This window comes from Hoplias malabaricus, chromosome 18 (genome assembly GCF_029633855.1).
Source record: "Hoplias malabaricus isolate fHopMal1 chromosome 18, fHopMal1.hap1, whole genome shotgun sequence".
Classification (NCBI taxonomy): domain Eukaryota; kingdom Metazoa; phylum Chordata; class Actinopteri; order Characiformes; family Erythrinidae; genus Hoplias; species Hoplias malabaricus.
The window spans coordinates 3,297,916-3,360,340 of record NC_089817.1 but is presented as its reverse complement, the minus strand read 5'-3'; the positions used below and the strand labels follow the sequence as shown (position 1 = coordinate 3,360,340).

At 44.8% G+C, this 62,425-nt stretch overlaps 1 protein-coding gene across 2 annotated transcripts; it reads right to left on the bottom strand.

Annotated features, from left to right (window-relative positions):
* Positions 1-1,760: 1,760 nt before the first annotated feature.
* Positions 1,761-46,845, bottom strand: sppl3 (signal peptide peptidase 3). 2 transcript variants are annotated; one of them, XM_066650176.1, is made up of 10 exons: positions 46,374-46,845; positions 17,619-17,696; positions 15,368-15,459; positions 14,973-15,092; positions 14,763-14,841; positions 14,390-14,502; positions 11,659-11,765; positions 8,762-9,116; positions 6,951-7,060; positions 1,761-4,638 (listed from the first exon to the last, which is right to left on the bottom strand). In XM_066650176.1, exons 1-10 carry the CDS (start codon positions 46,394-46,396, stop codon positions 4,567-4,569), a joined length of 1,149 nt encoding a protein of 382 aa, XP_066506273.1. In that variant the 5' UTR covers positions 46,397-46,845; the 3' UTR covers positions 1,761-4,566. The 2 variants fall into 2 exon arrangements, with proteins under 2 accessions (XP_066506273.1, XP_066506274.1); XM_066650177.1 differs by lacking the exon at positions 46,374-46,845 and adding an exon at positions 39,580-39,718.
* Between the last annotated feature and the right edge of the window lie 15,580 nt (positions 46,846-62,425).

Genomic DNA, 62,425 nt, shown 5'->3' with positions numbered 1-62,425 from the left:
GGACGTCCATTGACGTCTTGGACCGTGCAAAAGCATTCAAAACACCTTCTGTGTATCTCAGTGGCTCGAGGTGTTAACACACCCCCAGCATTTTACGGAGGGCTGTGTAATGATGTCCACATAAGATCTCTGAGTTTATCCAGACAAGCCACAAACATTCACAGCCCTCACTCTAGGCTTAAAGCTAACTTCTGAGTCGTGCTTTTATTAAACAGTCCCTGCTATGATTTAAAACTATAAATAAAATCATTAATAGCTCCGCAGTAAAACACTGAGCTTTTAGATTTTCAGATCGTAAGAATAATCTGGTTCTGGTGAAATACTCATTCATTCATTCGAATGATAATTAACCGGAGCAACACCGCCGTCGTGTGGCCATCAGCTGTAATTGCAACATCTTTTTTTTTTTTTTTTTAAATCAAAACTGCTCATATAATAATAATTAATTCACGTGCACACCCACAGTTCAAACACACAGGCCTGGAGTGTGTGTGTGTGTGTGTGTGTGAGAGAGAGAGACACAGAGAGATAGATACTGATACCGTCCACAGGTATGTGAACGGGTTAACAACATTATCCAGCAGGGTGGTGTGTGTGAGACGTCCTGAGACTAGTGCTGTTCAGTGTGTGTTCCTGCTTTACGCCCAGTGACTCCCTGAAGGCCTCAGACCCAACACAACACTGAGGATGATGAAGTGATTATGGAAGATTAATGAATGAATTTTATTTAAAGGTTAGAGGTGAAGGGTAATGTATTTTATAAATCTAATAAATCAGAGCTTGTACTGGATTCAGCATCAGCTCCTGAGCACCCTGCTCCTGCTGTTTTCTTTCTCTACACAGAACACAATTAAAATGGCATAAAAACATACAATAAACCCGCCGTGTCTTAAACACAGGCCACATTCAACTAGTTACTCTGATGGTCATTTAGTCACAAGCTCCCTCTCTCCATCCTTCGCTGAAGACCACAACACGCAGTTTAAGCAGCGGCCAGTTTCCCAAAATGAACAGATTCAGCCGAGGACCAGAGTGTGATGGAGACACAGAGCGCTGACAGGTGAATGAATGAATGAATGAGTTTATTAACTAAACCTATCCCTGAGATGTGATCTGAACTGAGCCCTTCGTCTACTGACACCACACACAAGAGCGAGGGAGAGAATGAGAGAGAGAAAACAAGAGAAGGGGAATGAGAGACAAAACGAGAGAATGAGGAGAAGGAGAATAAGAGAGAGAGAATGAGAAGAGGAACGAGAGAAAGAAAACAAGAGAGAACATGAGAGAGAAAAGAGAATGAGAGAGAAAATGAGAAAAGAAGAGAATTAGGAGAGAGAACAAGAGAAGGAGAATGAGAGAACGAGAGAAAACAACAAGAGAATGAGAAGAGGAATGAGAGAAAGAACGAGAGAGAAGAGAATGAGGAGAATTAGAGAGAGAAAATGAGAAGAGAAGAGAATTAGGAGAGAGAACAAGAGAAGGAGAATGAGAGAACGAGAGAAAACAACAAGAGAATGAGAAGAGGAATGAGAGAAAGAACGAGAGAGAAGAGAATGAGGAGAATTAGAGAGAGAAAATGAGAAAAGAAGAGAATTAGGAGAGAGAACAAGAGAAGGAGAATGAGGAGAACGAGAGAAATAAATGAGAGAATGAGGAGAACGAGAGAGAGAAAACAACAAGAGAATGAGAAGGGGAACGAGAGAAAAACGAGGAGAACAAGAGAAAGAAAAAAAAAACCAGGCAGCGGTGTAATACAGTTAGAGTCACGTTTATTTACAGCAGAATCCCGACTGAATGGGGGAGAGGCGGAGGGGGAGGGACGGGGGGAGGTTACAGGAGTTGAAATGTTCCGGGGACAGCTCCGTCAGGATCCTCAGGTTTGTCACTACACAGTTCTTTAATTTAGGTTTGTGTCTTTTGCTCCAGATTTGTACAGAATCCTTTCAGCTGCAGTCTGTGAAGACGCCGACAGTCAGAGCTCAGCGCTCTCTGCTGGCAGGGGGTGGGGGATGAGGAGGAGAGGAAAATGAAGTCGAAAATAAATCTACAGCACTGAGTGAAAAAAAATACAGAGGGGGGAACAACCAACAAAGAAAAAAACAAAAAACAAAAACACACCCAAAAAGAAAAGAGGAAGTCTGCCATAAAAAATGTCACCTTTTTTTGGGTTTTATTCTCAATGTAAATCTCCTCGACTCGTTATTATTCTCTTTTCTCGTAGATGTCCGTTGAGCACGGCTGGATGGGGGGCGGGGCCGGGGCGATGAGAAGGGGATTGTGGGTAAACCGACGTCTGTAAATCTCCAGGCCGCGTTAACGTCCTGCAGCCGGATGAGAACAAACCGAATAAAAACAGAAGGCGACGTTCCCGCGGCTGGTTTCGTTTAGGTCCTTTCGCCTTTGTTTGTGCGAGAAGCCGAAAAACACCCGGATTCTGTGCGTCCTCTCGCCTCGCCTCCCGTTACACGTTTTCATTTGATTTATTTTTTTAATTTCATTTGTGCGACTGTTCCTTCCTTCTTTCTTTCGACCCTGCGTCTGCGTCCACCGCTGCTCCAGAGTCCCGACGCCGCGGAGACGCAGCAGTGTGAGGAAATACACACCGATACACTTCACAGGCAAGGCCACACGACTCAGAGTAAAAAAACAAAACAAAAATAATAATAATAATAATTAGGAGAAACAACAGGATTAAAAAAAAATCAACAAAAATTAGACAAAACCTCAGACGAATAAAACCTGCAAACATTTTTTTTCCCGTCACACACACACACACACACACCTTTCAGTTCCAGTCTTTTTAATAGCTACAGATATAATAATAATAATAATAATAATAATAGTGTGGGGAAGAAATAACCGCCAAAACAACAATAAAATACAGAAACAAAGGACTAGATTTTTGTGACATCACAAAGGTCCAGACCACCAGGTCTTAAAGGGACACTCCAACACTTTCCAGCTGTTTCCCGTAGAGTGTTGGGTGAACATCAGAGAATAACGTGAATGTGTCTGTGTCGACGAGAGAGCCCCATGTTTTGAGTAGAGCATCTTTGTTTACTCTCACCCTCAGCTACAGGAGTAGCTCTTTATATATGACACGGTGAAAAGGGGCGTGTACAAACGTCTGGACGCTCGTGCTCCGAGTCAGATCCCTGTCAGAGTGTCCCTTTAAGGGTCCATAAAAATCCTTGCGTGAATGCTCTGACCACATTTTACTGAGGTAATGCCATATGTTAAAGCACAGACACACACACACTCTTCCGTACTGAAGCCCTATCTCAGTGCTGGCTCTAAAGGCGTGCCACCACTCGTTCCCTTCCTGTTAGTAACCTGTGCCATGTAGAAGGGTAAAGTACACCAAAGGCCAGAGCAAAAGTGCGACTGACTGACTTTCAGCGTCTGAATGAAGCTTTGAACTCGTACAAACCATAATATGAGGGCAGAGGGGATGAAACAAAAGAATAAACTAACCAAAAGCTTATTTCCCATCAGCCCCTGCCAGCCACACCCCCCCCCCCCACCCACAACTAAAAGCAACAAAAGGTGGGGAAACAAAAAGAAAACCACAATTCCTCCACAAAGAAAACCCCAAACACACACTCATTCACACTCACACGCTTCGTAACTGTTCACACTCGCACCCCAACATGATAATCCTAATACGTGTGTACACTTATATACATAGAGCTGTGTGCCCCTTTCGCCAAAAGGCAAAGGGCACACTCAAATTTTATAGCGTATCATTTCTGTATATGCCAAGAATAAAATCTTTCTAAATAAAATACATGTTTCTGCAAAGAGGAGGAGGAGGAGGGGAGGGTGTGGGGTCTTCGGGGGAGGAATAACATTTTTTTTTAATCCCCCTTTAGTTGACAAGGGTTGGAGAAACAGCCCTGGGGCCATTGAATGGAGGGGGTGTGTTTAAGAGGCTGGGGAAGGGAGCGAAGTTAGGGAGCGTCTGTGGCCTCGTGTGCTGGTCCCTACTGGGGTCATCACTGTCCGGAGCCGAGAAATGCCCGGCTTTTTGTCCATGGTTCAAGAAAAACAACCAAAAAAATAAGTTTTGAACACACCAAGATAATTCTCGCAGTCCGTAGATCCATAACGATGCCATACAGGGAAGAAGGGAACGAGGAGAGAGAGAGAGGGGGGAAAAAAAAGAGGGAAAAATAAATTTCCCAGGGCTCAAAGGAGCGCCAGTTGTGTCCCATAAACACGTCCATTATGGAGTGGCTTTCAGTCCAATGGGGAAAAAAAGGAGAGAGAGAGAGAGAGAGATGGAATGAGTAAAGAAAGAGGAGGTAGAGGGGAGCGATTTAACAGAGGAAATGAGAGAACAGGAAAGGGAAAAATGTGGCAGAGAGTGGATGGAAAAATAAAGTGAAGTAGAATCCGTCTGGCAGTGAAGTCCACGAGCCTCTTCTCTTCATCTGAACGACCGAAGAATGAATAATGTGAAGACGAGTGTGGCTCCTCTCCTCCGCTCTCTCTCTCTCTCTCGGGTGAGGTGGGTGGGTGGGGGGGCTGCCTGATTGCTGGTCTGGAGTTGGCAGGGGGAGGGCATCATACCTCTAGGAACCGGGAGCTGCTGGACTTGGCGTGGAAAGGTTCGGACCACATGCGCCGCAGGTCCCCCTGAGAAAATGCAAATACGTGATCAGGTACATTAATAACAAACAGGAGTCCAGGTGGTTGTTAGGCTGTGACCGGGTGGTCGCTAAGGTGCTGCTAGCCTTGTGATAAAGCTTATTAATATCAAGACAACTCTGTTTTAATCACTGAAAGCCATTCATATGCTCCTTGCAATAACTCGTCGACATCCTCGTTCATGAAAAGGCAGTTGTGGAGGCTAAAGCCTGTAGCATGCTTTTATTACACAAATGTATACGTTCCTGTTCAAACCAAAGCTGCGTCTGGAATCACTCCCTATTACTGAAACAGGGCTCTACACAATGGTACTTTACACGCCATAAGATTTCTAACACTTCAAAATGGCTGACACCATGTAGGTTGACTACTGAATACCCATAACACATCAGAAAACGTTTGTGTACCGACATCGTACACTAGAACGCTCAATGCTGCCTTAAAAATAAAATAAAATCCCAGAGCGGCAGGAATACAGAGGGAAGTTTAATCTGTAAATAAGAACGCTCATATCAGTGAGAACTGAGGGTGGGATTTTGAGATGTCACACAAATATCCCTCACCTTTTTTAACGAACTCTCCTAAAGTTTGCAAATGCAATTAGAAGAATCAATTAGAATCACTTTATTGGCCACTGGGCTTGCACTCAGAGGGATTTGTTCTCCGCGTTTAACCCAATCCGTGAAGTGAAACACACACACACACACACACACACACTCTAGGGGGCAGTGAGCACACATACACAGAGCAGTGGGCTGAAATACACTGAGCAATGGCAAGCAATGCATTTCTTTTATTTTTTCAACATTTTAATGTAAGGTTTTCATTCATTCATTATCTGTAACCCTTATCCAGTTCAGGGTCGTGGTGGGTCCAGAGCCTACCTGGAATCATTGGGCGCAAGGGGGGAACACACCCTGGAGGCGGCGCTAGTCCTTCACAGGGCAACACACACACACACTTTTGAGTCGCCAATCCACCTACCAACGTGTGTTTTTGGACTGTGGGAGGAAACCGGAGCACCCGGAGGAAACCCACGCAGACACAGGGAGAACACACCACACTCCTCACAGACAGTCACTTGGAGGAAACCCACACAGACACAGGGAGAACACACCACACTCCTCACAGACAGTCACCCGGAGGAAACCCACGCAGACACAGGGAGAACACACCACACTCCTCACAGACAGTCACCCGAAGGAAACCCACGCAGACACAGGGAGAACACACCACACTCCTCACAGACAGTCACCCGGAGGAAACCCACGCAGACACAGAGAGAACACACCACACTCCTCACAGACAGTCACCCGGAGGAAACCCACGCAGACACAGAGAGAACACACCACACTCCTCACAGACAGTCACCCGGAGGAAACCCACGCAGACACAGGGAGAACACACCACACTCCTCACAGACAGTCACCCGGAGGAAACCCACGCAGACACAGGGAGAACACACCACACTCCTCACAGACAGTCACCCGGAGCGGGAATCGAACCCACAACCTCCAGGCCCCTGGAGCTGTGTGACTGCGACACTACCTGCTGCGCCACCGTGCCGCCCCAATGTAATGTTTTTAAAGACAATTTTATAAGCAGCTGATGGCAGAGTCATAATTAGTAATTAGAATCATAAATTCAGATCAGAACTAGTTTTGCTGGAACACTTTAATAATTAAAATAAACAAAAATGCCTCAGGTGCCTCTACACCTGTTCAGACCTGTTCAAATATGAAAAAGATACACTTCCAGTAAATTAACTGGGTCTGAGGAAGTGTCCAGGCAGCTGTGGGGTCTCCTTAGGGGCCTGATAACAACAAAAATAAAACCCCACACCCTGCCTCCTTTTACAGGAACGAGGAGAGCTTTCTGTTGACGATGACCAGGGCTGTAAACGTCTGACGTAACATCAGACTGAGGAGATTATTTTTCCTAAAATAACATTTCAATGTTCTCATATTTCACCATGACTCCGATTCCAGAGGATGACTTCCCACCAGGGGTCACCAGCCCTGCTCCTGGAGGTCCACCTTCAGATCAGAGACCGAAGTCTACAGACATCTGGATGGTCTTAATCGATACTGTTTTGCTGGTTTCCTAAATCTGTTTGTACACCGTGTGTCTCACCACTGCCACATTCCCTACAGACTCTCAAAGATAGAGACGTACTACAGCTCTACAGTAAAGACTTTCTGTAAATACACCTGCAACGTGAGACCAAAACCTCAGACACTGACAGAACTCTGTTGCATTTGTTTCAGAGCATGATTCCTGTGCTGTGAAATGAGCAGTACCTTCAGGTAGGCCATGGTGAGCAGAGGCAACAGGGTAAAGGGCACCAGGTAGAGCAGAGCAGGCTGAGCCGCACGGTGAATCCGAGACGCCACAGTCGCAGTCAACAGACCTGAGAGAGACAGATAGAGAGATTAATGTACTGTCTACAGTACCAGGATCCAACCCCTAATGCGACCACCGTCTGATGGCAGTCTGTGGAAGGCTACAGCCCACTCCTCTTCTCCCACGAAGCCCACAGCACAGAGCAACAAAGAGTTGTGACCTGCGGCCAGACCCTCCCAGAGCACTCTTTTCACGGTCATGTTTCTGACCACAAGACCTCAGTCGACTTGACAGTGATTGCTGTGGAGTTCAGTACGCACTAATTCTGTAATTACAGAGATACGGACTGCAATAACAACAACAACAACAACAAAAATAGGACACGCAGACTTTATGGTTTTGAAAATTAAACGTGACGAGTTCAGACATTAAGAGAGGGGGCACCAAGTGCTTGATTTGAGACAATTACATTTAGCTGAAAGCCCTTTCAGAATAGGATTAAATCTACATAGGGTCCTGGAGTCATTCTTTTATGTTTTGACAGGCACTTCCCACCTCGCGTTTGGATATAATAGGAGTCTGGGCGCTGCTGCGCACCGTATTTAGCCTTTTGAGCACACGTAGATACTCAGAAAAATACATTTTCAGAGCAGCGAAACAATACAAAGATATAAGAGCCACGAAACCAGTTCCTTTGTGTAGGTGTTAATATAATTTGGGAACTAGAAACTTTTAGCATCAAAGTCATTCTTTATTCATAAAAATCACATTCAATAATTTCACATAAAATTTAAAAAAATATGAAATAAAACGTAGCACAGAAAGTAAGGAAATTTGTGTTTGTAGATTATTTCTTTGTTGTAACAATGCTTCATGGCAATAATAAATCTGTTAATTCCCCTTTTAAAAATGGTGCCACACTTGTGGGAGGAGCCGTAGAGCTGAGTATGTGGGTTGCTCCAATCAACAATTTGCCAAATCCTCTTTGTCTTTTGTCACACCAGGTGCAAGGCCACTGAACACTTCAGAAACACAGTTCAGACCTGCTGACTGACTGACGGGGGATGGGCGATACGATCCTAAAATAACGTCAAGATATTTCAGGGTATTTTTTGCGATAACGATTTTGTTGGCAGCCTGACAAACTTTGGAAAAATAATTAATTACAATCAAGAACATAATATTACAACAAATTAAATGCTCAAATAATATCGTAGAATATAAGTAATAGTTTCAGACATTAAAATGAAGCAATAGAAATGTTACGTAACTAAGTTTAGAGCAGGTTAGAGTCTGTGTCGTTTATCTGCTTGGGTTAGAGCTAACACTAACCACAGAGTTCCCCTCATGGCATTTTTGACTTTCCTCGTACACTGATGCTTCTGCTTGAGGCGATGAACCAGATTAATTGTGTTTCCCCCTTTTGTTGTTAGATGCTTCTTACTTTCGTTTATTACATAATCAAACCCCCTCCACACGATGAAATTGCTCGTGTGCCGAAATGACCTTCCTAATGAACATACACCATACGTGTAACTGCACAATAAACAAGTCTAAATATCTCTGTATTACCAGGAAATGGATTTTTTAATCGTGTTAAAATGTATAACAATAATACTGCGATATGGCACAGCCCGACTGACTGATCATTTCATTGCCACTGCACAACGTACCTACTCGAGTACCCTAGTCTTTCCCACCCCACTACACCAGCCCCCTGCAGCTCACCCTTGGTCAAGAGTCTCATCAAATCCCCCGGTTCACTCACCCACAAAGTATCCGATGAGGGTGCAATGGAAGTAAGAGACTCGCTGCATGCGTCCCGACATGTTCGCCGGCCCCGGCGCCTCTCCGCTCGCCTGCTTCTTGTAGTTATCGTAGCGGAGCACGAAGCAGAGCAGCAGGCCGGGCATCACGATGTCCCCGATGCCCAGCATGGAGAAGTGGCTGCCCGTGGAGCTGGGGAACACCAGTTTACCCGGCAGAGAGAGACGGGGCACATCTCGGCCCATACCGGGGCCCAAATGCAGCTTACGGGACAAAACGTCCAGAGGGTTATCGGCCGGCTGCGTGGCCACCTTCACCATCACGTTACTGTTGAAGATGTAGGCCGAGAAGAAGACCTGGAGACAGAAGGAGGAGAAGAGGAGAGTTTTATTCGGCTGGCACTAAAAACACTCGAGTCCTGTTTGATCAGGTCTTTCTCAGGAGAGCGCAGTACACAAACACCCCGTGGAGTTTATTATACATATACAGTCCAAAAACATGGAGGGTAGGTGAACTGGCTTCTCTAATACATGTCATACATGTGAGTGAATGTCTGTTTGTGTGAGTGAACCCGAATATGGATTGGCGCTCTGTCCTGGGTGAGGCCCTAGTGCCCGATGCTGTCCTCCAGGTGGACGGTCGTTCCTGGTCGAGAGGACGCTGTGCGCGATTGGCTGCCGCTTCTCACCAGTGTGTGTGAGTGTGTGTGTGTGTGTGTGTGTGTGTGTGGATTGAGAGTTCTGAGCAGTGTGGATTGTAAAAGCGTCCTTGGGTGTCTAGAAAGGCGCTAAATAAGTGTAATGATAGATAGATAGATAGATAGATAGATAGAGAGAGAGACATAGAAAGATAGAGAGATATAAAGATAGAGAGAGAGATAGAGAGACATAGATAGAAAGATAGAGAGAGAGAGATGGATAGAGACAGAAAGATAGAGATAGAGAGAGAGACATAGATAGACAGAGATAGATAGAAAGATAGAGATAGAGAGAGAGACATAGATAGAGAGAGATAGAGAGAAATAGATATAGAGAGACAGATAGAGAGAGACATAGAAAGATAGAGAGATGGATAGAGAGAAAGATAGAGAGATAGAGAGAGATGGATAGAGCGATAGATAGAAAGATAGACTGAGAGAGAGCTAGAGAGAAAGATAGAGATGGATAGAGGTAGAGAGAGACAAAGATAGACAGAGAAAGATAGACGGAGAGATAGAGAGATAGATAGAGAGAGACAGAAAGAGAGAGATAGAAAGATGGATAGAGAGATAGACAGATAGATGGAGAGAGAGAGATAGATAGAGAGACATAGATAGAAAGATAGATAGAGAGAGATAGAGATGGATAGAGATAGAGAGAGAGAGATAGAGAGAGATAGAAAGATAGATAGAGACAGAAAGATAGAGAGAGATGGATAGAGCGATAGATAGATAGAAAGATAGACGGAGAGATAGAGCTAGAGAGATAGACAGATGGAGAGAGAGAGCTAGATAGATAGATAGATAGAAAGATAGAGAGAGACAGATAGACAGATGGATAGAAAGAGAGATTGATAGAGGTAGAGAGAGACAGAAAGATAGACAGAGAAAGATAGACGGAGAGATAGAGAGATAGATAGATAGACAGATGGAGAGAGAGAGATAGAGAGATAGAGAGATAGACACAGAGAGAGAGAGAGAGAGAGAGAGAGAGAGAGAGAGATACTTTACAATGAAAGTAACCCATTTCCAATATGCAGCCTCCCCATGAAAAGAGTTTATAACATGGTTTTTACTGCTGTCAAAATTAACATTCGAAGTTTAATACAAAAGGTGGTTTTATTTGCGCTGAAATATGTAATAAATATCAGAACTGAGACAGACCGAGACAGACCAGACCCTCCTCCCGTAGCTGAGCTTTACTTTTCTCAACTAAATCATCAAAACTAAACAGATTATTATAATAAAGTCAGGTCATGAACACCACGCTACACTCCTCTCCCTGAAAAAAATACAAGGAACAACTAGCATCATGTTTATGGCTGTGATTATATATATATATATTTGATAGGCACTACTTATAAAAACATAATTGTGTTGATCTCACATTGATTTATATTTTACATTTAAACATCTGTTATAAAAAGCTTCAGTCTTAAAAGGGATGATGTGATTAATTTCAGAATATTGTGCCCTTAATTTGTACGTTTTTATTTATCTTTTCAATCGATCGCCAGCACTAAAGGTTTTATATAATTCGCAAAAACTGCAGCAGGAGCATAAAGCCCGTACAGCGCAGCTCTGGACCCGGCGCGTCGACTGGCCCTGCGGTTTTTAAAGGTGAGTGCTGAGTTCAGCGTGTTCAGACTGACTCTGCTCTGAACAGAAAACAAGGACAGAGCAGTTATACTTTCTCAGGCCCTCTGTCACCTGAGTCAAAACCCGGACACTTCCAGAACGAGGACTAAGAAATATAGGAATACTCCCTCATTGTTCCCCCCCGACCCGAGTGCACAGCAGTGAGGAGCAGAAGCTCTGGATTTAAGTCCCGCCCCCCTACAGAACAACTTTCAAACTTCAGACTTTTCTGTCTGCCGTCTCTGTGTGGGGAGGAGAGGAGTTCAAGTCCCTGTACTTCTTTGGTTCAACATAAACAATGTCCGTCTTACTACTGACCAATCACAGTCGTCGTGGGTGCATCGACACGACACAGTTACATTTCTAGCGAGGCGCGGGTCAGGCTACGGCATAGGGTTGGCTTTGTCACGTTGCCGGTGGTGTAGGTTTGACGCAGAAATATTAATCGGGTCTAATAGCGTGTTGCACTTTGTCACTGTTTCTACCCATTGTTAAATACGCATTAAGATAAAGGAGCACATCAGATTCCGTGTGTTGTTTTCAGTGTGTTCCGTTTTCCTTACCCAGAAAACATCGTAGATCAGCAGGCCAGACAAGAGCAAGCAGGACACCTTCAGACTGGGCAGACGCACGAAGGCGATCATAGCCACACACAGACCCATGGCCAGCGCTACGAAAGAGAACACAGCATTCAGAATAACCCTCAGAGTCCAGACTTTAGAGAGTAACTTTACTCTCATTCTCGGTCACTTCTGAATCACGTCTGTAAACGCAGACTAAAACAACACTGACATCCAGTCTGCAGCGTGTTATTGGGTGCAGGCTCTTCATATTTAAAGTAACTGAATACATTTCGTCTTTATGTGAAACACAGTTCGATCATTCGTCTTCTGTAACCCTTTCATCCTGATTCCAGAATCAACTGGGTCGATGCAGGAACACACCCTGGACAGTACAGCAATCAATCACAGGGAATCACACACTCACACACAGTCACTCACACACACTCACAATCACCCAGTCTCACTCTCTCACCGTCACACACACACACACACACGTACTCACTCTTTCTCTCTCTCTCTCACTCACCCAGTCACTCACACACACATGTACTCTCTCTCACTCTCACACACACACTCACCCAGACACATGTACTCACTCTCTCTCACACACACGCACCAAGTCTCACTCTCACACACACTCACCCAGTCACATGTACTCATTCTCTCTCTCACACACACACACACACAGTCTCACTCACTCACACAGACCCAGTCTCTCACACACACACACACACTCACCCAGTCACTCACACACACATGTACTCTCTCTCACTCTCACACACACTCACCCAGTCACATGTACTCACTCTCTCTCTCACACACACACACACAGTCTCACTCACTCACTCACACAGACCCAGTCTCTCTCACACACACACACACTCACCCAGTCACTCACACACATACACACTCTCTCACACACACACACTCACCCAGTCACTCACACACACTCACAATCACCCAGTCTCACTCTCTCACCGTCACACACACACACGTACTCACTCTTTCTCTCTCTCTCTCTCTCTCACTCACCCAGTCACTCACACACACATGTACTCTCTCTCACACACACACACACACGTACTCGCTCTCTCTCTCACACACACACACACACCAATCTCACTCTCACACACACTCACCCAGTCTGCACTCACCCAGACACATGTACTCACTCTCTCTCTCTCACACACACACACACACACAGACAGTCTCACTCACACAGTCTCACACACACACACACACACACAGACCCAGTCTCTCACACACACACACTCACCCAGTCACTCACACACACACTCTCTCTCACAAACACACACTCACAATAACCCAGTCTCACTCTCTCACCGTCACACACGTACTCACTCTCTCTCTCTCTCTCTCACTCACCCAGTCACTCACACACACATGTACTCTCTCTCACACACACACATACTCGCTCTCTCTCTCTCTCACACACACACACCAAGTCTCACTCTCACACACACTCACCCAGTCTCACTCTCACACTCACCCAGACACATGTACTCACTCTCTCTCTCACACACACACACACACACACACACACACACACACACACACAGACAGTCTCACTCACACAGTCTCACACACACACACAGACCCAGTCTCTCACACACACACACACACACTCACAATCACCCAGTCTCACTCTCTCACCGTCACACACACACGTACTCACTCTTTCTCTCTCTCTCTCACTCACCCAGTCACTCACACACACATGTACTCTCTCTCTCACACACACACACACACACTCACCCAGTCTCACTCACACACACCAAGTCTCACTCCCGCACAGTCACACACACACACACACGTACTCCCTCTCTCTCTCTCACACACACCAAGTCTCACTCTCACACACACTCACCCAGTCTCACTCTCACACTCACCCAGACACATTTACTCACTCTCTCTCACACACACACACACCCAGTCTCACTCACTCACACACAGTCTCACACACACACACAGACCCAGTCTCTCTCTCTCACACACACACACACACTCACCCAGTCACTCACACACACACTCTCTCTCACACACACACAAACACACACTCACCCAGTCACTCACACACACACACTCTCTCACACACACAAACACACACTCACCCAGTCACTCACTTACACACCCAGTCTCACTCCCTCACAGTCACACACACACACACACTCACAGTCTCTCACACACACTCTCACTCAGTCTCTCACACGCACACACTCACCCACTTACACACCCAGTCTTACTCCCTCACAGTCACACACACACTCTCTCTCACACTCACCCAGTCTCACTCCCTCACAGTCACACACACACACACACACTCTCTCTCACACTCACCCAGTCTCACTCCCTCACAGTCACACACACACTCTCTCTCACACTCACCCAGTCTCACTCTCACACACACACTCACCCAAACACATGTACTCACTCTCTCACACACACACACTCACACACACAGCCAGTCTCACTCTCACACAGTCTCACTCACTCACACCCAGTCTCTCTCTCAGTCTTACACACACACACACTCTCTCTCTCTCACACACACAAACACACTCACCCGGTCATTCACACACACTGAATAATGTTAGTGCAGTTTCGCTTTAAAGACCAAACCCCTGAGAAGCTGTAGCAGACGTTAGAAGGAAAAACACTGGACTGTGCTGAGGACAAAACACACAGTCCCCCCCTGTTTCTGATAAATTACCGTCCATGAGCAGCCAGTGTCCTGTGAGCACCCAGATGAGGACGAGCATCACTGAGAGGGAGAAGGAGAGGAGCTCGGCCAGAGTGAAGCGCCCACAGCAGCCAAACGAAATCCTGCGCACAGAACACACCGAGACTGAGATATACACACATCATACTGTTCACTAACAGAGACTACATTTACCCTGTCCCTCTCATACACTCACACAGCCTCCCCCTCGCCGTGATTCGCTCGTACAGTTGTGTAAAGGGTTTTGTGTCGCTGTGTGTTTCTCTCAGCACGTGACAAACTCTAGCATCATTAAGGCATCCTTCGACTAAACTAGACTTCCATCATTTACTAAAGCAGTACACAGAGATTAGTCAGGACTCACTTGTTCTGTGGAGAGCAGGGCCTGGTGAGATACTGGCACATCGGCAACAGGAGGAATGCAAATGCAATGGTCGCCAAAACTAGAGCGAGAAATTTAAGGAAATTTAAACAGTGGCATCCTGATGTCTGAGAACAAGGTGTGCAGGAGAAATAAATGTGAAAGACACTTGTGTGTGTGTGTGTGTGTGTGTGTGTGTGTGTGTATACATACCCGCTGTGCAGATGGTGAAGACCACTTGAACAGAGTCGAAGAAGAAGAACATGACGAGCAGAGAGACAGAGGCTCCAATCGGGAGGAAGAGAGCCTGCGTCGAGTCTATGGTCTGAATACCTGGGGGGAGGGGACACAAAGACAAACACCGCTGACTGGAATTGTCTGGCTTTGGTCAAAACATAAACCTGCGTTAATGCAGCGCAGTGATTGGACAGACTCAAACGAGGGGGCGGGGCGATTCTAAAGATGATAAAGGCTTGTTTTATTAAACTGGAAATGCACTGAAGAGAGGATTTCTTCCATAAACGCATCTCTTTGTAATAACTCGTACGTGCCCAGTTTTGCAGATATTTGTTTTTAGTTACGAGGGAGAGAATGAATTAAGAACTCACTGTTGTTTGAGTTACTGTTGTTGAAGGAGCCTGTGGCGGTGGGATTTCCATCCTTGTCCTTCTCCTGGTTCTCACAGTCCATGTTTAACGATCTGAGGACACACACACACAGAGTTCAGTTGTTAAAACTTACAGACCTGTCGTGTTTCCTAAAACAAGATTTCTTTTAAGCCCAGTACACACCGCGATAACGGCGATCTTACACCAACCAACACGTAATTTCACACTGTACGAGCTGCAGCTTCAGACGCTCCACGCTCTCCCGTGAGCTGCAGCACGCTACAGATTCTATAGCAGTAATCTCTGAGAGAGTACACTGTCATTAAAAACTGTGGTGGATCTTACTTTCAGAAGACGACTAAAGATCCTCGCAGCTGTCGCTGGTCTCAGAGGCAGCAGGTCTCCGGCCACATCACACCAAACACCAGTGCCTACACTCTCAGGACGACTGCTGCGTAGCGTATTCCCACATTCAGCTTAAGATAACTGTAATCTACAAATCAGGACAGCGCAGCACCCAGCTCTTCAGCTCTCCTCCCGCTGGACATCACTGATTTGGGCTTAAAAGTATCTGGTAGAGGAAGTCTGCTTTGTGAAATGTAGGTCCAGAGACACGCGCTGCTGTAGCTGTGGTTTGACTGGTGTTTACGCTTGAGCTAATGTTACCAGGGTTCTTCACTCCCTAAAGTCAGCACCAGTCACAACGCAAGCATTCACCAGAAAAAAAAACGCTTCCGTTGATTATCATCAGAGAGAAAAAGCTCTCTGTCTTTACTGTTGTACCTTTCTGTGATAATCCGTGTCTCACCGGCACTGAGCAACTCAAACGTCACATACACAGCTTCAGAAAGAAGCAAGCGCCTTAAAAGTAAAGTGACCACAAATGTAATCTAACAACGTAGAAGGATTTTCACCCTGCAACCCGGGTTTTCCCAAAGAGGAAGTGGAGAGAGGAAGTGAGTGGGGTTCGGCTGTGATTAACCACCTGTGCACAGCTACTGCCCGGTTTATGCCCACACCACAACACGCCGCAATAAAATCACCAAACGCTGACGTGCTGTAATATTACACACGTTTAACGACACAGGCAAAATATCTCACTAAAACGTCTAGCGCTGCATGGTGCTGGGAGAAAGAAAATGACATGGTATTTCAGCATTATATACTGTGACCATGAGTCAATCACCCAACATTTCAGTGACGTTACTGAAGCACGCTCCACACTGTAAATAAGGGGCTGCTCTGTGAATGGAGGAGGTTGTGTAAAGAAGAGATACAGGAGATTACAGTAAGCAGCGTCTCTGCACTCAGCATTAAACTGAGAAAGCTTTAAAATCACATTAGAGAATTAACACGAGGGACACGGGTCATTTAACGTGTTATTTTCACCATTCACACCTGCTCCAGGGGTCATTTTTATTATAAACACTGAGCAAATAGAAAAGTGCAATTGTACAGGAGTGTGTCGCTCACCGCTCAGTTTCCAGGTTCTGAGTAAAATGAATGACACTGGGCAGATGTAATCATTCTGCTGTAAACCTCTCGTGGTGAATGATGCTGTATACAATTATTGAAGGCCACGTCCATTTGGATACGTTTATTTTTAAAAACAGAGGCTTTTGTCTATTTTCCTCCCATTCATTTTTATTCATTTTATTTTGCAGCCCTTCTATTGGTCCGTTCCTCACAAACCTTTTTTACAAAGTGTGTATAGTTGTGTATGTGTGTGTGTGTGTGTGTGTATATATAGTGTGTGTGTTTGTGTGTGTGTATATAGTGTGTGTGTATAGTGTGTGTGTAGTGTGTGTGTGTGTGTATATAGTGTGTGTGTGTATATAGTGGTGTGTATAGTGCGAGTGTGTGTGTATAGTGCGAGTGTGTGTGTGTGTATATAGTGGTGTGTATAGTTGTGTGTATATAGTGGTGTGTGTGTGTGCATAGTGTGTGTATGTATAGTGTGTGTGTGTGTGCAGTGTGTGTGTGTATAGTGTGTGTGTGTATTGTGTGTATGGGTATACTGTGTGTGTGTGTATAGAGTGTAGTGTGTGTGTGTGTGTGTATATATATATAGTGTGTGTGTGTGTATAATTAAGTAAACTTAATTATACAAAAGATCCATTGTTCTCAGCCCAGACTGAACTCCTCATATCCCTTAATGTAAGAACTAGCAAACATTCCCTAAACGTCCTGCAGCACGACTGCGTTTAACATTTCACATTTATGACTCATGAAAACAACCCCTAAAACTGACCTGAAGCTGCCGTAGACGATGAGCAGGATGGAGATGAGGAAGGTGGACACCTGGCTGGAGTCGACGAGGGAGTACGCCCTGGAAAGAAGAAGAAGAAGAAGAAGAAGAAGAGAAATCAGAAAGAGGAAAAAGACTTGACCCAACCACTGCTCCAGCCAGCGGTGACTAAACCCTGATTAACAGCCGGGGCCTGCTTCCCAGGAGAACAGTAACACGTAGGGAGGAAAAAAAAAAAAGCCTTTTAGGTAACAGCTTCCATTTGTGTCCAGATCCCTTTAAACTGTCACTGACGTTCGGTTTGCCATTTCTGGAAATCGTAACATTTGAAATAAACTCCGTAAAGAGGAACACCCCTTCAGATATTCCATTAAAATGGGAACAATCTGGAATCTGGAGGCCACCAACCCACACACTGTGAAACAAGTCTACTGGCATTTGCGCTGCACTTTAGACATAAAAGGGCAGTGTTCTGTAAAACTGCTCGGTGACGCCGGTTGTAAAAATGCAGTACAAATAAAAGTAGATTGAAAGTCAAGCATCACTCAACACAGACGTGAACTCGACTGAACACATTCCTGAACCGACACGTCACTGGCTTTTCTGACCAACACCAACACGTTCGCCGTGGGCAACCCTCGCATTATTTAACCCCACAAACACTCAGTCAGAGCACATGAACTCACAGTCTGGCGATAAACAGAAGAAACCAAACCAGGAAATGGTGAAGACCCACGGTCCACTCTCTCAACACTTCTCTGAGCAGTTCGCTGTGATGCTGATGTCTGTAAACAGTCGAAACCTCACCGCGGAGCAGGTGAACGCAGACTCAGCTCGTTCCTGCTCCTTTATGCCGTAAAATGTCTGTTTCCAAATGTGTATCGGCTGTAGAAGGATGTAGAAGTTCCCTGTGTTATGATCTTCCTGGTCCTCGTAAACATGTACACAGGTGTGTCTTCCTCTTCTGTCCCAATGTGCTGTAACATGGCAATTCCCCAGGATCAATAAACTTCATTAGCACTAGGCTGTGGATCCTCTGGAGCGATGGCGCTCCATCCTCAATACCCTAGGGGTGAGTGGGAGTGGTGTTTGTGATCCAGTACTAATCACCCAACATCAGCACCTGTCCTCACTCATGTTTCTGTGGATGAATGCAATCTGAGCCTCTCAGTGCTCTTTTTATTTTCTGTTTTCCTGTACAGGCGCTAAAAGGGTAGGAAATGCCATATATATATTATACACCCTATACACACACACACTATATACACACACACGCTCACTATACACACACACACACAATCACTCACTATATACACACACACACAATCACTCACTATATACACACACACACACTATATACACACACACACACACACTCACTATAAACACACACACACACACACACTATATACACACACACTATATACACACACACACACAATCACTCACTATATACACACACACACACTATATACACACACACACACACTCACTATAAACACACACACACACACACACTATATACACACACACACACTATATACACACACACTATATACACACACACACACACTATATATACACACACACACACACTATACACACACACACACACACTATACACACACACACACACACACACTATACACACACACACACACACACACTATATACACACACACACACACACACTATATACACACACACACACACACACACACACTCACACACTATATACACACACATACACACACACTATATATACACACACACTATATACACACACACACACACACTATATACACACACACACACACTATATACACACACACACACACACTATATACACACACTATATATACACACACACACACACACACACTATATACACACACACACTATATACACACACACACTATATACACACACACACTGGTTTCTACTGCCATTTTAGAATGCGTATCTATCGTTTAAATACTCATCCCTGTGTGGTTTGTCTGTGTTTAGATTCACAGCGATCAGTACATCATCTCTTTTTTTGACCAATGCCTGTGGTAATATGTAAATTATTTTCTTGAGGTTTAGACTTAATATCCGCTGTAAAAACAGTTGTTCCATGTTTTGACCATGATGTAGTGAGACTATTTGGTGCTCTTCTTACACCTTGCTGCAGCTGGTAAACACCAACAAACAAAACCACAGCATCGTTAGGCCCTGAACACAGCTGCAGCGCCACGCAACTGGTGTAAAAGTCTACACTGATCGGCACAGGACACGCTGTTAAATGCACTGCTCTGTTGATTGCATCAGTCACTAAAATCAGGAAAGAACTGTGAAAGCTTAAACAAACCTATTAAAGAAACACTATGTAATCTTTTTTTATTTTAAAATGGAAGCTTTAAAAAGACTGTGACGCTTCGTGGACCTGTAACAGGGATAGAGCCATCGTCATCGCTACTCTGGGCTCAGCACCGCAGAACCTGCACTGTGTAACTTTAGGACGAGTGTAAGAAACCACACCTCTTACTCCCCTCAACAATGATTTCAATACAGTGCAAAAAGTGTTTCTTTAAACACACACTTCTCCAGGACTTCAAAACACAGGAGTTCACACTGATGACTACAAGGTGATATTATTAGATATGAGTTAGAGCTATGAGTTATTGGAGATCAGGCTGTTGAACCTGTTAATGCAATGAGATTTTCTCATTAAGACCATGAGAGAATGAGCTCAACAGCTGTAACGCCTAAGAAAAAAACAGCAGTACAATGAGCTTTAGGACATTCAGTGTTTCCCACACACAGATTTGACTCGGGCGCTCCGCCCAGGTGCTGTAACTGCTGCCAAAGTATATCTGATGACTCACTTTGGTGTTTGATTCGTCTGAGAGAACACCACCATCCTCGATCAATCAATGAGTGGAGAACCTCCCCCCCCTCCCCCGGTCCCGGTACGTTAGAGGTTCTGAGGTGTCAGAGTTGTAGACATGGACACAGGAGATGCTTCACCCGATCTGTGCTTTGGAAAAGTATCCACTGTGTTTCTGTAAAATACAGCGAGACTCTCCTGATCTAATCTATTAAAGAGATTATAGACACAGTGATTAGATTAGAGACATTAGAGACACAGTGCTGTGCAAAAGTTTTAGGCACCCTTTTTTTTTTAGCACACATTTTGTTATAGATGTTTATTTTATGAATTCTGCAATTATTGAGTCAGTACAAAATCGTTTTGGATTTACTTTACCAATAATAATAATAATAAAAAAAAAATAATGGTGGCGCAGTCACAGAGCTTGAGGGGCCTGGAGGTTGTGGGTTCGATTCCCGCTCCGGGTGATTTTCTGTGAGGAGTGTGGTGTGTTCTCCCTGTGTCTGCGTGGGTTTCCTCCGGGTGACTGTCTGTGAGGAGTGTGGTGTGTTCTCCCTGTGTCTGCGTGGGTTTCCTCCGGGTGACTGTCTGTGAGGAGTGTGGTGTGTTCTCCCTGTGTCTGCGTGGGTTTCCTCCGGGTGACTGTCTGTGAGGAGTGTGGTGTGTTCTCCCTGTGTCTGCGTGGGTTTCCTCCGGGTGACTGTCTGTGAGGAGTGTGGTGTGTTCTCCCTGTGTCTGCGTGGGTTTCCTCCGGGTGACTGTCTGTGAGGAGTGTGGTGTGTTCTCTCTGTGTCTGCGTGGGTTTCCTCCGGGTGACTGTCTGTGAGGAGTGTGGTGTGTTCTCTCTGTGTCTGCGTGGGTTTCCTCCGGGTGACTGTCTGTGAGGAGTGTGGTGTGTTCTCTCTGTGTCTGCGTGGGTTTCCTCCGGGTGACTGTCTGTGAGGAGTGTGGTGTGTTCTCTCTGTGTCTGCGTGGGTTTCCTCCGGGTGACTGTCTGTGAGGAGTGTGGTGTGTTCTCCCTGTGTCTGCGTGGGTTTCCTCCGGGTGACTGTCTGTGAGGAGTGTGGTGTGTTCTCCCTGTGTCTGCGTGGGTTTCCTCCGGGTGACTGTCTGTGAGGAGTGTGGTGTGTTCTCCCTGTGTCTGCGTGGGTTTCCTCCGGGTGACTGTCTGTGAGGAGTGTGGTGTGTTCTCCCTGTGTCTGCGTGGGTTTCCTCCGGGTGACTGTCTGTGAGGAGTGTGGTGTGTTCTCTCTGTGTCTGCGTGGGTTTCCTCCGGGTGACTGTCTGTGAGGAGTGTGGTGTGTTCTCCCTGTGTCCGCGTGGGTTTCCTCCGGGTGACTGTCTGTGAGGAGTGTGGTGTGTTCTCCCTGTGTCCGCGTGGGTTTCCTCCGGGTGACTGTCTGTGAGGAGTGTGGTGTGTTCTCCCTGTGTCCGCGTGGGTTTCCTCCGGGTGACTGTCTGTGAGGAGTGTGGTGTGTTCTCCCTGTGTCCGCGTGGGTTTCCTCCGGGTGACTGTCTGTGAGGAGTGTGGTGTGTTCTCCCTGTGTCCGCGTGGGTTTCCTCCGGGTGACTGTCTGTGAGGAGTGTAGTGTGTTCTCCCTGTGTCCGCGTGGGTTTCCTCCGGGTTACTGTGTGTGAGGAGTGTAGTGTGTTCTCCCTGTGTCCGCGTGGGTTTCCTCCGGGTGACTGTGAGGAGTGTGGTGTGTTCTCCCTGTGTCCGTGTGGGTTTCCTCCGGGTGACTGTCTGTGAGGAGTGTGGTGTGTTCTCCCTGTGTCTGCATGGGTTTCCTCCGGGTGACTGTCTGTGAGGAGTGTGGTGTGTTCTCCCTGTGTCTGCGTGGGTTTCCTCCAGTCATGTTTGTTCTTGGAAGTTTTTCAGTGGATTTGATACTGTTCGTATCGATCAAAATTAAGAAATATATTGCGATATAAATCTTGGCCGTATCATCCAGCCCTAATTCGCATTCTCTTCAGCCGAGATCAGACGGCTAATATTTTCATGCCTATAATCAGCAGATGGACATTCAAAAATATTTTAAGATGATGAGGGATATTCTCAGTCCGACAGGTCGTCAACGTTAAGTTTTAGCATGAAATGGCAATAAATAATACACACAGGTCTCGATAACAACGTGTTCATCTTTTTGACAAAAAACTACCCCTGCAGTCAGGGAGTCACAGGGAGACGACACACACCAAAATAGAATCAACTTAGTCCTCAGTTCTGCAGGAGGTCCTCTCCCCAGCAGCGTGTTCGTTTAAAGGGACACTCTTCCCCTTCGTCACAGTGGAACACTTCTTAATGGAACATCTCCGCCTGTCTAAACAGCCCGGAGCTGTGTCGAATCAGAACTCCCCAAAACACTGACTGGGTGGTCATGGGTACCACAAACGCACACATGCACCAAACGAGGGATTTTTCATGCGTCCCGTTTAAATTTGGTGTATTATGTGAATTATTATGAACAGGTCTGATTCCCTCCCTGAGCTGTAGAATCCCAGGATTTTAAATCTATAAATGTTTCTCTGAAGAGCAAGATGCAGGGCTGATCACGCAGATGCTGCAGAATATGATGAACAGGCAGAAACGCAGCCAAACCTGAGTCTTCTAGCCGGAGATCCCTGTGTCCAGTGTAAACTGAGAGAGAGCTTTTCAGCCAATGAACAGCGCAAGGGAATTTTATCTTTCTTTCAGCACTAGGCGCATTTTACACCTGATTTCTGTGACATCATGCTTTTTGGGTAAAGACTGACCGCACTTGTCTAACTCTTCCCATGGAGGAGAGGAACGGTACATTATTAAATATGATATAATTAACAAACCATTCCTCAAAGCCACACTTATTTGTCAAATGTACCGAGTGAGTCAAAAGTCACAGGACATCTTTTATTTCTTTGATATGGTTCATGACCACTTTCCCATTGGAGAAACGTGTCCTTGATCCAATATGGCGGCTTTCAAGAAGGTGGCCATTTTCCGGACCTGTGGGAAAACACTTCTGTCCATTTTCATACACACGGCATTGTTTTTCAAGGCAGACAGGACAATGGCAGCTTTAATTAAGTCTATAGCTCAGTCTCTGCGTTGAATACAGGGTTATTATGGGATTAAACAAAAGTCCTAAACTACAGACTACATCCTAAACTTTTTTTTTTGGAGGTCTACATATAAACGTTTGTGTTACTCTACATACACTATGCCCTAAAGTTTGAAGACGCCTCTTGTAATTAATGTATTCAGCTTGTTTGGATGCACCCATTGTGAACACAGGCTTTCAGACAGTGCGTATAATCCCCTGTAGAAATGAATATGAAGAAACCGGAAGCGTTGTAGCAGCCACAGCATAAATGTAAATTCCCAATACGCAGTTCTCTGTGGTGATGCAGCTCCAAGTATCTCTGGGTTTAGTCAGAGAGTTGCTTTCGATCCAGAACTAAATCAGCTCTGGACCTCACTAATGTCTTCTAATGCTTTCAGCGACTGTTCCTTTAAATGATAATGAGCCGCTCGCAGTTCACCCCACCCCCGAGCGCACAGCAGTGAGGAGCAGAAGCTCTTGTTTTCACTTCCTTCTACATTCTCTCTTTCACAGTTTTTACTCAGTGCGCCCATTGTGTCCCTGCGCTCTCACATAAACGCAGGTCCGGCGCTGTGATTGGACAGACTCTGATGAGGGGGCGGGCCATTTCTACCAAATCCTCTTTTTTTCTGATTTAGGCAGCCCATAGAAAACAGACTGGGCGGTCTTGTTTCTCAGTGTGTGGGTTGGTGGGCTCCAGATCCCTACGTTAAGTTGCATGTTCACGGAACAATGGAATTTGTTTCATAATGTTTCCCTCTACACATGTTCTCTTTCAGTTAGAACTACGGCAGGTCCAGGCCTGTTCGCTCACACTAAAGAACTAAAGAGGACTGGTGAAACTTCACTGAAAGTAAAAAGTGTTTATAGATGCTTTAGTCTTCAGCGCAGACCTGAAGGTGCCCGACCTCCAGCCTCCGGTCAAAAACATCGTCTAAAGCCCGAGGTGTGGAATGTATGCAGCGGCTGTGAGGGTCATATCCCCAAAAAACTATCACAACACTCACCTACCAAAGACGTGCTACTGCAGCCCTTTTTTCACTCTCTGAAAAGTGACAGACCCGGGTTAGAAACGTAACTTGATTTTAAAGATTCTACCAAATTCACAGGCATAGCTTTCTACTGCGATTTAGCAACAACGTTAAATTAGTACGAAAACAGCTTACAGCAGGATATCAGTGTAGAATACAGCAAAAAAACAACACACTTCAGAGGACAGGGGGCTTTAAACCGGAAAAACGTTCCCCCTTTTCTACTAGTGAACACAGCTTTGGTCAAACTACCACAGCAGTGTTCTTCCCTTTCTAAAGAGCTCTGTTTTAAATATCCACGTTCAGCTCATGTGAAGCAACTGCATCAGGCCAGGCTCATTTTCCTAATTTCTCCGCTCTTGTTTTAGCTCCGTTTTCTCACGTCTCTAATCTGGTCATGTCTGTTTCACACGGGGAGAAGGGTTGGTATAATTCTAAAGTGCCTGAACTCAAAGTAAGGGAAAGTACAAGTCAGAAGAGCATCTTTTCAGACTTGGGCAGCCCACAGAAAACGAACTGGATGGTCTTGTTTGAATGTGTGGGTCGGCAGGCTCCAGAAAAACAGATTTACACCTATGCAAAGTGAACAAGCGTGTTTCTAATAATACGTCCCCTTTAAATCTCTTGGTATTGCCATTCCTTATAAAATTATTACTGTTATTATTTACAACTCTATTGTTTGAATTTCCCCATACGTTAATAAGCACATCACACAAGAGGCACACGACATTCACATTAATTTAACAAGGCCCCAACTATAACAGACCTGAGGTTGGGTGTCAGAAAAGAACAAACACAATGACAAACCTGATACACCTTTGGAATGAATGTGATAATGCATTTTTAAAATTCCTTCGTACTGCAATAATAACCACAGTGAACCAGCTGGGTCAAGCCCAAGGCCATGTACTGAATAGAGGGCTGTAAAGCGCCTGGGACTGGCCATGTACTCTCTATACTGATGGAGCCTCATCCCATAATCCAACCCTTTGGGATAAGTTGGAGGGGTGTTTGTGATCCAGAACTAAGCATCCCGACCTCACCGATGTTCCTGTGGATGACTGAAATCGGATCCACGTGGAGTGTCCTCATTAACCTGTTCATAAATAAATGACCACTGCTGTCCATTGGGAGCTGTCCTCAGGTACGGTTCCATCCTGAAACTGGACACTGACCGACGTTTCTCAGAAAGCGGTGTCTGATCTCGCCGCCGTGATGCTATGGCTGGCTTAGCCACTGCGAGGCTAACACACGAGCTGGGGAACAATGTGAAAATACAGAGGCCTTGTGCAGAGTCCGCTGGAACTTTTGTAAACAAGAGCGAGAAAAGTCAAGCGTGTATGGGCCCATTGTACGCGCTCTCAATGATGCACTTTAAGATCCACAGCCTTCGTAGTCATTCCAATGGTAATCTGAGTTTGTGGTCCATTCCAGGACACTGGACTTACAGTGTCCTACTTTTAAACTAATAACTGGAAGCGACAATAGACTGTTACTGTCAAGAGACTGGACTGAGGTTGACCAGGCGCACATTTGGCTTCTCAATCAAATCTCAATCAATAAAAGTTTTGGACACAGCTGTTGCCAAAAGGGGTTTGGCAATGCTCTTGAAACTCAAGACTGGAACTTAAGGCTCTCCTCTTTCAGCGTGTGCAAAGAAATATATATATATATATATATATTTTTTTTTTTAAACAAGGGGGGGAAAGACAAGATCAACGGTCTCATTGTAGGTTTACATACTGTAAAAGAAAACTATATTTATACACAGACATTATCTGCAGTGTGAACCATAAAAAGTGGACAAGAACGAACAAAAGAATCTAAAACAAAAAAGTGAAATGGGGAGAAAACAAAACCCAAAAAACAGTAGAGATACAAAATGATAATCAGAGCCATATCAATACTGGCAGAGGTCATCTCTACAAAAATGCTGCAGATATTACTTATAGGATTGACCCTCTATCTGCAGGGTTTGGTATCAGTGGGGTTCCCATGATCCCCCATGGATCCCAAAAGTCTCAAGTCATTTATATGAAATGATGTGGTGTTTGTAAGACCTCCCGATTCCATTAAAGGCTAAGCAGCAGCTCTATGAAAGTGTCCAACAAATAAAGACAGTGGAGTTTGAGTTCCTAACTTGTGTTTATTGAGAGTCAGAAAACATGTTATTTCTTACTCATTCAAGGAATAAGGTTTAAAAGACCGTCGGTCCACCCCCCCCCCAGCGGTGTTGGGAAACTCTAATAGGCGTCTTGCCTGTGACGTAGATGGTGGACAACAACTCTAGAAGCTGCACGTAATTTAATGCAAAATGAGGAAAAGGTGTGTTGTTTTTGGCTGCAATCATTCAATGTACAGTGGGACATCTGTGAACAAATGGCCCAAAGATCCCAAAATATCCAGATAATGGACTACATTTGTCCACTTTAAACGGGCACTTTGGAAAGGACCATTCGCTCACTCCGTTATCTGTAGCTCATTTCACTGGCGCTTTTCCAACAATATGGGCATGTAAGGACACCAACGAAAGGTGTTCAAGAGCCTCTGTAACATGGAGGTAAACAGGGTAAGGACACTCACTTCGCCTGTTTTAGTTGGTGTTAGTTAACGTTAGCTTGACTCGCTAAACTCGGTGGCTCAGATTATACTCGGCTACGTAGCTGCATTACGGAGGTTTATAGTGTCGGATGAATTCGAGTTCGACTTCGATCACATTTACAAGAATAACGGTACCTCTACATTTGAGTTTAGCTTATTGCTAGGCTATTGTCATGAATAATGTTGGTTATTTAGCTAGATACTGTCATAACACTCGGTCATAACGGTGTTTTACTGCGGCGTTGTTCAGCTGTTGTCCACCAGTGACGTCACGGTCGCGTTCAAGAATTTCCGTCAGTTTTAAAGCAAATTAAGCAGCTATTTTCATTATAATTCATACTTATATCTGTCAGTAACTACAATAATGTGGAATATTCATGGAGGTCCATTAAGTGGTGCTTAGCCTTTAATTATGAATTTGTTGGTTTTTTTTCACTATTTAGAATTATAGGTGTTTTTTTTTTTTGAAAAAAATAACGACAGTTAAACATACAATAACAAAATGGCACATTTGTATTTATGAAAATTGCAGCTATAATTTATCAATAACAAGTGGAGCGTTACTAGACATCAGTAAACATGGTAAGGCTTTAAGATTCTGCTTATTTTGCTGACCTTGCTCAGGCCACTGCTCGACCCAGAGACCCGCAGCTGACCACTGCCTTGCCTCAGACCAGAAGACACACAGTCGACATGCATGCGAACGTCAACACAACTGGGGAACGCAGCATATCAGAAATAGCTACTGTGCTACAGGGGCTGACAGCGCAGCTCACTGACCACAACTCTCAAACCTCAGGGTGGTAGATGGTGTGTTTGTGCATGTTCAAAAAAAACATGAGACAATCAGCTCAGACAGTGAGAGATGGAGAGAGACAGATGATGTGTGTAACACTGGGAGGCTACAGCAGGGTGTTTCTACACATCTCTACACTGGACTTCACACAGAACATTTAAATTTAGCTTTTGAGCATTTTCTGGACTCTCTCTATCTTTTAATTAACTTTATTATTTGAGTTTTTCTGATTGGTTATAAGGGCGGCATGGTGGCGCAGTCACACAGTTCCAGAGACCTTGAGGTTGTGGGTTTGATTCCCACTCCGGGTGACTGTATGTGAGGAGTGTGGTGTGTTCTCCCTGTGTCTGTGTGGGTTTCCTCCGGTTGACTGTTTGTGAGGAGTGTGGTGTGTTCTCTCTGTGTCTGCGTGGGTTTCCTCCGGGTGACTGGCTGTGAGGAGTGTGGTGTGTTCTCTCTGTGTTTGTGTGGGTTTCCTCCGGGTGACTGTCTGTGAGGAGTGTGGTGTGTTCTCTGTGTCTGCGTGGGTTTCCTCCGGGTGACTGTCTGTGAGGAGTGTGGTGTGTTCTCCCTGTGTCTGCGTGGGTTTCCTCCGGGTGACTGTCTGTGGGGAGTGTGGTGTGTTCTCTCTGTGTCTGCGTGGGTTTCCTCCGGGTGACTGTCTGTGGGGAGTGTGGTGTGTTCTCTCTGTGTCTGCGTGGGTTTCCTCCGGGTGACTGTCTGTGGGGAGTGTGGTGTGTTCTCCCTGTGTCTGCATGGGTTTCCTCCGGGTGACTGTCTGTGGGGAGTGTGGTGTGTTCTCTCTGTGTCTGCGTGGGTTTCCTCCGGGTGACTGTCTGTGGGGAGTGTGGTGTGTTCTCCCTGTGTCTGCGTGGGTTTCCTCCGGGTGCTCCGGTTTCCTCCCACAGTCCAAAAACACACGTTGGTAGGTGGATTGGAGACTCAAAAGTGTCCGTAGGTGTGAGTGTGTGAGTGAATGTGTGTGTGTGTGTTGCCCTGTGAAGGACTGGCGCCCCCTCCAGGGTGTATTCGCCTTGCGCCCAAATGATTCCAGGTAGGCTCTGGACACACTGCAACCCTGAATTGGATAAGGGTCACAGATAATGAATGAATGATTGGTTATAGACTTGAAGTATTTATTGAACAGTCGGACGCTTAAATGATGTGTACAGCTGTGCAACTGAACTATACTAGTATCAGAAATAAATACTACATTTACCCATGTGTGAATCCAAGAGGATTACAACCCAACTTAAAAATAAAAATACGGCTGTTACTGACACAGACTTGTTCCTTCCTAAAAACAGCTTGAAAATATACTAGATATTGAAATGACGGCATTGAGTAAACACTTCCAATTCCAATCACCTCAGAGAGGTAGGCAACGGCTGTGTTCGGAGTCTTGCCCAAGGATTCTTATTGGTGCAGCATGGTAAGTTTACTCCGGCTGGGAGTCTGCTGCAATGGAGGCGTTCCCTAGCGCCCGTCACCAACCAGATGACACTACTATTTAAATATGACAATAAAGTGCAATTAAAGCTCAATCTACTGAGACACACATCGCTCAGTGTTATGTGGAGAGTGTAAAACCCCAGAATCCTTTAATATCTGCTGCAGAAATGATTCAGGGAAAAAGAACCGATCAGAGAACATGGGAGAGCAGACATGTTACAACGTGTCACAGCCCATTGTAAAAGGCTTATTCTGTCAGAGAAAGTGAGTCGTGCGAATTAAGGGTTTCACTACGTGTATTTTCACCATTCATCTGCTTTAAGTGCATCGTTCTGTTCAGGGTCACAGTGAGACCGGAGATTACCCAGAATCACGTAGAAACACACCCTGGACCAAACACTATTCCATCACAAGACATCGCACACTCACCCCTCTGGACAGCGTCTCAGCCAATCCACCTACTCCTGCCCTGAGATGGCTGAGGCGTCACCAAGACGTAACTGCTGACCATTGAGGAGCCTGCACCTATTACTGCAAGTTTAAAATAAAAAAGAATACCTATATACAGCACATTTATATCCGCAAAATAAAAGAACTGAGTATCTCTCCACGAGCGCAAGACCCCGTGTACGTGAGGGGACCACCATGCTGAGAGTTCAGTGTGGGACAAAAACATTCTCTCAAAACACTAGCCACTGTTCCAGCTTTAGCACCAGTTTCCAAAGCACACCTGAACGCAGGAGCACATGGAGCTCAGCCTGTTCTTGCCCTTAAGCGGCCTAAAGCACACAGGACCGACTTCAGTCTGGAGTTTTAGGAATTTGGGAAGTCTGGAAAAGAATAGAACAGCAAGTAATCCAATGATCTGCCAAAACCACATGAATGAGAGCTGAAAAAACCTCCCCCGATTCTGCTGGTCACACGTGGGCATTCTCTGCATCCTCAAGCACCAGCCATTTTCTGATTGGACAGACATCGTGTTGGCCGAACTCATTTGCATAAAGTTGGTCACAGCTCAGCTTACAACTGCACTGCATCCAACAAACCCGTGCGTCTGAGGGAACAGAACCCTCTCAATCAAATCGAACTGGTTTTGTTGCAGCGTGTGAAGGCTCCGGAGCAGATTCAGTGAGAGTGGGCTTTTAATGAACTCAACCCAAAGATGAGGAGCTTTGGTTCATTTAAAATAAAGAAAATTAAAAAATAAAACCCAAAAAGTAAAAAGCCACAGGCCTGTACTGCTTTTAAGAACTGAAAACAGGGCATAAAACCCTCACACGACGTCTCTACATCTACAAGAAAACACTGTAAATGGATTTAGCATGTGTTGAACAGCCTGAGACTGTCGTTGCTTCACATAAAAAAAAAAAAAAGAGCACAAGGGATTTTATAAAAGCCAGCCACTGAACATCCGTTTACATTTCCAGGTCTGTGAGTTACAGATCTATTCTGTACGGTGTAAGCACTCAAGGTTTATATCACCAATGTCCTTTATTGCACCACTTAATTTTATGATGCAGTGAAGCAGTGTCACTGTGGCTGTGAGCTGCTGTCGAGGCAAGAGTGTCTCGGACGGGTTTGGGTCCTGGTCAGTTCCTCACCCACAAACCGGCAGCACTTCCAGCACCAAACATTTTCAAGTGAAGCCTGTTAGCTGATTCCCTGTTTGTTTATATGCGTGAAAAATCGTTTTAGGACGTGGCAGCTCGGGATGCTAAAGGAGCGAGATTTAATCAGACCAGGGAAACTCACGGAGGGGTCAAAGCAAGTTGTAATTACATGGGGTTTGTGAGCAAAAAGTCTACTCTTCCTCTCAGTCCAGGACCTCACCAAACAGTGAAGACGGAGGCTGCGTCCAAAACAACCTACTACCACACTAAATAGTGCGTAAAACAAAGGGAGGAAGAATGCTGTAAGAATATTCATTCTTTGTTTTGACTCAGCGCTCTTATTTCCTCACACTTGTTGTGTTAGTTTGCTGCGTTTAACCTCGTCTTTGTGCTCTCACATAAATGTGGGTCCAGCGCTGTGATTGGACACACTCAGACTAAGGGGCGGGGCCATTCTGAAGTCTCAGCCCTCTACATAAGACACAGTAGAAAATGGGAACAGCTGGTTTTATCCCATGTCTTCTGATTTGTGCAGACCACAAAACAAGTGGTCGTGTTTCACAGTGTGTGTGTTGGTGGGCTCCAGATGTACACATGCACCAAACAAGTGTTTTTCTTTCCCCACAGTAAGTCCCCTTTAAATCGATCAAAATGAAACAGAAACTCTTTCAGGAAATGGTTGTTAGCTTTTTTTTTTTTTTAATCGAAACTGCTCGTGACCTACAACTCTCGTGTGCTTTATGGAGCGCAACTGTAAACAGACGCAAGAGTACCAAGGCCTGAATACCTTCATACAACATTTCTCTCCCAGTTCAAGCGCACAGCTCATAGCCTATAATAAACACTCCTTTGCAGCAGAGAGACGCTGCCACACAGCTCCAGAGTCCTGTGGTTGTGGGTTCTAGCCTCACCTCAGGTCACTGGGTCAGTATGGTCTGTTCTCCCTGTGCCTGTGTGGGTTTCCTCTGGGTGCTCTGGTCTTGCCCCACAGTGCGAGTGATAGGGTGTGTGAGACTGTTTTGGTTGATTTTCACTCACTAATGTTTCACCCGTCCTTTGATGATACACAATGGTTTGTGTGGGGGTGTGTGTGTGTGTGCGCATCCTGTTGTGAACTGTGCAATAAGTTACTTCTTTCCTGACTCACCAAAGCCCTGAAAGTGTTAAGAAAAGACAGCTTAATTTATAGAGCACCTTTAAAAGACAGCAAGCGTTGATCAAGGTGCTTCACAATAAAAAAAATTCAAAAGGAACATAAAAACAACAGGTATCTAATTGTATCTTTAAAAAAAACTGATAAAACAAAAGAAATCAACTAAAGAAACCAATAAGAATGATTAGAAGACTTGAAGAGTTTAAAAAGCAATGATTTGACCAGTTATTTGAAACTGTAAAACAGTTAAACACTCACTGTGTCCAGGCAAATATTATGTCTTTATTTTATTTGCACCGTCCGGCCACACCTACCACGCCAAACAGAACCTCGAGCTCTCCCTCTGAGTGAATGCAGTGATAGTATCTGTTCTGTCAGCTGATGAAAGCAACGCTACAACGTGTTGACAAAACCAACAGTGCATTGAAGTCATCCTTGGGTCTTAAGCTGCTTTGGCAGATTTTCATATTCCCCCTTTTCCACAAGTGAACACATTTCTGGGTCTTAATGAAACATGTGACCAGCTTGGGCCAAAATACCACAAGGATCAAACACAACAGTAGCGTTCTCCACTGTCTAAACAGCCCTGTTCGGAACGTCCGATTGTTTTAGATGATAAATGAGCCACCAGCAGTTCACCCCGACCCCGAATCAGTGAGGAGCGAGGAGCTCTGGTTTTTAGCCGTTTTCGCTCAGTTCTCTTTCTTCTCCATTTTTACTCAGTGCTGTTATTTCTCCGTGCTTGTTGTGTCTTTGTGCTCTCCCATAAACACGGGTCGAGCACTGTGATTGGACAGACTCCAATCACAAAAAAATTATTTTTGCATTGTATTAAAGGGGCCATTTTTATCCCCTTTTCCGAGAGTGAACACACTTCTGGGGTCTTAATGAAATGTCTGGTCAAACACCATAAGGATCCAACACCACTGTCAGGGACAGGAAAAGACCCTAAAAATCAACACACTAGCTCACAAAAGGTGCAGAAAGGGTAAAACTGAACCTTGAACATACCCTACATCCTCTTTTCCAGAAGCGCAGGCAAACATTTTACAGATTTTCATGCTATAACTGTTTAAAGCAGAAGAAATAACTCCTCTGAAGTGCAGAGGTGGCACATTTAGACATTTGAAGCAGCATCTGCTCGGCTTAGCATCTGGCCTAATTTCCTGTGGTGTCTACATTAAGGATAAGACCATCCTCTGAGACTGTGGGAAGGCAAACATAGCATATAGTCTAAGAGCAACATCAGACAGCTTGATAACACTGCTCCCAATGTCAAGGCTCTTCTAACGTGTGAAGATCTAATAACCGTTAAACATCAGTTACAGGACACACTAAGGGTTTATAAACGTGAAAGATGCTTTACGTGAAATCTTGGGTCTTAAGGGTTGCTGGGGCGATCCCTCACACTGGCAAGAAAAGTGGGAGAGTGGGACTGGATAAACTGCACTTTCTCCTCCCTCAACATGCATGGCTGTAGTGCCCTTGAGCAAGACACCTAACTCAGAACTGCTCTCTGGATGGCTGCCCACTATTCTTGCTGTGTGTGTGTTTTAGAGGGTTAAACCTGAAGCCACAATTTAATTGTATTGCTGTACAAAGCTTCAATAAAATTGTCACTATGCAGCAAAACATTTAACCTGGATTCTGCATTTCTGCAGCAGTGAACACACTCTCTAACACCCTCAGCGGTCAACAATATGCAGCCACCTTGGCGCCCGAGAAGCAGTTGGGGGTTAGGTGCCTTAGTCAAGGTCACCTCAGCTGTGGATGGTGAAGGAGGAGACAGCAATGATCTTCCCCTGCCCTTTCGAAGGGGTTCAAACTAGTCCAGAGCCCACTTTGCTAATCCTTAGGCCGTTTTTCATAACGTCTGCACACTGGCATTGTTGCGATGTAAATAAAAGAGTGGCGTCAGTTTGGTGTGAAAGGCTGTGTCCTAGAGAACCTTTCACAGAAGAGTTCAGTGTTGGACATAGGGACCAGACGTCGGAAGTGGGTAATGTCTGGAAAAAACCCATCACGGAAATTTAAATATCACTTTAACTACTGATGAACACATCGCCTGAGCCGTTTTTAAAACGGTGCTGTAAGGCAAAACAGCCTCCAAAGTATTATTTTCTTCCGCTCACCGCTATTTTACCATCATTATCATTCCATATAAACCCCAGAAGGCTCATGTAAGACCACTGCTGGTTATGGAGAGCAAATAACATTCTGTCTTTGTGTTGCAGACATGGAGACGTCTGGTTCCTATCACCACCACTGTAAAGAAACCGGGGTCGTCAAAATATTCCAACTTCTTTGACACCAACTACTGAACACGAAGGAACACTTAGAAACCAACGGACTTCCCCTGTAGCACCAGGAATAGGAGCAGGAACCGATTTAAGATGCATCATCACTTTTCTCTTGAACAATGCCACAATCTGATTCCACACGGACTCAGGAAGCAATGCTGTATTCATATAAGTTCATTTATTACTTCATTCATTCATCTGTAACAGCTTTATCCTGTTCAGGGTTGGGTCTGGAGCCCACTCAGAGTCGACTGAAACTTAGAAATGTATCATGATATGAATGTTGGCGGTATCATCCAGCCCTAATGTAAATGAATGGTGACATCATTGTGCCATGCCATGTCTACTCAAAACACACACTGCAGGACCAGATTTTCCAGTTAGCTCCAGAAACGATGCCAAAAACATCCAAGGCTGACCAGCAGGAACACTCACTGCCTCTGTTATCACCACAAATTTGCTTGTAGAAAAGTGGCTAACAACAGCCGCTCCATACAATACCTCCACGAAGAGCAGAAGCCCTTCACGTGGGTCACACTGACTGATTAAGGTAATTAAAGGCTTGATCATTAGCTAGGGAGCAGTGCCAGCCATTTACTGAAGGGGGGAGGAGGGGATTAAATGAATGCGTATTGCCCAGAGACATTCACAGAAAGCACCATCAATAATCAGAAGTGGCTCCTGTCTATTTTAGACCTGAAGCATCCCATGAAACTGGCCTGTGACTTATTAACTCACTAATTGCTTCACTCACTAAAGAGTAGTTCACTCCTTTATGAAGAAACACTTTTTTTATATAAAATCCAGATGATGTTTCCTCTCCGGTCTGCGTGCTCTGAACCGCTCTAATGCGTTTACAAAGCCCCAGTGTGTGTAAATGAGTAAATAAACAAGCTGTCTCAGTCCGGCATGCTAGGCTTTTTCTCTCTCTCAGTCCCTCTCTGAAAAGCCATCTGTCGTTCTTTTAGACAACGAGAAAACTCCCAACATTCAAAAACACAAACCGAGATAAAGGTGTTGTTCTATTCCTGCTCCAGAGGTGAGTAGTATCGACTCGAGAGACGGCTAACTGCATTTCCGAAAGTGCAACTAAACTCTGTGTTAAATGTGTGTGTTGCAATTTAAAAAGTGAATAAAACTTACAGAAAACTTTAACTCCAGCTGCGTACAAACAACAGACATTTCTCTTCTCAAACGCACCGTTCCACCTTAAAAGACGCAGAGCTTCAGAACAAACTGCGTTTCCCCACAATCGTAGGTTCTGGTGTCAAATGTCTGTTCTGTGTCTTTAAAAGACGGCTAAAACTTTCATGTGCATTTAAGAGAGCCACAGGGAGGGGGCGCTGTGGGAGCTCAATGAATGCTGATGTAACGGTCTGAAAACAGGGGGGGGGGGTTGTATCACAAGCCTGAAACGGGTTTTTATTGTCAACACGTGTGTCAGTGTGTTTAGCTGAAATGGGTTGTGGATTGTTCCTCTATTACTGCTCCATGAGTGGGTAACATTGATTTGCTTTTGCTGTTTCAGATGTATTACTTAAGGTGGAACTGACTCTGACCACTAACACTGCATGAAAGTAAACGCAGAGCTAAACTGCTACAAAATTAAAATGTGTGAGTTACAAATGCCTTTCTCTGGTGATTCAAACAGTGAATAAAATCTTCCAGACAACTCACGCTTCAACCACCAACACGCTACAGTCAGCTTCTCACTCAAACACACCGTTCCACCTTAAAAGACATGTAGCATTTGAATGAACACAAACCGGAGGGGGAGTTGATCTTACTGAGAGAACAGTAGTTCTACATTCTCTTATCAAATGCTCTAAAAGGTCGTGAAGTCTTTATAAAACGGAGACGAAGCTACACACAATACAACAAGTAAACACGGGACGCAACCTCCCTCACACATTCAACCACAGGCACTTCCTCACTCCCTACGTACAGTTACCCTCAAACATTCATTTACTTATTTGACTAAAACACTCATTCAGTTACCACTTACTCAACAGTTCCTCACTGAAGAGTTCCAGTTACTCAAATACACACACTTCCTCACTGCCTCGCAAACTCACTCACACATTCACTTACTCGCTCACAAGAAACACACTCAGACAAGAAAAAAAGAAATCTAGGCAGGCCCAGTTTTGCCGGACTGCCATTAGCCGTATAGCCATTGTCACAGAGGTGTTTCAAGAACAGGAAAAACCAGAGACACATCCCCTTGTCACTGGGAGAAGCTTTGGTGCTTCAGATCAATGTCTTTGTTTACATGTGGTTTTAATTCTGTGAAAATGTGCAGGGCAGGACTAATAAATGCAGAAATTAATAATATAACACCAGCATCAGTGTTTTTCCTGTTCATTTTATTTAAAAATAAATACTAGATGGGCGGCACAGTGGTGCAGCCACAGGGACCTGGAGGTTGTGGGTTTGATTCCCGCTCTGGGTGACTGTCTGTGAGGAGTTGGTCCAAAAAACACACGTTGGAAAGCGACTCAAAAGTGTCCGTAGGTGTGTCCGTGTGTGTGTTGTCCTGTGAAGGACTGGCGCCCCCTCCAGGGTGTATTCCCGCCTTGCGCCCAGCGATTCCAGCGCTCTGGACCCACCGCGACCCTGAGCTGGATAAGGGTTACAGACAATGAATGAATGAATGAATACTAGATGATGTACCACAAAAGAACAAAACCAAGAACATTTTGTTGATTTTAGGAAATACCATTTCTTATTTATTCAGTGTAACAGGTTAAAGCACATGAGGTTTAATGAGGCTGTGTGCAGCTCTGTGGAGTGTTAAACACACTAACGCCACAAAATGTCTCCCCACCACTTCCCTTTGCAATATTTCAGGGAACTACACACACTTGCATGAAATAAGACAAATTCAGCATTCCTCCTCTCTCTGTGAGATATAATACTGTGTAAATGTTGCCAAGCTTAGAGCTGTCCTGCTGAGTTTATGAACAGCAGGTTAACGTTAATAATGGAGAGCCAAGCACAGCCCCAGAAACACACACAAACAGAGAATATACCTGTTTTACTTCTTATTATTTATTTATAAAATGTTGTAAGTGACCCCTGTCCAGCTCCACTGGGCGATAATGCTGTGTTTGAGACTCAGTTCTTTGAGTTACTGAACCCCCACACGTCCACGGACAAGCCATGGTCCGCGCTGAAGAACCTGCTCCTCTTTGGTTCCAGAAGAGAACCAATTTTTCTGGTTCACAAACCAGTTTATGTCAGTGGGAACACACAGAACGGATCCAAATTTAGTTCTAAAACTGGAACCCTTCTGGTTCCTCGTTGGTGGAAAAGCTATATGTAATATATGTCTGAACTAACAACAGATTGTGGTAGCGCCACCTTGTGAAATATGGGTGAACTAACAAGCAGAAGGTGAAATAAAGTTCCTAATCGTGCATGCGAAAATGCCTCTTCTAATAACACTTACTCACCAGGTCCTCATTTACACGGTTCCAATGAACTACATGCATTTCTACACTCACAGTTACACTCTTTGAACCAAAATTTCCTCACTCATTCATTCCATTACACACACTGAATGAAATATAAAAAATGCTCCGCACAGGGACGTTACTCAGGGCTTCAAGTCAATGCATCACTCTCCTTGTTGTACTGTTCATATCTCAGTCAAGCCTTCGCGGACATGTATTAACCCTAGTCTAGGTCTAATGAACAAAATCAATGACTGCGCCACTGAAAAGCCTTTATCTTCTGGGATTAAGCTTAATCTGGACCCACTGAGCCGGCTTTTAACGACGAAACTTCTGCCTCAGCTAATGTTTCTTCTAAAACTAAGCGCATTAATCAGGGGTTTGTTCATCCTTCACTGCAGTAAGAGCTTGTACTCTTCTTGGAAGGCTTTACAGCAGGTAATGGAAAACTGCTGTGAGGATTTGACTGCATTAAACCAGGAAGCATAAGTGAGGTCAGGTACTGACAGAGGGCGATTAGCCTTGGCTCACAAACCCCACTCCGACTCATCCCAAAGGGGCTGTATGGGGCAGTGCTCCAGAGAATGAACGTCCACTGCTTGTTAGTGTAATAACGGGGCTTCATGATTTGCCTAGTGACTTTTGGCTCATGTGCAGCTGCTCCAGAATAGCCTGATACACTCCAGTGCACAATTATTTTCTGTGGAGATTGAAATGCATGATAAAAAGACTCACCCAGTCACAGACACCTGTATATGCCTTCACACACTCACCCAGAAATCTGAAAGGAAAGCCACACTGGACTTGACGCGAGAACTCCTCTAAACCACTGGGGAGCTGTGGCCGTTTCGGAGGCAGCTAAGGAATGCTGACCTAGATTATACCCCAATCAGTGATGTCACTAACTCTTGTGGCTAAAACTCACTGGTTTTGTTTTCCTGACACACAATAAAAAGGCAATCTTACGTTACACCTGTTGGTGACTATTCACCCCCATCACAAGCCAGGGATTAGCTAACGTTTAAAACGAATCCTGGCAAACCGGACGGTCGACACAGCCACAGAGCCGCAGGAATCTCCCTCCCTCTGTCCCTCTGGAAGGATGGGGGAAGCCGTTGGAGCCCGTGCGCTGTAATTGATGAGAGGGGAGATAAATACAGACTCTTCCTGGTTTCTAAACAATGAGGCACGACGGCTCACCTTGAGGCGGTGTTTAAAACTCAGACTATAATTAGACCAACAACTTGCTTAACCAAGTCAAACTGAAACCAAGGGGCAGTGTCAGAACACAGTTTGTGGGGTCTTGTTTCACTGTGTGTGGGTTGGTGGGCATCAGATCTTCACATAAACGTGCACTGAATAATAAATCTAGATTGCTGGTCCATTTAGTGCACATTTTACTAACAAAATATACAGTGAGTTACAGGATACATTTATTCATTCATTCATTCATTCATCTTCTGTAGCGCTTTTCCAGTTCAGGGCGATAGTGGGTCCGGAGCCTACCCGGAATCACTGGACGCAAGGCAGGAACACACCCTGGAGGGGGCGCCAATACTTCACAGGGCAACTCACACACACACACTTACACACTTGAGTCGTCAATCCACCTACCAGTGTGTGTTTTTGGACCATGGAAGGAAGCTGGAGCACCCGGAGGAAACCCACGCAGACACAGGGAGAACACACCACACTCCTCATAGACAGTCACCTGGAGGAAACCCACGCAGACACAGAGAGAACACACCACGCTCCTCACAGAGAGTCACCCGGAGGAAACCCATGCAGACACAGGGAGAACACACCACACTCCTCACAGACAGTCACCCGGAGGAAACCCACGCAGACACAGGGAGAACACACCACACTCCACACAGACAGTCACCCGGAGGAAACCCACACAGACACAGGGAGAACACACCACACTCCTCACAGACAGTCACCCGGAGGAAAGCCACGCAGACACAGGGAGAACACACCACACTCCACACAGACAGTCACCCGGAGGAAACCCACACAGACACAGGGAGAACACACCACACTCCACACAGACAGTCACCCGGAGGAAACCCACACAGACACAGAGAGAACACACCACAATCCTCACAGACAGTCACCCGGAGGAAACCCACACAGACACAGGGAGAACACACCACACTCCTCACAGACAGTCACCCGGAGGAAACCTACGCAGACACAGGGAGAACACACCACACTCCTCACAGACAGTCACCCGGAGCGGGACTCAAACCCACAACCTCCAGGTCCTCAGAGCTGTGTAACTGCGACACTCCCCGCTGCCCTTTAGGCTACATACAGTAAACAAATACAAGTTCAACAATCATCTTCATGTGTTGATTGCAAACCACAAACTAATGGAGTGTCCAAATAGTTCTGATTTATAAATCTGTAGAAAAAGAATCCCTGAACTAAACAAAGACCCCAGAACTAAACCAGAGCTGCGATGTCTACACACTTTTGAAAAGAGGGTTTTTGTCACAACAGACTGTAAAATCAAGTGCTCCGGATCCACGCTCGATATAACCATCAATTATCCAGGTCGCAATGCAAAATAAAAACAACCGATCAATAAACCATTAATCTGTCTGGCACACAGACACTTCGGCCAGCGATCAATAACCTCGGCACGAACCCCTAATGCACCGAGATGCTAACCGTGCATCAGCCTGACGATTTACCAAACGTGTGACTAATGAAGCCCTAAAACGGTCAATGACCAAGTTCACGTTTTCAAACTCTTCTCATGGAAAGGATGAACATAGAAGAGCCCCAGAGGACCTCAGTATTTAGTTCTTAAAGCAACATTTGGTGCATTTTTGTCCACCTTAAAATTACAGCTTCAACATCTTTGTGATCCTTCACTGACCTTACCTAGTGTTGCTTTAAGGGGACAGGACAGCTGTTGGCCTTGAGAGAGGAGAATGTCAGTAGAACTGAACAATTTTGGGGAAAATGCTTCATTGCTGTTTTTCTGATCAAGTGCGACTCACACTTGTCTATTAATGAAGGTTCAGGCCTGTTTTTACAACTAGATTTGGCTTTAGTGTCGACCACAGACAGTCATTTGTGGTTGTTGAGATGTAAACAGCAGTGTGCCACAGTGTTTGGCTGTATCTGATTGGTCTAAGGGTATCTGACATTTTTTTCTTTCTTTTTTTTTTTTTTTTTTTACTTTTTTTTTTTTAGAAGTTAATGTCCTGATTTAAGACTTTAGGCTATAATTAAAATTATTAATTATTATTAATAATTATTATTATCATTATAATTATTATTAACAACAGTATGGTTGTTGAAAATATTTTTAACATCAAGGCACGGTGGTGCAGCAGGTGGTGTCTCTGTCACAGCTCCAGGGATTCTCGCTCCGGGTGACTGTCTCTGAGGAGTGTGGTGTGTTCTCCCTGTGTCTGCGTGGCTTTCCTCCGGGTGACTGTCTCTGAGGAGTGTGGTGTGTTCTCCCTGTGTCTGCGTGGCTTTCCTCCGGGTGACTGTCTGTGAGGAGTGTGGGGTGTTCTCCCTGTGTCTGCGTGGGTTTCCTCCGGGTGACTGTCTGTGAAGAGTGTAGTGTGTTCTCCCTGTGTCTGTGTGGGTTTCCTCCCACAGTCAAAAACACTCGTTGGTAGGTGGATTGGTGACTCAAAAGTGTCCGTAGGTGTGAGTGTGAGTGAATGTGCGTCACACTATGAAGGTCTGGCACCCCCTCCAGGGTGTGTTCCTGCCTTGCGTTCAGTGATAGGCTCCAGACCCACCGCTGCCCTGAACTGGATAAGGGCTACAGACTGTGAATGAATGAATAATAATAAATAAATAAAATAAATCATAGCGCATCTTGTTCTCAAGAGCAGCTTAATGTCTTTAAAAAGAGAAAAGATAATATATAAAATCAATAAAACAAAATACATCACTTCATCATTTTAGAAACAAAAGAGGTGTATTAGCTTCACCACATTTCTTCATGCTCTGAGTTCATTTCTGATACCTGTCATGACATAATGGTGGGTGGAGCAGTTCTGTGATGACTGCCGGTAGGGCAGTAACAGATGCATCCGATGACTGCAGGCTGCAGATGGGGCAGTTACAGATGCAACTAATGACTGCGGAAAAAGGCGGGTTTTGCATTCACAGCACATAACTTAACCCTAGTTAATCCTAATTAACTTATTTCAGTGATCATCTGGAGAACAGGTGTCGGACAAAACAACTAAAAAGAACCCCAGATCATCCTCCAGTTTATGTTGGAAACATCACTGGTGCTGCTGCTTTCATTCGCATTTTTATAAGTAAATAAACTTGTTTCTTGTGGGTTATGGCTTAAAATGTCTTAATGTGTCACAGCTTATCCAGTTCAGTGCTCTTCCCTGAAAAACAACTCCAAAGGAAACAGGTTCTAAAAGGGGAAACATGTTTTAGTCATTATGTATTTTTAACTTTATTTTAAAAATACTCTAAAAAGGTTTTCAGGAGCTAGCATCATTCACAGCTTGAAATCCTCCATTTCTGAATCTCCGAATTTACACCTGAAAGTGTTATGGCATCGTCAGCTGTCTGCGTTCGGGAAAAATGAACGTTCACAGAGCGCTGGCACTCGTTCGGCTGCTGTGTGTTTATTAAAGGCTTGTGACAGGAGTTTATTGAATAAAATTTGTCTGGTTTGCACTTTATTTATGTTAAAAGTGGGGAATAGGTTATTGCCTTCTACCAATAAGACAGAGCCGAAAATAGGAAAGATAAGCAATATCGCGCAGGACCGTGCAACCTTGAGTTATCCACGTATTCCATAGTGAGTACACACACAAACAAAAACTCAGAAGTCTGTGCTGAAGGCTTAGGACATGGCATTCCTTTTTTCTACAGCTGCCTTTAATAAAACAACAGCATCTAGAATTGAAGTGGTGTTTAAATTCATTTTTCCTTCTTGGTTATGACCGCAGCATTTTATTACGGCTACAACTAAAGTTCAGATTGCTGTTGGACACTAACGCGCAATAAAGCCCAGCATTTTAAGGGGGGGCTTGTTCTCCACTTGTTCCACAGTGGAACACAGTTCTGGGTCTTAGTGAAACGTCTGTGACCCGCTTTGGTCCAAACCCCACAGCAGTGTTCTCCCCCTGTGTAAACAGCCCTATTCTTTCAGCACCTGTTCCTTTGAATGATGATGAGCCACTCGCTGTTCACCCCGCCCCCGAGCGCACAGCAGTGAGGAGCGAGGAGCAGAAGCTCTGGTTTTTAGCCGTTTTCACTCTGTTCTCTTTCTTCTCTGTTCTTGTATTTACTCAGTGCTCTTACTTCACGCTCGTTGTCTGTTTTGCTGCGTTTAACCTCTTCTTTGTGCGTTCATAAATGCAGGTCCATTGCTGTGAACGGAGAGACTCGGTGCCCACAATCCACATAAGACACAGCACAAAATCAGAACACAACTTGTTTTATCCCACAGTTCTCTGAGTTGTATGAGGGTTGGTGGGCTCCATATACGCACATTAACGTCCTCTGAATAAGTGCCCCTTTAAAAAACAGTCCCAAATATTTTAAAATAAAGCCTCAATTAAATATATATACTTTCATTTCAAAAACAGATAAATTAACATTTGGCAGTGGTGTCCTGTAAAGAAAGGGGGGGGGGTTATCCTACACTGCTCCATCTGGTTTTTAACAAGCTAAACCTGCAATTATTGCACTCGACAGAAGGCTAAAAGAAGCGACCACCAGCAGGTTCCACAGCTCCAGATACAAACTGATGTTAATGGCAAAGGGCCATACGCAGCGATGTGGCCTGGATATGAGAATTGTGGGTCAATGCAATATCCACTTCTGTCCAGATATCTGCTGATGCTGAAGCTCATATACACTCATGTTTAACACGCAGGAAATGAAATGTGCAGACACCCACATTACAAGGAAGTCATAATTTATATTTTGTCCAGTTTTGTAATATGTCGTTACATTTAAAAGGAATTTAAGAAAAAATAAATAATATTAACAGGACATCTGAACATTAATGTATGGGTCTGGAGGCCACCAAACCACACACTGTGAAATAAGCAACCCAGTCAGTTTTATGTGGGCTGCCAACGTTTAAAAATATGCAGAGACTTTAGAATAAATTCTCCTCCTCTTCTGAGTCCATCCAATCACAGCGCTGGACCCACAGAGTGCATAAATGACAAGGTTAAATGCAGCAAAACAGACACAACCAGCGCAGAGAAATAAGAGCACTGAGTAAAAACTGAGAAAACAAGAATGAGAAGAAAGAGGAAAAAAAAAACAGAGCTTCTGCTCCCCACTGCTGTGCGCTCGGGGGCAGGGTGAACACCGAGTGGCTCATTATCATTTAAAGGAACAGGCGCTGAATGTGTGAATAGGGCTGTTTACACAGGGGGAGAACAATGCTGTGGGGGTTGTTGGCTTTTGACCAAACCAGGTCACACACATTTCACTAAGAAACAGACCTATGTTCCTTTGTGGTGAAGAGGAAGAAAATGTCCCTTTTAACAGCTGTTGCACTTCAGAAATGTAATACTTCTCAGACCTCAGAAAACTCACACTCGTTCACAGGTTTACAATATAGGTCAAACGTATGTATCTGTCCAATACCAATACGGTATATAGTGCTTATAACGTGTCAATATCATTGTGCGTGAATTCTCCTCACATTCTGGATATACAATAATTAAACACCGCTTCAACAAGTAGTGTTTACATATCACCGTACTACACGCTGTTTCTATTTCAGAAGCTCCAGCAAGGGGTCACCCAGTGAATCACCAGCCATACCTTTCAATTTGGTCAGTGTTTAGTGCAGATGACACTGAACATAAAGTAAACGTAAAGTCAAAACCTGTCCAAACAACAGACGGCATGTTTCTTTGGTAAACGTTGCTCTGTCAGCCTCTGTGTTGAGGTTCTCCTCCATGTTTCTGATTGGATGAGGTAGAATCACATGACCACATGTGCGGTAGTGTGGTTTTAGGGGGCGGTACATGATTATATTAACAGAGTTAACAACAAAGAAAAAAAGGGATGAAAGGAATTAAAAGATAAATCAATACTATCGATTTAGGCAAGATTATGTCAATCAGAGTTTCTTAAATTGACCGATCCTACTTCAGCACACAACCCTCCCATTTGAGTTGAGTAACAGACGTGAGGACAACACACCAAACTCCAAATGGACACTGACCACAAGCGAGTCTCGAACCCAAGACCCAATGGCCCCGGAGGAGTCAACGCTCACTGCTTTGCCTGTGTATGATCATTCATAATACATAGCATAGTAAGTGGTACTAAACCCACAGGGACTGGCACCGAGAGCAGAAAAGCACAAGCACCGTGGCTAAGGCTCGCACCCAGGACCTCATGGCACCACATTTCAGTATATGTGGCATATTATTGTACCTGTGTAACAAACACCATGCCGTATACACTGTTTATAGAAAATTAACCACATATGTCATTCTAATATTGGCGTTATTGTGACATCACAAATCTAACAAATGCAGACCCATTCGTGTTGAAGTAATAAGTGTTTCAGCACTGATCCAAAGGGCATCCATACAATATAATGGCAATTCAATAACAATTAAATTTCAACCCCTTGATGATAAACTAAATAAATGATGAATGATCCCATTTGTGTGTTTGTTTGTGTGTGTGTGTGTGTACCAACACAAACACACTGTTAAAAGTGAAATAAAGAAATACATTCCAACAATGTTAAGGCGAGCGCTGTTTAACATTATACTAACTCTCATTATCAAAACGGACGACAAACACAAATGTGAAGCTGTGTAAAGAACCAAATGGTTAAATACCATAAAATGCTAATTTCACAAACGAATATCTGTAACGTTAGCTAAGCTAAATCTTTGTGGCTTAACGCTACCTACAAGCAAAACACACACAAAAACACGTCGCTTTTTAAATTAAGAGACACAGCTTAAACTTCTTGGCGTGTTTACAAGGTCGTTTTCCTCTCTGTGTTTTCTGTAAGGTTGGTTTTAATGAGTGAAATGCGTTTTGTGTTTGGTTTTTTTAGCTGGACGTTCGGTTACCTTAGCTTAGCAAAACAACGCCTTCGTGTAGAACAAACGTTAAAATGGTGGCGTATTTTGTGAACATACAAATGTGACAACACAAAAAAGTGGATATAAATCACACGCTTGGTGTGTCTTCCATGAGTACATGGTGTTTACAATAGTGTAAAAGAAGCAAAACGCTTCAGTTGGACTCGCGTTCACTGGGCTCTGGTTTCATCTCCCAGTTCCACCTTAAATGGTGCGGCAGTTGCATTCAGGCGCCTGGTACTTGAATGTAACTGCCGCACCATTTAAGGTGGAACGGAGAGTTCCAACCACAACCTGGATTTCGAAGCCAATAAATGCCGCACTCACCAAGAGTAGCTTTGCTCCGCCATGTCGCCGAGGACAAACAGTCAGTGGCTTTATCCCTGAAGTGAAAAAACACGCTGGAAAATGAGTATTTTTCCACTTTCCCGATCGTACGCCGCCGCCTTTCTTCAACAGCTAAAGCCCGTCTGATAACGACATGGCGAAGGGTTTTTGTTCTGGTCTCTGTTCCCCGTCTCTCCCTCTCTCTCCACCACTCGTCGTTGTTCAGATCTCGGCTTAGCTTCTATAACGTTAGCTTTCCTAAATGCACACATAAACACACACAAAATAGACAAAGCCCCTCGGAGATCTACAACGCCGTTCAAGGTCCTCCTCGATCCCCTCAGAACACCACCGAGGCCTTTAAATCCATCTTCTCGGCTCTGCTCTGTTGTTTTCAGGTCTAACACACACACACTGCCGAGCTCCGCTTCACTTAATGGGGAGCCGCGCAGATAGCTTTGTTTTCTATGGCGAGAGGCTCATGAACGCGCACCAGTAGCGCCGCCTCGTGAACGCGCGCCAGCACAGTCGAGTCGGGAACGCGCACCGTTGCTGTAGTTATCAAAACATGATACTGGCTACTGGCTAGTGGCTAGTTAGATACATATATTCCAGTATATTTATTTGGTAAAATTGGATAACTTCAAAATAATAATTATTTGCAGAGTTGTATATTATTGAAACCTTATTGTTCTTATAGTTCATATCATTCTATAATATGTATACAATCAGTTTTTTCAAATGTGTAGTGTATTTGCACTAGCATAGCGCATACTGTTGCTCCTTTCACACGGCTTTCTTCTTCACATTAAATACTAATTGGATATTTAAAATAAATAATATATTTTATTTTACTTTATATAATTAATAAAAAATAAATACATTTATATAATTTTAAATTTTTTAATTTTTTAGTAATATATATATATATATAAAATATTCATATCTTTGATTATTTGTGCTATGAATATTTGTAGTTTTACACACGTTTATTAGGCATTATAGTATATAATAAGTAGTTATTACATCTGCTCAAGTACGTTTACTTGATCCATTATCTGTAACCCTTATCCAGTTCAGGGTCGCGGGGGGTCCAGAGCCTACCTCTGGAATCATCGGGCGCAAGGCGGGAATACACCCTGGAGGGGGCGCCAATCCTTCACAGGGCAACACAGACACACACATTCACTCACACCTACGGACACTTTCGAGTCGCCAATCCACCTGCAACGTGTGTTTTTGGACTGTGGGAGGAAACCGGAGCACCCGGAGGAAACCCACGCAGACACGGGGAGAACACACCAACTCCTCACAGACAGTCACAGACAGTCACTCCTCACACCCACAACCTCCAGGCCCCTGGAGCTGTGTGACTGCGACACTACCTGCTGCGCCACCGTGCCGCCATACGTTTACTTGATAAAATACAAAATATTTTTTTATGTTAGCATAATTATTAGCAATATTACTGTTATTATATTAGTTAATATAATATAAAACAATGTAATAAACATATACACCAGTCAAGCCATAGAATTAAGATGACTTCTCAGCTCCACTGACCACACAGGCGCACTTTGTGGTTTTACAATTAGAGACTGTAGTCCACCTGTTGCTCTGCATACTTTGTTATACCCATCTCACCCTGTTCTTCAGTCGTTAGGAGTGGGAGTGTTCCTGGCTTGTTCTCAATGATTCTGGGTAGACTCCAGAACCACAGTGACACTGAACAAGGTGAATGGCCTGCACAAAATGAATGAATGAAGGTCCTCAGGTTTGTAATATAATATAATATATAAAACCAGTAATGAGTCGGTGTGCTGTCCAGGGTGTGTTCATGACTGACACACAATGATACCAGTAGGTACGAGTAGCTGAGTAAATATAACTAGTTTCTCCCCAGCTGTATTGTGGTTTTAATTCTGCAGGTGTGTGTGTGTGTGTGTGTGTGTGTGTGTGTGTGTAGGTGTGAGGTTTTGGCGAAAGCTGCTCTGTTGCAGGTGTAAGCATCTGATTATGTACATTACTCTCCTGACTCAAGGCTCCAAGCCAAAACAGCTTAAACAAACAGTTTAAAGTGTACAGAGGCTGATTCACTGAGGCCTTTGTTGCTCAACTGAACAAATGCATTATCACAGTCATCTGTAAAATTTAACATCATGTTACTCAGAGTCTCAGACCAACCACGGGCTATTGTTCTTTGTCAAATTACTTCATACTTACACAGAAAAAATCATGTCTTGGTAGGTGAAATCTTATATGTCTCATACATCTCATTTTGACATTGTTAGGAAGAATATGAGGTTTTCACTGTTATTCTTAAACACTTTATGGTTTTAAAAGGGCAGTCGGTAAGTTTTACCACCAGAAGAGCAGCAAACAGGAAGTGCAAGGCACATGAAATGATTATTCAAACTGCTTCATAGTCCCTGAATGAACCAGTTTATGCTTCTTAGAGTGGGTCCCCCTCATATAGGTGGCCATATTTAAAATAGTTTGAGTTGCTGAATCTCTGACAGCTCGAGGGCACTAGGGGGCAGTGTACTAGCTGTTTAATACTGTGGAGAGTAAATGACTGAGGCAGCATTTGAAATTGCGCACTATACAGTTACACCACATCACACAAAACCAAAACATCCTGCAGGCTTTCTGCCGCTATTTATTTATTTATTTATTTATTTATTTATAGCACTTAAAGAAATAGCAATGTAATAGGGAGCCTCTGTCGTTGCTACTCCGGGCTCAGCACTGCAGAAACTGCACTACACTTTTAAAAATGATGGTTCTACAAGGGTTCTTTGGTAAAGAAAAAGGTTAGTTATTCTATACAGAACACTGAATACTTGAAGAACCCTTGGTATGATGAAGTGTTCCTCAAATCGTGAAAGGGTTCTTCAGAGAATGTGCTATAGAGGGTTCTATATGGCACCAAAAATGGTTCTTCTGTTGCTAAAAGCCTGACATCATAACAATAAAGGAACTGTGTTTGGTGCCGTTTAGAACCCTGTTCTAAAAGACACATTCTCCATCAGTCTGAAGAACCCCTTCATGATGCGAAAAATACTTCATGCCAAAGGTTCTTCAAGTGTTCAGGGTTCCGTATAGAACCCCTTTCTTTACCAAAATAACAACCCTTGTAGAACCATCATTTTTAAGTGTGTATGTACCCAGTAAACAATTAGCCGTTGATTCAACGTTGAAATAACGTAATGACTGCCGTCTAATCAACGTTCTCTTAAGGTTGAAAATGAAAGTTGAAAAGACGTCCAAACACAGACATTGAAAAGACGACTGTTAGACGTATTTTGGACGTCCACTGACGTTATTAATTGGTCCCGAAATAAATGACTTGTATAAAACGCATTTTGGACGTCCACTGACGTTATCGATTGGTCACCACTTAACTAACTTATTAAGATGGATTTTGGACGTCCATTAACGTTTAAAATAAGTCCTTGACGGACAGACTACTTTTAGACCTATTTTGAACGTTCAGGGACGTCCCTTGTTTACTGGGAAACTTTGGAGGAGAGCAGGAAACCACCCTCTCCCCCTTGATTTCAAGACGTTGATGTAAAAGTGAATTCTGCTATTTTTTTCCAAATGTAATGAAGGTTAATGAATGGTCAGAAAGGTCAGGACACTGTAATTCAAAATGAGTATAAAATGATAAATGAACTTAAATGACCACAGTGGACCCCAGGAGCAACAATGAGACATGGAAATGCAGCGCAGAGGCCATGACTTATTCAGTGAACAGATTTCACGCTAGTGTTTACATCAGAGAATCAATACATACATCGATAGCAGTTGTTGTGTTATTTTCATAAATCACGGTCTTGTTTACCTCAGCGTATCAGGGGCATGTCCACGTCTGGGCTCAACTGGAGAATGCTGTGATAAATCTGCAGCTGCGTCTGAGGCCAGAGAGAGGCACAGGGTGAAGTTTGTCTGGTGTTAAAAGGGAAATGAACTCTGTGTTTCAGCATCACATCAAAACTCACACTTCCTTAAAACAAAGAATCTATCCAAACTGACCAAAGGAGAGACACAGTGGCGCGGCAGGTCGTGTTGTTCCAACATTGTTCAATCCGCATCTCGGGTCACTGTCTGTGTGGTGTGTTCTCCATGTGTCTGTGTGGGTTTCCTCTGGGTGCTTTCCTCCCACAGTCCAGACACACAGTCTGGTAGATGGAGTGCCTGTGTGACGCTGTCCCCATGTGTATGTGATTTGTGTGTGTGAATGAGTGGGTGAGTGTGTGAAACTGTCCACGTGTGTGTGGTTTGTGTGTGTGTGGGTGTGAGTGACTGGGTGAGTGTGTGAAACTGTCCACGTGTGTGTGGTGTGTGTGTGTGTGGGTGTGAGTGACTGGGTGAGTGTGTGAAACTGTCCATGTGTGTGTGGGTGTGAGTGACTGGGTGAGTGTGTGAAACTGTCCACGTGTGTGGTGTGTGTGTGTGTGGGTGTGAGTGTGTGATGGGCTGGTGCTCTGTTAAGTGTGAGTTCCTGCCCTGTACCCAATGATTCTGGGTAGACTTTGACAAACAGCAATGTTAATGACACTCAAATGCTGTGGAGGGTGAAATATGTAAAGAGACACACACTGTGCAGCGACAGATGAGCTACTGTCTCTGACTCTACATCTACAAGGTGGACCAACGAGGGAGGAGTGTCTCACAGAGTGGACAGAGAGTGGACACAGGGTTTAAAAACTCCAGCAGCACTGCTGTGTCTGATCCACTCTACACCAGCACAACACACACTAACACACCACCACCACGTCAGTGTCACTGCAGCGCTGAGAATGATCCACCACCACATCACACCTGCTCTGTGGGGGTCCTGAGCGCTGAGGAACAGGGGGGAAGAGGTCTGATCAAGTATGGATTACAGTGAGTGGTAATTGTAGAACTGCAGAGTGCTCCTGTGTGGTCAGTGGCGCTGTGAGTATGGACACTGAGTACAGATACAAGGAGGTGGTTTTAATGTTGTGGCTGAAAGGTGTATTTATGTAGTAATTGGTAAAATGTTGCTGCTGTCCAGGCGTGTTCAGAGATTGCTGTAGACTTTGTGAGGGAGTGGACAGGGGTTAGAAAATCCCTCTCCTCTGCTGCTCTGCTGTCCAGGACACTTGAGCTCAGGATTACCAAAATCTTTCAGGAACCTGCTGCTCCTGGAGATTACAGCCAATCTGTTACTGCAGCCACAGACTCCCCCTCTCTCTCCTTCAGCTACTAATGCATTTAACAGTTTATAGCCTACATTTAACCCCTCATTACTCCCAGAAGTTTGTTTGTACAGAGCACTGTGTTGTGAATTTAAACCAGCATCTCTTTGACTAGTTTAGAAAAAATGTGTAAAAATAAACATCAATTCCTTTATTCATTCATTCTTTCATTGTTTGTAAGGGTTTGTCCACCCACGCAGACACAGGGAGAACACACCACACTCCTCACAGTCACCTGGAGGAAACCCACGCAGACACAGAGAGAACACACCACACTCCTCACAGACAGTCACATGGAGGAAACCCACGCAGACACAGAGAGAACACACCACACTCCTCACAGACAGTCACATGGAGGAAACCCACGCAGACACAGAGAGAACACACCACACTCCTCACAGACAGTCACCCGGAGTAGGACTCGAACCCACAACCTCCAGGACCCTGCAGCTATGTGTTTTATATATTTATATTGTGATTTTAAATGTGGTACTGTATAGTGTTGTCTCATAGAAACTCTGTAAAGCAATTAGAGCTGAATTTATGCATGAAAACTGCTATACAAATTAATATTATCATATTATTTATTAAAGATTAATATTCATTTCACTGTTGCATTTCCTCAATGTAGTTACATACATCACAAAATGTACTTCCAATTTTCACTTTCGCCACCTCCTCTCGCGCAGTCTGCAATCCAGCTTAAGTTCTAAAATAGCTGGAGTCTTCCTCCAGGGAGCCTTAATCCTACCTGACACGATTTTAGTAACTTCTGCTGCAACCAGATCCCATTCAGGGTTTAGCTCTGAGTGTAACTGCCCAGTCCCCATGTCTGTAAGTGTGGCAGGGTGGAGGGTTGTGTTTGGACTGTATCAGCTCTGTGGAGGACACGGCAGGGCCAGCAGTGAGATAACATTCAGTTAGTGTTTGCTTTTCACTGAGTGTTCTTGTATAAAATAACACTTTGCAATATACACCACAGAGATCAGAGACAGCCACATCAGGAACTTAAAGCTTTTAACATCTGCAAGTTCTAAAATAATCAAATCAAGATCGGGACTCACACACACTCATAACCTCAAGAGTGGTTTTATTTAAGGGCACATCCCTGAGAATATTAAAATCCCCAGTGATTACAACATAGTTAAAGTCAGTATAAATTCTAGATAGCATTTCTGCTAATATGATGAGTAATATTCATTAATTGTCTGTAACCCTTATCCAGTGCAGGGTCACTGGGCGCAAGGCAGGAACACACCCTGAGGGGACACCAGTACTTCACAGGGCGACACACTCACACCTAGGGACAAGTTTGAGTCGCCAATCCCCCTACCAACATGTGTTTTTTGGAGCATGGGAGGAAACCCACGCAGACACAGGGAGAACACACCACACTCCTCACAGACAGTCACCCGGAGGAAACCCACGCAGACACAGGGTGAACACACCACAATCCTCACAGACAGTCACCTGGAGGAAACCCATGCAGACACAGGGAGAACACACCACAATCCTCACAGACAGTCACCTGGAGGAAACCCATGCAGACACAGGGAGAACACACCACAATCCTCACAGACAGTCACTCGGAGGAAACCCATGCAGACACAGGGAGAACACACCACAATCCTCACAGACAGTCACCCGGAGGAAACCCACACAGACACAGAGAGAACACACCACTCTCCTCACATACAGTCACCCGGAGGAAACCCACGCAGACACAGAGAGAACACACCACACTCCTCACAGACAGTCACCCGGAGGAAACCCACGCAGACACAGGGAGAACACACCACACTCCTCACAGACAGTCACCCGGAGGAAACCCACGCGGACACAGGGAGAACACACCACAATCCTCACAGACAGTCACCCGGAGGAAACCCACGCGGACACAGGGAGAACACACCACAATCCTCACAGACAGTCACCCGGAGGAAACCCATGCAGACACAGGGAGAACACACCACAATCCTCACAGACAGTCACCCGGAGGAAACCCATGCAGACACAGGGAGAACACACCACAATCCTCACAGACAGTCACCCGGAGGAAACCCATGCAGACACAGGGAGAACACACCACACTCCTCACAGTCACCCAGAGGAAACCCACGCAGACACAGGGAGAACACACCACACTCCTCACAGACAGTCACCCGGAGGAAACCCACACGGACACAGGGAGAACACACCACAATCCTCACAGACAGTCACCCGGAGGAAACCCATGCAGACACAGGGAGAACACACCACAATCCTCACAGACAGTCACCCGGAGGAAACCCACGCGGACACAGGGAGAACACACCACACTCCTCACAGATAGTCACCCAGAGGAAACCCACGCAGACACAGGGAGAACACACCACACTCCTTACAGACAGTCACCCGGAGGAAACCCACGCGGACACAGGGAGAACACACCACACTCCTCACAGATAGTCACCCAGAGGAAACCCACGCAGACACAGGAAGAACACACCACACTCCTCACAGACAGTCACCCGGAGGAAACCCACACAGACACAGAGAGAACACACCACTCTCCTCACAGACAGTCACCCGGAGCGGGATTCGAACCCACAACCTCCAGGCCCCTTGAGCTGTTACAGAGACACTACCTGTTGCTCCACCGTGCTGCCCCTAATGAGCGACAGAGCTGGATAATTACTCCATACTCATAAAGACAATAGTAAAGACTGAAAGACATACTCCTTCTCAATAAATTGTTTATAAAGTTTTCAAATTAAAAAAGGTCAAACTCATTCAAATTCATTCTTCACCTGAAACCCATTCGGTTTGTTAGAGCAGTGGTCCCCAAACTTCTTCTGCAGTGCCTCCTTTGTGTAGAGGAGAGTATTTCTGAGCCCACACACATTCACACACATCTTTTGTCTTTTGTTTCCAGACGCCACTGAGATTTACTTTAAACTTTCACAACCCTAAGGTTTTATTCAAAAGAACGAAATAAAGAGACAAATCACCTCTACAGGGGAATTATTGCCAGTTACAAATTACAGCCGCCTCAAGGGGGCGCTGTTGTGCTTCACATCATTAACAGTGTCCTTGTTTCTCTAGTAACATTCAAGTAACATTTACCATGTTTAATAATATGTTATGATTCCATGTTTTTTTAAATACCTTCTCCCTGTTGTTTTGGGAAAATAACATTTGAAATGTGAAAGTTTTAATAAACACTGGTCGTGGTCAAATGGAGTAAAACAAGCAGGCTTCAGTGTGGCCTTTAGAGGCTTATGGAGAAACTTAACCAAAGACTAGAAGCAGCATTGTTGTGAAAAGGTTAAAGGCTGAACAGGTTCTTCTCATATTGTGTCAGGATTAGAGTCAATACTCCTCCTCTCCTGCTTTTTATTGTCCACATAAAACCAGAGAAGATCGTAGTCTGATCTTTACAGACACATCATCACATCTGAGGGTCAGTCTGGGTCACGTTCTGACCGATGGATCCTGGGTTGTTATGGATCCAAGTACGGAGAAGCCGTCCATCGCATCCACATCTTCTCCATAAGTGGTAAAGTTAGTCGTCGTGACTCCTGCCTTCTTTACGCTGAGCTGGAGACCCATCTGTTCACTCTGTTCTTTAACTTTCCTCAGAAGGTCCTCCAGACCAGTAAATCATCAACATGGGACCCTCTCTCACTGTTACGATGAGATAAAAGCCGATGTATTGTTTTCCCCAGTGGCAGAAACAGGCTTCCACACAGAGACAGAACACTTCTCTCTGTAATAATTCCTAACACATGTCCACGCACCAAAATCCTCTTTTCTGTGCGATATCTCTTCGCAGATTTAATTCTCGTTCGAGAGCCTAATCCCTCTGCACTAGTTTTACATGCTGCAGTGCCGCCGCTGACCGCTGGGTGTCGGGCTTGTCAAGAAAATGGTGAAACAGGCCACACGTGGGAGGGAAGCAGTGTAATGGAGGGGTTTCTGTTGAGCTAAGCCTTTAAAGGTGCTGATATTCATATTTCCGGTCAGTCTACGCGCTTATCCACGCCGTGACATAAAGTTAGAGTCTGGAAAAAAGCCAACGTGAGCGTCGTGAGCCTTTTTGGATGTGTGTTGAGTTTTGAACGTGTAGAAGCTCAATAACACAATCATGTGCTGCTCCCTTGACATTTAGACACTGAGCACGAGCCTGCGTTGAGTATGGGTTCAACAATGCGAGAGTGGTTGAGACAAAAAAGAGTGAAAGGGAGAGGCTGAGGGAGGGAGGGAAGGTTAAAGAGAGGGAGAGGGGGAGAGGGAGGAGGAAGGCAACGTGTTCACTGTTGAATGCTATCTAGGTCAAAAAAGGGATGGGGGGAGTGCTCGCTGTCTTCTCCGAGCCTAATTCATTCCAAATCAGGGATGAGTAAGTGGACTAGGAGCTATAGCCCTGTATCACAAAAATGAATAAGCCGGCACTGCTGTGAATCACAGGGTTGCTTTACTACCTCCAGTTAAACCAAGATGGATGGATTCTAGCATCTGCAGGCCCTCCCGACTGCTCATTTCACCCTCCTTCTGACTTTAACGCCCAGCAGTCTGTAGTTATTGCTGTCATTTTGCGGAGATTTCAGAGTTACCGCATACTTACACACCACAGTTATGTAATGAATACATTTACATGGGGTTTTGGTTGTGTTTGGCTCGAGGCATGGGTTGAACATCAGAAAGATAATGACAATAACACGGATGGTCTTTCCAAAACACCCTATAAATCAAGATTATACTCAAAACAACAGCCTCACAGTCTTCTTCTAGATTGCAGACACAAACGCAGGATGCAAATAAAAAATGTACTGTCATTTTAGATATTTTTATAAATGAGCTCAGCAGGTAGTGTCTCTGTCACAGCTTCAGGGTCCTGCAGGTTGTGGTTTCGAATCCTACCCTGGGTGACTGTCTGTGAAGAGTGTGGTGTGTTCTCTCTGTGTCTGCGTGGGTTTCCTCCGGGTGACTGTCTGTGAGGAGTGTGGTGTGTTCTCCCTGTGTCTGCGTGGGTTTCCTCCGGGTGACTGTCTGTGAGGAGTGTGGTGTGTTCTCCCTGTGTCTGCGTGGGTTTCCTCCGGGTGACTGTCTGTGAGGAGTGTGGTGTGTTCTCCCTGTGTCTGCGTGGGTTTCCTCCGGGTGACTGTCTGTGAGGAGTGTGGTGTGTTCTCCCTGTGTCTGCGTGGGTTTCCTCCGGGTGACTGTCTGTGAGGAGTGTCGTGTGTTCTCCCTGTGTCTGCGTGGGTTTCCTCCGGGTGACTGTCTGTGGGGAGTGTGGTGTGTTCTCTCTGTGTCTACATGGGTTTCCTCCGGGTGACTGTCTGTGAGGAGTGTGGTGTGTTCTCCCTGTATCTGCGTGGGTTTCCTCCGGGTGACTGTCTGTGAGGAGTGTAGTGTGTTCTCCCTGTGTTTACATGGGTTTCCTCCGGATGACTGTCTGTGAGGAGTGTGGTGTGTTCTCCCTGTGTCTGCGTGGGTTTCCTCCGGATGACTGTCTGTGAGGAGTGTGGTGTGTTCTCACTGTGTCTGCGTGGGTTTCCTTACACAGTCCAAAAACACACGTTGTTAGGTGAATTGTCAACTCAAAAGTGTCCGTAGGTGTGTGTGTGCCTGTGTTGCCCTGTGAAGGACTGGCGCCCCCTCCAGGGTGTATTCCCAACTTGCACTCAATGATTCCAGGTAGGCTCTGGACCCACCGCGACCCTGAACTGGATAAGGGTTACAGACAATGAATGAATGAATGAGGTAGTGTCTCTGTCACAGCTCCAGGAGGTTGTGGGTTCAAATCCCGCGCCGGGTGACTGTCTGTGAGGAGTTTGGTGTGTTCTCCCCGTGTTTGCGTGGGTTTCCTTCCATGGTCCAAAAACACATGATGGTAGGTGGATTGGTGACTGAAAAGTGTCTGTAGGAGTGAATCTGTGAGTGTGTGTCACCTTATGAAGGACTGGCGCCCCCTCCAGGGTGTGTTCCTGCCTTGCAGCCGAACCCTCCGCCGCCCTGAACTGGATAAGCGCTTACAGACAATCAATAAGCGAATGATATAAATATGAATGAAAACATTTTCGCAGCCGCCTAAAGAAGGACGCTGAAGGATTCGGTATCAAAAAACAACCCCAAGACCGAGAGGAACCACTCTAAAGGGTCCTCTAATAGTGATGTGTTTGATTTTAATCCAAAACAATTTATAAAATGTTTCCTCACCGTTTGCTGCTGGAAAAAGGCACTGGAGAAATGTCTGGTGTTTACACACAGCCCTGGCTCAGTAAATGGGAAAAAACATCGCGTCCTTGTCCTACGTAGCTCAGACCTTTTCTCACTGAGCCACAGCTGAGAAACAGCATCTGGAGACATTTGGAGGGTGGAGAGACCTCCTAATGTTGGAAAAAGAATAAACCTCTGCTTCGAGCAGAGAACCCAGGTGTCATATAGTGGTTACAGAGCATCGTGGAGCGATTTAAAAAGACATACTATTATAAATATCGCCCCCTACACTTCCCGAGGTATATTACAGTCTCTAACAATGACTACGTCTGTTGTTTTAATGTTACAGAGCATTACTGACCCACTTTGTTGAAGCCCTGGAGAAGGAAATGGAGGCTTTGGGAGCTGCAGATGTTGAAGATATTGTCCACACGGCTCTGAGTTGATTGAAAGCACCTGGAAAAGACTTCCATTGAGCCGCAGTCCACAGTTATGTGCGCTGAGAGAGATGAGCTTTGTTTTTGGTGCTGGTGATGAATGTGGTGTGTGTGTGTGTGTGTTTGCCCACATCATTTCCACGTGCTGACCCTCAGGTGACCTCTCAGATTTGCGTCATAAGAGAACATGCACATGTTTCTTGAGAAGGAGGACCATCCAGTCGACATGAAGAGGTCTGTAGCGCACTTCCAGCTGAAACACTCAAACCACATCAGCTTTGGTTCATCGGGGAGAAGTGCTGGCCACTTCCTCTCGTCCCTGCAGCCCGTGACTACCGCAAAACACTGACCTTTGGCTGTTTTCCTCTAAACATTGTGTTTCTCAGCTGTTTTGTGCCCATTTTAAAAGGCCTGCGTTTTTCGGCTTTTTCCCTGAGGGCAACTTATGATGTTTGTCTTTGCAGTTCACGCAGTTTTGGCTGAGACACTCCTTGTTTGAATGGATGGGGCTGCAATAAGGGAATATACCAGTGGTGTGTAAAAGTCTTCAGCAGTCACACAACCTGATTGAAAGCATTTGCCAACCATAAGTTTGCTTTTGCACTTCGCTACAGTTGCAGAGTGTAATTCACGTTTACAGCACTGTCCTGAAATCTAGGGGGAGGGGAGAGGGTGGTGAGTGGTTTCCTACCCTCCTACAAAATGTACATAGTGCAGTTTCTGCAGTGCTGGGCCTGGAGTATCAAAGAAAGAGGCTTTATTCTCTGAATTATAGCTCAGTGAAACATCACAGTGATCCTGAATCTGTAATTTTAAGGTGAAAATTCGACCTAGTATTGCTTTAAAGGCTGTGGCAATGTGGCACTTTACTTTGCATTTTACTATTTTCGTAGGGTGTAGAAATATTTATTGCCATTTGTAAACGCTGAATGTCATGTACAGAGATAATTGTAGCTGCCCCACAGTGGGGGGAGTGGTGGTGGTGGTGGGGTATTGGTTTAAAACTGCACTTGTTTCACCACCTCCTCGGACCAACACAGGGTTTCTTCACTTCCAGCTGCTGCATAGAGGCCCATCACATGTGTCTCAGTATGATTTTGATCACAATGAAACACTCACTAATATATATCTCCCATTCATTCATTCATTATCTGTAACTCTTATCCAGTTCAGGGTCGCGGTGGGTCCAGAGCCTACCTGGAATCATTGGGCGCAAGGCGGGAATACACCCTGGAGGGGGCGCCAGTCCTTCACAGGGCAACACACACACACACATTCACTCACACACTCACACCTACGGACACTTTGAGTCGCCAATCCACCTACCAACGTGTGTTTTCCGAGCGTGGGAGGAAACCGGAGCACACGGAGGAAACCGAAGCAGACACAGAGAGAACACACCACACTCCTCACAGTCAACCGGAGGAAACCCACGCAGACACAGAGAGAACACACCACGCTCCTCGCAGACAGTCACCCAGAGGAAACCCACACAGACACAGAGAGAACACACCACACTCCTCACAGACAGTCACCCGGAGGAAACCCACACAGACACAGGGAGAACACACCACACTCCTCACAGACAGTCACCTGGAGGAAACCCACGCAGACACAGAGAGAACACACCACACTCCTCACAGACAGTCACCTGGAGGAAACCCACGCAGACACAGGGAGAACACATCACACTCCTCACAGACAGTCACCCGGAGGAAACCCACACAGACACAGGGAGAACACACCACACTCCTCACAGACAGTCACCCGGAGGAAACCCACACAGACACAGGGAGAACACACCACACTCCTCACAGACAGTCACCCGGAGGAAACCCACACAGACACAGGGAGAACACACCACACTCCTCACAGACAGTCACCTGGAGGAAACCCACGCAGACACAGGGAGAACACATCACACTCCTCACAGACAGTCACCCGGAGGAAACCCACACAGACACAGAGAGAACACACCACACTCCTCACAGACAGTCACCCGGAGGAAACCCACACAGACACAGGGAGAACACACCACACTCCTCACAGACAGTCACCCGGAGGAAACCCACACAGACACAGGGAGAACACACCACACTCCTCACAGACAGTCATATATCTCCCATTTACTGTCAAAATACACCTCAGAGTTCAGCATCTTTTCATAAAGAAGAACAACACTATTTGGACTGATGTGAGTTAAACAGTTTGCCTCCCTCAGATCGACAGAAACTTTATTGTCACTGTGCACAGGTACAATGACATTTTGCATGACATCTTTCCAATAGAGGTAGTCACATCAATCCAGACAGTAAAATCACATCAGCGTCATTATTTGCAGCAAACAGATGCCTGCACACTGTACACAGACTGCACAAGAAGGTTTAAGACTGCGGTGAAGACACATGGGCTTGGTAGAAATGGTGTTTCCTTTTATCACGACCGGCCCGGAGTAGCGACATTCCTACTGAACGCTTCTTGTGTTATGTACCGTGCTTCACCACAGTCTTATGCCTTATTTCTGTGCCAAAGACTGAATACAACCTTTAAAACAAAGCCGTGAAACATAGCCCTGATATATAGTTTTATTCGATTCAACTATTAATAAGTTGTTTACAAAGATACAGTTGGAAGGAGTGTGAAACGGTTTATACAAAACTGGACACATTCACAATCGCATGGTGCGGCTATGGCGTTCAGTTTAAAGCCTTCTCACTAGAGTCTGCTACTGCAGTAACAGGAGGAACACATTTTAATCAGAAGAAACGTTTCATTAGCAGCTGACAACAAATGTAAGACCCGTGGTACTGAATAAACGGACCCTGGTCTGGGTTAAGGATCAACAGCAAAACCTCAGAATCCGCATGAATTTTGTGCAATTTAGTTATTTCCATGACGACGGTGACATCACTCAGCAGCAGTTAGCGTGTTAGCATGTGCTGGTGGAAAGCCACTCAGCAAATTAACAAAAGGTAGGTCAACACCACGTCGGGAAACTAAAACGCCACCTTAAATACTGCCGTGTCCCAAGGAAAAGTGGACAGTGAGATCCTTTCGTTTAAGTTTCCTTCTAAATCCCACACTGTAAAACATTACAGCCTCATTAAGTTACGTGAACTTATTATTTCTCTTCAGTTTAATATGTCATTACAAGTTTTTAATAATGAACTCAAGTTTTTAGGTTTTCCAGATTTAAAATTATAGTAATCTATTGTCTTGACTATTTGTGAGTTTTGTCTGCACTGTCAATGTTCATTTAACTCATGTCTGTAAGTTACACGTTGAAAAAATAAATAAAAAGTGGTAGGAGGGGCAATGCAGAGAATCTATTAAACACTTGGCGCCATTTTTTAACTCTACAGAACAATTTGTAGAAAACAATTAAAACATTATGCTTATCAGTTTTCACACCGGATAAACCTCAAATTCAGTTAAATATTTACATAATATTTCAGATAAAATATGGACAGTGTTGACTACTTCCAGTGGCGGAGCGACACACCTGACTAAGGACTAATTTTAGGCAGAGTGTAGATTACTCCGCTGAGCGTTGTGTGGAATGTTCACGAAGGTGAATTCCCGCTGAAAACACGAAGACGGCGAGGAGGTGAATGTATATTTTTTATAGTGTTTTTTGCTGATAAAGTAATGATGTTGCCCCTTTATTGCATGTGGAAAGGAGAATAATTCCGCATATTAGATAGCATTTCCATGTTTTTTTCTGTTTGTCCAATCCTCGAATAATTGTTAATTGATGCTAACTGTCATCATTACCATCGGAGTTCGTTTTTCCGCTGCACAGCTCGCCGTTATTTGCTCTGAATACGTTACGCACACCAGAGAATTATACAGTGGGTTTAAAGTTATACTCTGAAGTCAAGGAGATTTTCCACAGATGATTTTAATCCGAAACCTTGAAAGTGTAGAAAACAGTAGTCGTCTAATTCCAGTGGCGGAGGGACACACCGGACTAATTTGAGGCAGACTGTAGATTACTCCGCTGAGAGTTGTGTGGAAAGTTCGCGAAGTAAGGGGAATTCCCGCTGAAAACACGAAGGCAGCGAGGAGGTAGCTAAATGTGTATTTTTATGATTTGGTGAATTTGTGCTGATAAAACGTGATGGTTTTGCTAAGTTCTTGCGTGGTGGAAAGAGAAATGTTCCGCATAGTAGACATTACCATGGGT

Excerpts from the sequence above, each read along its gene's own strand:
- sppl3 (XM_066650176.1), bottom strand. The coding sequence starts at position 46,396 with ATGGCGGAGCAAAGCTACTCTTG. Across the intron at positions 11,766-14,389 it reads ACACTGGCTGCTCATGGACG|CGCTGGCCATGGGTCTGTGT; the intron begins GTAATTTATCAG and ends TCTCTTTCGTAG. Across the intron at positions 9,117-11,658 it reads TGATCTACGATGTTTTCTGG|GTCTTCTTCTCGGCCTACAT; the intron begins GTAAGGAAAACG and ends TTCTGTCTCCAG.